Genomic DNA, 58,038 nt, shown 5'->3' with positions numbered 1-58,038 from the left:
AAGTGGCACAGAGAACTACCATCAAAATCAACAAAAGCAGATCCACACCAAGACATATGGTAATTAAATTGGCAAAATATAGTTATAAAGAAAAAATTTTAAAGCAACAAGACAAAAGAAGTCAGTAACTTACAAGAAAAATCCCATAAGGCTAGCAGGGTGTTTCTCAGCAGAAAATTTCCAAGCCAGAGGGATGGGATATATTCAAAGCACTGAATGGGGAAAACCTGCAACTAAGAATACTCTATCTGGCAAGGCCATCATTCAGAATAGAACGAGAGATAAGGAGTTTCCCAGACAAATAAAACTAACGAAGTTTGTGACCACTAAACCAGCTTTGCAAGAAATATTAAAGGGGACTCTTTGAGTGGAAAAGAGAGGCCAAAGTGACAGTATAGAGTTAGGATACAAAAGTAGTAAAAATGAATATATCTGTAAAAATAAGTCATACCTAAAACATGGGGAGGTGAGAAGTAAAATATAGGCTCAAACTTAAATGGCCATCAACTTAATGTAGACTGTTACATTCAGAAGAGGTTATATACAAACCTAATGGTAACTATACATCAAAACCACTGATTAATATGCAAAGAATGAAGAGAAAGAAATCCAAATATATTACTAAAGAAAATCAGCAAACCGTGAAAGAGACAAAGACAGAAAAAGATCAGATAAAATCTTCAGAAACAACCACAGAATAATAAAAGGACAATCAATACAGATCTATCAATAATTACTTAGAATGGAAATGGACTAAATAATGCAATCAAAAGACATAGGGTGACAGAATGTGTGTGTGTGTGTGTGTGTGTGTGTGTGTGTGTGTGTATTTAAAAATGACCCATCTATGTGGTGCCTACAAGAGACTCACTTTAGACTTAAAGATACCTGCAGGTTAAAAGGGAGGGGACAGAGAAACATCTATAATGCAAATGGATGTCAAAATACAGTCTGAGTGGCAATACTTACATTGAACAAAGTAGACTTTAAAACAAAGACTATAATGGGACACCTGGGTTGCTCAGCTGGTTGAACGTCTGACTTCACCTCAGGTCATGATTTCATGGTTCGTGAGTTCGAGTCCTGAAACAGGCTCACTTCTATCAGCATGGAGCCCACTTGGGATCCTTTGTCCCTCTCGCTCTCTGTCCCTCCCCCACTTGTTCTCTCTCTCTCTCTCTCTCTCTCTCTCTCTTTCTCTCTTTCAAAAACAAACATTTGGAAAAAAGCCACAAAAATACTATAACAAAAGGCAAAGAAGGATACTATATAATGGTAAGGGACAATCCAATGAGAAGATATAACAATGGTAATTATGTACCCGACATAGGAGCACCCAAATACATAAAACAGCTAATAACAAACATAAAGGACCTGATAATAATATAACAGAAGGGGAATTTAACACCCTAGTTACATCAATGGACAGATCATCTAAACAGAAAATCAAGAAGGAAACAATAGCTTTGCATGACACATTGGACCAGATGGATTTAACAGATATATTCAGAACATTTCATTGTAAAACAGCAGAATACATATTCTTCTCAAGTGTGCATGAAACATTTTCCAGAATAGATTGCATATTAGGCCACAAAACAATCCTCAAAAATTCACAAAGATTGAAGTCAAACCATGCATCTTTTCTGACCACAACACTATGGAACTAGAAATCAACCACAAGAAAAAAATTGGAAAGACCACAAATACATGGAGGTTAAATAACATGCTACTAAACAATGATTTCCTGGGTTAACCAGGAAATCAAAGAATAAACTAAAAAGTACATGGAAACAAATGAAAATGAGAACATGACTATCCAAAACCTTCCGGATGTAGCAAAAGTGGTCCTAAGAGGGAAGTATATAGCAACACAGGTCTATGTCAAGAAGCAAGAAAAATCTCAAACAAACAACCTACCCTTACACCTAAAGGAGATAGAAAAAGAACAACAAGCAAAACCTAAAGCCAGCAAAAGGAAGGGAATAATAACGATTAGAGCAGAAATAAATTATATAGAAACTATAAAGACAGCAGAACACATCAATGAAACCAGCAGCTGGTTCTTTGGGGAAAAAAAAAATCAATAAAATTGATAAACCTTTAGCCAGACATGTCAATAAAAAAGATAAAGTCCTCAAATAGATAAAATCACAAATGAGAAAGAAATAACAACAAACACTACAGAAAAACAATTAGAAGAGAATATTATGAAAAACTATATGTCAACAAATTGGACAACCTGGAAGAAATGGATAAATTTCTAGAAATATATAAACTACCAAAACTGAAGCAGGAAGAAATAGTAAACTTGAACAGAATGATAATCAGCAAAAAAAAAAAAAAAAAAATTTTGAATCAGTAAAAAACAAAACAAACAAACAAAAATCCCTAAGAAACAAGTCCAGGACCAAATAGTTTCACAGATGAATTCTACCAAATACTTTTTTTTAATTTTTAAAAAAAATTTTTTTTTTCAACGTTTATTTATTTTTGGGACAGAGAGAGACAGAGCATGAACGGGGGAGGGGCAGAGAGAGAGGGAGACACAGAATCGGAAACAGGCTCCAGGCTCTGAGCCATCAGCCCAGAGCCCGACGCAGGGCTCGAACTCACGGAGCGCGAGATCGTGACCTGGCTGAAGTCGGACGCTTAACCAACTGCGCCACCCAGGCGCCCCACTACCAAATACTTAAAGAGGAGGTAATACCTATTGTTCTTAAACCATTCCAAAAACTAGAAAAGGACAGAAAACTTCCAAGTTATTTCTATGAGGCCAGCATTACCCCGATACCCAAACCAGGTAAAGACATCACTAAAAAAGAGAACTACAGGCCAATAACCCTTACGAACATGGACACAAAAATTCTCAAGAAAATACCAGCAAACTGAATCCAGCCAGACATTTAAAAAAATCATTCACCACAGGCAAGTGGGATTTATTCCTGGATGGTTCAATATTCACAAATCAATCAACATGATACATCACATTAATAAGAGAAAGGATGAGAACTATATGATCATTTCAATAGACGCAGAAAAAACATTTGACAAAGTACAACATCCATTCATGGTAAAAACTCTCAACAAAGTAAGTTTAGAGGGAACATACCTTAACATAATAAAGGCCATCCATGGAAAATCCATAGCTAACATCATATTCAGTGATGAAAAACTAAGAGCTTTTCCCTTAAGGTCAGGAACAAGACAAGGATGTCCACTCTCACCAAAATTCTCTTAAATCTTTATTTAGAAAGAGAGACAGAGGGTGAGCAGGGGAGGAGCAGAGAGAGAGGGAGATACAGGATCCAAAGCAGGCTCCAGGCTCTGAGCTGTCAGCACAGAGCCTGATGTGGGGCTCAAAATCACGAACCGTGAGATCATGACCTGAGCCAAAGTTGGACGCTCAACCAACTGAGCCACCCAGGCGCCCCCACTCTCACCATTTTTATTCAACATAATACTGGAAGTCCTAGCCACAACAATCAGACAAGAAAAGGAAATAAAAGGCATCCAAATTGGTAAGGAAGAAAACTTTCACTATTTGCAGATGATGTGATACTATATAAAGAAAACCCAACATCTCCACCAAAAAACTGCTAGAACTGATAAACGACTTCAGTAAAGTTGCAGGATACAAGATCAACGTATAGAATTCTGTTGCTTTTCTATACATCAATGATGACACAGCAGAAAGAGAAACTAAGACAACAATCCCATTTACAACTGCACCAAAAATAAGATACCTCGGAATAAACCTAACCAAAGAGGTGAAAAACCTGTACTCTGAAAACTATAAAGCTCTGATGAAAGACATTGAAGAGACACAAAGACATGGAAAGACACCCCATGCTCATGGATTGGAAGAACAAATATTGTTAAAATGTCCATACTACCTGAAGCAATCTATAGATTTAATGCACTCCCTATCAAAATACCAACAACCTTCTTCACAGAACTAGAACACTCCTAAAATGTGTATGGAACCATAAAAGACCCAAATAGCCAAAGCAATCTTGAAACAGCTGGAGGCATCACAATTTCAGACTTCAAACTATATTACAAAGCTGTAGCCACCCATACAGTATGGTACTGGCACAAAAACAGACACATAGATCAATGGAACAGAATAGAAAATCCAGAAATGGACCCACAACTATATGGCCCATTAATCTTCAGCAAAGCAGGAAAGAATACCCAGTGGGAAAAACACAGTCTCTTCAATAAATGGTGTTGAAAAAACTGGGCAGCAACCTGCAAAAAAAGAAACTGGACCACTTTCTTACACCATGCACAATAATAAATTCAAAATGGATGAAATACCTAAATGTGAGACAGGAAACCATCAAAATCCTGGAAGAGAACACAAGCATTGACATTAGCTGAAGCAACTTTTTCTCGATATGTCTCCTCGGGCAAGGGAAACAAAATCAAAAATAAACTACTGGGACAATATGAAAAAAAAAGTTTCTGCACAGGGAAGGACCAGCAACATAACTAAACAACAACCTACAGAATGGGAGAAGATATTTGCAAATGACATATTCGATAAAGGGTTAGTATCCAAAATACACAAAGAAGTTATAAAACTCAACACCCAAAAAACAATTTAAAAAATGGGCAGAAAACATGAATAGACATTTCTCCAAAGAAAACATACAGATGCCAACAGTCACATGAAAAGATGCTCATCATCACTTACTATCGGGGAAATTCAAATCAAAACTACAGTGAGCTATCACCTCACACCTGTCAGCATGGCTAAAACCAACAACACAAGAAACAACAGGTGTTGACAAGGATATGGAGAAAAAGGGATACTCGTGTACTGTTGATGGGAATGCAAACTGGTGCAGTGCCTGATGAAAACAATATGGAGGTGCCTCGAAAAGTTAAAAATAGAACTACCCTATGATCCAGCAATCACACTACTGGGTACTTACCCAAAGAATACAAAAACACTAATTAAAAAGGATACATGTACCCCTATGTTTATAGCATTGTTTACAATAGCCAAGATATGGAATCAGCCCAAGTGTCTACTGATTGATGAATGGGTAAAGATATAGTAAATATATACAATGGAATATTATTCAGCCACAAAAAGAATGAAATCTGGCCATTTGCAACAACACGGGTGCTTCTAAAGAGTATAATGCTAAGCGAATCACATCAATCAGAGAAAGACAAATACCATATGATTTCACTCGTGGGGAATTTAAGAAACAAAACAAGCAAAGGGAAAAAAGAAAGAGAGAGAGAAAGAAATCAAGAAGCAGATTCTTAATTATAGTGAACTGATGGTTGCCAAAGAGGAGGGGGGTAGGTAGGGTGTGTTAAGTAGGTGATGGGGATTAAGGAGTGTGCCTGTGGTGACGTCAGCACTGGGTGATGTCTGAAATTGTCGAATCACTCACTATATTGCACACCTGAAGCTAATGTAACATTGTGCACTAACTGAAATTACAATAAAAACTTTGAAAAAAGGAGTGAGGTCAGAAGGCAAACTTTTCCTTTCCTCTCAAACATATATTGTAAGTACCACCGAAAGTTCTAATAATATATGCAACACCACCTGGTTTCAACATGCAGAGAGTCCAAGCAAGAAGGATGAGTACCAGAGATCCACATGGGTCAGACCCAGAGCAACGCTCCAGGATTCTGGAATCTACCCAGTCTGTTATTCACCCTGACCCCTGTACCCCTGAGCCTTTGCCCTGTGAAGTTCGCTGCTCTTTGTCAGATTCAAATCCAAGTAGCTCTATTGTCTCACATTCCAGGCTCACGGTTTCCTCCTGTCTCAAGGTGTATAATCCGTACACAGAAATCCAAGCAGCTCCAAACAGATTTGCTCAACTTAGCTACACTTTCACATGACATCTCCCAAGCTAGGCTCCAGCTTAAACTCTGTACGGGAAGTTGCTGTTGCTAGCAAAGAACTCTCACCTCCTCTGGACTACTCTGCTGCTGAAGTTCTGGTCACCTGGGTCCTGTGCCTTCAACTTTTCCAGCTTCTTGGCAGTTGGCAATCCATCACTGTCAGTTCCTGGGGTGTCCTCACAATCACTGGTGGAGTACTTTTGCAGCTCTGATGACCCAGAGCTCCAGCAACAGGTGCAAAGCTCCCCTCCGGGACCAGATTCCTTCATTTTTTCCCTTCTGTCTCCTTGGTGTATCTATACAGTGAGTGTTTTGATTCTATTCCTCTCCAATCGGTGCTGTGACCCCTGCCTTTGAATGGGGCTTCATCCCTTAGCAACGGCAAAGAGCCTGATACAGAGTGGCCTACAGAAACCAGCTTCAAGATATCCTCAGAGCCTCGGAGCTGCTAGAGCATTGGGCAAGCCCAGATTTCTTAAGGACTTTTTGATCCTGCTTCGGTTTCTGCCCCACCGTGGGGACTACACTGGGGCCTACATCAGAGCTTTCAGCCAGTCTGGAAACTTAGCAGGATTCCGCAATTCCTCATATAAGTACTGGACTTGCTCCCATGCTTCCCATGTTAGGGCCCTGGGAGGGGGCAACTGGCACCTCCATGGGCCTCCAAACTTTCTGGGGCTTAGGATGCTGGGGTTGGGAGGAAGAGGGCCAATGGCAGAAGCCATGTGGAGAAGCAAGATGGGGGCTTGAAGAACCCAGCCCTCTTCTCTTTGTTGGCTAGGGCAACCAAGACCCGTCTGTCGGCTCGGTCCTTCTCTGTATACTACCCCGGAAATCTACTGCCTAGAACAGCCTGTGATCGCGCCAGACTTTCTAAACGGGGGGTGGAGTACGTCAGGGTGAGGACCCACAGTCCAAAGAGTGCTGAACGCCTGCCCAGGTGCCCCAGACAGCCAGACGCTGCGTATGGGCTCCACTTCCTGAAGCTCCCTCTCCGCCAGTGCCCAGGGGGAATTGGTCAACTGGGGGCAGGTACAGCCCGACCACTACCCCAGGGAACCAAACCCGCAGCGAGGGACTGTAACACAGACACAGCCTGCCCAGCCAGAGGCTCAGAGTTACCCTCATGTGGACAAAAACCTGACTTTGGGGCTTCAAAAGGATGTACAAAACCTCTATGGAGACACTCAGGACATAAAAGGAGCCCCAAATAAGTTATATATGACAGGCTCCTGAATTAACTTCGATTATTATAAAATTTCCCAATCTTCTCCAAACTACGAATTCGACATGATGAAGAGCAAAGAAGAGAACTTGAGTTACCAGATATCAATGCTTGAAAGGAAGTATCTAAGATTTTAAAAGCACTGGGTCGACTAGTGCTTCTTAACCTTTCCTGCTCATAGGAATCTCCTGGGGATCTTGTTAAGGGCAGCTCCTAATTGAGAAAGTATGGGATGCAGCTTGAAATTCTGCATTCCAAGCAAGCTAACCAGGGGATGCTGATGCTTTTGGTCCCTGGAACACACTTTGAGAAGCAAGGGAGTAAATAATTGAAAGAACAGAATAGAGAGCCCAGAAATAAACCCATGCATTTATGAAAGCTTGCTATACAGCAAAGATGGAATAGCAGATTAGCAGGGTAAGTGAACTATTTAATAAATTGGATTGACCCTAGGTCCTTATAAGAGGGACATAGGAGTGTCAAAATGAGGGAGAGATTTGAAGGCTCTATGTGGTCAGCTTTGAAGATGGAGGAAGGGGCCACAAGCCAAGAAGTGGGTTCTAGAAGCTAGGAAAGGCAAGGAAACTGATTTCGCCCCTAGAGACTACAGGAGGCATACAGCCCTGCCCACTCGTTGATTTTAGCCAAGTGAAAGCCATTTGGGGCTTCTAACCTCTAGACTATAAGGTAATAAATGTGTTGTTTTGGGCCACTGAGATTGTGGTAATTTGTTACAGAAGCACTAGGAAAGAAACACATCATATAACAAAGGGCACCATAAAACAACGTGAAAAGATAGGCCACAGATTGGGAGACTTTTGCAAAGGGTACAGCATACAGGATTAGAATACAAGAGTATAAGGCAAACTACAAGTCAATAAAAATGGGGCGAGTGGCCCACTGGAAAAGCAAGCAAAAGATATGTACAGAATTCACAGAAGAGGAAAGCTCAGTGACCAAGAGTCATAAGATATGCAACCTCACTAATAATTCTGGAAATGCACTTTCGAAAGATTAGGTACCATTTTACAGCCACAAAATCGTTAACATTTTGGTAAAGCCAAGTGTCGATGAGAATGTGGAACAATGGAAACTTTCATAAAATTCTGACAGGAGTGAATATTTTTACAATGACTTTGGAGAGAGCAATTTGGCAACATTTAGTCAACTTGAAGGCACTTGTACTCTGACTCAGTAATTGCACCTGTAGGTATTTCATTGGAGACACTATTACATGTGAGTACTTGGAGAAACTTACAATACTATTCAATAAGGCATTTTTGTAACAATAAACAATTAGAAACAATCTAAATATCCTTCAAGTGGGCAAATAGATGGATTATGGTATATTTCCACAATGGAATACTACACAGCAATTAAATTGAATGAGTCAGCACTTCCTCTCTTACCTAACTATATATGTAATTAGGCCTTAGGCTGTTTTCCTGTCTCTAGTGTCTTCTCCATTTCCGTACAACTGGAAGATCTTTGAAAATCTGGCCATGTCTTTACCTTAATTAAAATTCTTCGGTGGGTTTTTTAGAAGTAGTTTTATTGGGGTGTAATTGGTATACCATGAACTGCAGATACTTAAACCGTGCGATGTGTTAAGTTTGGACACATGTATAAATATCACCATGATCAAGGTAGTGAACATATCCATGACACCTAAACGCTCCCTTGTGTCCCTTTGCAGTCTCTCTGCCCTCCCCCTCCAACCTCTCTCATCCATAAGTAACCAATGATCTGCTTTCTGTCACTATAGATCAGTTTGCATTTTCTAGAGTTTATTATTAAACAGAATCAATCCAGTATATATTCATTTTTTGTTTTGCTTCTTTCACTTAATAAAATTACCTTAAGACTCATCCATGTTGCAGTGTAGTTCATTCCTTTGGATTGCTAAGTAGGATTCCATTGTGTGGATACCCTACAATGTGTTTATCCATTCACCTGCTGGACATCTGGCTTATTTCCAATTTTTGACTGTTACAAATAAAGCTGCTATGAACATTGTGTACAAGTCTTTATGTGGAAATCTGGTTTCTTTTCTCTTAGGTAAATTCGTAGAAATGGAATGGCCGGATTAAGTGGTAGGCATATGTTTAACTTTTTAAGAAACTACCATAGTGGCCGTACCATTTTAAATTCCCATAGCAAGCTTCAGTGAGATTTAAGAATGAGATCTGGGGCACTCGTCAGGCCTTGGAAAAGGACCTCTGCAGATGTAATTAAGTTAAGGATCTCAGATCATCCTGGATTTAGAGTGGGGTTCAAGGCTAATGACAGATACACTTATAAGAGAAATGCAGATGGGGAGATAGTGACAGAGACAGAAGAGGAAACAGAGGCAGACTGGGGCTATGCTGCCCAAGGTAAGGTATACCTAGAGCCCCCAGGACCTGGACCCTACCTGCCGGGCCACAGCCTTGGGCCCTTGCCCTCCTCACCATACCCTCGCCTGCGCGCCTCACCTGCCCTCTCGCCTGTCCTACATCTTACTTGTACCTGCATTTCCTCATCTACACCATGCTCTCTTACCTGTGCTCTGTCTTCCCACGTGTGTTCTGTCCTTTTACATGTCCCCAAAGTAAGTAGCTCTCTTGCGAGGTTCAGGAAGGGCGAGACTGTTGGCGTGTAGTTAACCTCTTACTCAACTCACGGTAATGACCTTATGGCCCCAGCTGGAACGTAAGCTCTCTGAGAAGGCGGGGAACAAACATATTAAACATTTAAACTCCTAACACCTGCACGTCACGTCTAACTAGCCTGTCGAATCCTCACGAGAACCTTGTGAGTAGATATTTTTATCTCCGTTTCACAGAACGCTAAGCTCAAAGAGCTTGTCACTTGCCCCGCGTCTCACAGCAAGGACTCACACAGAGCTCCAGCTGGCCCCCAACTCCAAGCTTTGTGTGCCATGGCACTGGGGAAGTGACTGCCCGGTCCCCTCCCATGAACTCCCTAGCTCATTTCCTCCGAGATGATAGGTGCTGGATAAATGTTTGCATACTGCTGAAAGCCGTTTCTCCTCAGCCAGCCTGTCCATTAAATAGTCATTGTATTCATTTTCCATTAGAACCTCATCTGCCCGAAGCTTAAAATAGGATTGGAAATTTGCTGTGTTTGACCTATGTTCACGCATTAGCATAACTTATCAAACTAGAGAACTGAGAAGCTCCTGGACGCTGAGGGTGGGAAGGCCGAGGGAGCCCACGAAGGCCACAGGGTCCCAGGAGCACTGGGAGGAGAAAAGAGAAGGGCTCAGAGACGAGGCAGGAGAAAATGAAGACAAAGTCTTTCAGAGCAGAGTGAAAAGAGCCTCAGCCTTCACGGAGGGATCCTGGACTCAGACCCCAGCTGTGCCACTCACCATCTGGGAAACCTGGGCAAATCGTCACGGCCCGTCCCCTCTGCTTCTTACTCTGAAAACTCTCAGCGGCCTCCAGCCTCACTGGGGTGACGACAGGAATTCTCACGGGACGAGATGTGTGAATCCTGCTTGTAAAGAACCAAAGGGGTGGGGCGTTTACAGTGCTCCAGGTGACGTGACTTTTTCGTCCTTGCTTTGGATTCAAACTCTCAGTCTGAAAGATGGGATGCTGTGAAAGTGCTTTAAGTGCTTTGAGGCAGGGGCCATCTTTACATTCCCCCATCCCCTGGGACCTAGAATGGCGCCTTGCCCAGAACAGGTGCTCAGGGACATCTGCTTGAATAAATGATGAATGAACGGGTTGGGCTCAAAACTACTCGGGCCATGGCCCTATGCAACTATCACTATCGTGCTCCCTGACCTCCTCTCCAGGGTCCTCAAGTGGCCTTCGGGCCAGCAGCAGCCACTTGGGGATTATGGTAATAGGCGAGAGCAGCTGGTAGGAATGGGGCGAGCATGGTAAACAGAGTCAGGTCAGCCCCAGCAGGAAGAGGCCCCTGAATCACCTCCTTGCTGGCTACTAAAGACCCAGGGTTGGTGCAGGAGAAGTCAAGCGCAACCAGGGAAGAAGGCAGTGATCTGAGCGTAAAAAGAAGAAGGCGCGCATCTTACGACTAGATACAAGTGAAAGCAACAAAGAGAAATAGTAATGGGTCCTGATCAAATGACTTCTTAAAAAAAAAGGACTTCTTAAAACACATAATGCACGGGGCGCCTGGGTGGCTCAGTCGGTTGAGCTTCCGACTTCGGCCCAGGTCATGATCTCACCATCTGTGAGTTCGAGCCCCGCGTTGGGCTCTGTGCTGACAGTTCAGAGCCTGGAGCCTGCTTCAGATTCTGTGTCTCCCTCTCTCTCTAACCCTCCCCCACTCATGCTCTGTCTCTCTCTGTCTCAAAAATAAAATAAAACATTAAAAAAAATAAAAAAAAACATAATGCACGCACACACACCCCCAAATTGTACTTACTGTTACTCTAGATGGTGATAGAGAGTAAGATTGTGTTTGATGTTGGGGTCTTAAAATAAAATGTTTCCTTTGTGTGCATGTGTGTGTGTGTGTGCGTGTGCATGTGTGTATGCTCTTTCTCCAGATCCCAGCAAACATTGTGCTATGTTTCCATAATGGTGGTAGTAACATACTGCTCATTTCTAGCTGCAACTTTTGTTGACTTTTGACAGCAAAAGCACTGCTTCTGGTCAAGGTGAGAGAGTGTTTGGTTACCATCAAAAGAAAAGTTGAGACGGATTCTTACAAGGGGTTGAACAGTAGCCTCCCAAAAGACATGTCTGTGTCCGAGTCCCTAGGACTTGTGTTACTGATTTGGAAAAAGGATTTTTGCAGATAAAATTGTCTTAAGAACCTTGACGTAAGATCATCCTGGATCGGTTGGTGGGCCCAAATCAGATGACCAGTGTCCTTATACTGGAAGGGCAGAGAGAAATTTAAAACAGACAGAGGAGAAGACATGAAGAGGAGCAGGTGACATGAAGGCAGAGATGGGATTGATGTGACTACAAGCCAAGGAATGACAAGGATTGTCCACAGTCACTGGCAGTTGGGAGAGAGGCATGGAAGGGATTCGGTTGCAGGGTCTCGGAAGGAAGTGTGGCCCTGCAAATACCATGGTTCCAGACTTCTGCCTCCAGACTGGGACAAAATAAATTTCTACTATTCTAAGTCATCTAGTTTGGGGTAGTTTGTTACAACAGTCCTTTGAAACGAACAGAAACCCAAGATCCTATCGTTTCATAGATGTTTCACGTGAACGTTATAAACACCCACACGTCAATCCAAATTCCAGTGATGTGAAGTCCCTGTGGAAACTCTAGCCAGCTTCTCTGAGCTCAATAATCTCTCAGAGTACTTCCCTGGGGGGTCCCTACGCTGCTTGACTCCCCCACCAGAGCTCTGACCCTTTTGCCACATCGTGGGTCCTGTACAACCTTCCCCGGAAATGTGCTCAGCTGAGCCCCACACCCCAGCTTATAAGGATGTTGAGTACTATTTCCCATCTACCCAAGTTCAAAGACTCTAGGGCTTAGCGAAGTCTTAAAATGCATCAGAAATCCTCACAGTGGGGGCATGTTGACTCTGGTTCTGGCCAGGAAAGGCTGCCTTTGTAGCACTGGGCTTGTACCAGCGTGAAGGACTAGCCAACCACACGCCGAGTGGTTAGATCTAGTATATATTTCTGACAAGACCTGCCTGGGCAATCGGTGAATGGGATGCCCTTGTGTTCAAATTTCCTCCAATCTCCCTTCCAGCGCTTCCAACTCTTGAAAGATTCAGGGCCTCACCACTGGTCTGATCTTCCCTCTGCAGGGTCCATTCTGCTAACCCCTCTCATCACTTCCACAAAATGAACCTGTCCCATGTCTGTTGGTCAGGCCTTTCTCCAATGCTAAGGGACAGTATCATTAATGCATTAATTAGGTCAGCTCAGGAGTTTAACAAATTTCTCATGATGGAGACCAGATGGAGAGAGGTGGGTTGGACAGTGTAGCCGTGGGTGGATTCATAGTTGGCTGAAGGCTCTTACCCAGAAAAAAATCCCTGGTCTTCTGAAGGGAGTTTTTTTTTGTTGTTTTTTTGTTTTGTTTTGTTTTGGTTTTTTTTGTTTTTTTTGTCCTTGGCCCAATCCTAGTCACATTTTAATCAAGAATTTAAATAAAGTCAAAGAGGCAAGCTTATCTAATTTGCAAATGACCCAACCCTGAGCAATATAGAAAATATTTGTTCACATATTGTTTTTTCAAAAAAAAAAAAAAAAAAGCAATGATGGGCCACAATGAATAAATCCGGTTCCATGTAACTTCTTTCACTTGGTTTCAGAAAATAATCCACAAAAGTAAAAAGATAGGTTAAAGCACTTTTGAGAGAGAAGATTTAGTGGTTCTAGTTTATTTTAAGCTCAATATGAGTCAACGGTCTGAGGAGAAGTTTCTAAAAGGACATAAATTTAGGTTGCATTTCTAGAATGTGCAGGTCTGGATCCAGGATGGTAATCGTTTTGGTATGCTCTGCACTGTCAGAACATGGCTGCAATTATGAGTGTGGTTTTGGATATCATGGTCGACGAGAGACACAGCTCATTGGCGGGCATCTAGCGAGACAAGTCAAGGTTGGGATGAGTTTAAGGTTGGGATGAGTTTGCTTGTCACCTGAGCAAACTTGCTTTTTAGTCCAGAGAAGGAAAGACTCGGGCATATGTTACGTGTCTTCACAGACCTGAAGAGCCATCCGCTTAGAGGGGTTGGGAGTATGGGTTGTTGGGGGCAGTATGGGTGTTGATATTCTGGGCAGCTTCAGAGAGTGAAAAGGAGAAAAAGGTAAGTCTGAAAGGACCAGATTTGGTTTCATTTCTAAGAATCAGAGTTGTCCCACCACTGGGTGTTCTTTGTGATGAGATGACTCTCCCATCCTTGGAAATCGTCAAGCAAAACTATCATTGCAGTGATCACCAGGGTGGGCCTTACTGGAATCACTGGCTGGCTGGGGTCCTCTTCCACCTTTACCACTAAGGATATGTCCCCTCAGAAGCCACATGGTTGGTCCAAGAGGATGGCCCTTCTAGATGCCAGGTGGCTACTCTTGATTAAAGTCTCAACAGGCATTGTCACTGGTTACCATCTCTAAAGAAGTTCTCAATGTCCTTTTCAACGAATCTCTTGAATAATATTATATTACTTATATATAGTGTTTTATTAGGGTTATTATTTGATTTCAGGTAAAAAATACCCAAGTCAAGCTTATAGGGGAAAAGGGGGAATTTTTTCATATAACACACATAATTTGCTCATGTGGTTCTAGAGGACAGGAATGGAGCTGGTGTCAGAAACAGTGGGTTGGAGCCTGCCTCGCTACCTCTGAACTCAGCCTCCTCTGTTCAGAACCCAGGGCTGCAAAGAATTCCAGGCAGTCTTCACTCCAGCCCTTACACCGGTAGAACAGAGGTACAAGTGCTTCCTAGGGAAGAACTCTGATTGGCTTGGCCTGGGTCATGTATCCACTCCTTGGACCAATCACGGTGGCCAAAAAATCCTGGGGCCTGTGATTGGCCAGACCTGGGCCGCTTTCTCACGATTTGGGTCCAGGAGAAAGGACTGCCATCGGTAGCCAGAATCACACAGATGGGTATGGAAAGAAGTTGCCAGGTGGAGAAAACAACAGGGTCCATTACTGGGCTTCAGAGTTTACAGAGCACTTTTGCACACATGATTTCATTTGATTCTCACTCCTCCTTCCTGTGAGGAATGTGGAGCACGTGGATCATTTTCTTTACCATTTGTTGCCACTTCACCTTACAGAGGCAGTTGGTCACCTATTAAACAAAAATAGTTCGAATTTCTTTTTCTGTTTTTAAGTTTACTTATTTTGGGAGAGAGAGAAAGTGCATGGGTGCATGAGTGGGGGAGGGGCAGGGAGCAAGGGCGAGAGAGAGAATCCCAAGTAGGCTCCGTACTGTCAGCATGGACCCCCACATGGGCTGGGGCTCGATCTCACAACTGTGAGATCATGACCTGAGCTGAAATCGAGAGCCTGACGCTTAACTGACTGAGCCACCCAGGCGCCCCCGTATTTTGAATTTCTTAACATTGTCACAGGAAGGATAGATCCATTGAATGTCCTTTATTGTCATCTGATACAGTTCTTGTACGGTGCCGGCTCAAGCTGTTTCGAGAACTCCTGACAGTAGAAAACTCCTTTTGGAGTTTTCTGATAGCAGGTCCCTGGGGAGTAGCTTACATCAGACGAAAAGTGGATCAGTAGCAAAACTGTCACTAGGCTTCCTGGGGACCCACCTTAGAAGTATAGGTCCTCCCCCTCTTCCCCAACTCTTCCCTGGCTCGCTCTTTCTTGGGAAAATCAGACGCCATTAGGAAAATTAGGCAGGTATTACTTCAAGCAGAGCTGAGGTTGGCGACAGGCCCCTCATTCATGCATTCATTCTTATTTATTCTTTTGTTTATCCATGCATCCATTCACTCAGACACACCGAAATTGTATAGGACACCTGTATGCTGATTAGTGGCTAGACAACGCAGTTTTAATAATGAGCTCCCCAAATAAGGGGCACCCAGGTGGCTCAGTCGGTTAAGTGTCCGACTTCGGCTCAGGTCATAATCTCACAGCTTATGAGTTTGAGCCGTGCGTCGGGTTCTGTGCTGACAGCTCAGAGCGTGGAGCCTGCTTCGGATTCTGTGTCTCCCTCTCTCTCTGCCCCTCCCCTGCTTGTGCTCTGTCTCTCTCCCTCTCTCTCCAAAATAAATAAACTTAAAAAAATCCTTATGGGCACCTGAGTGGCTCAGTCGGTTAAGCATCCAACTTCAGCTCAGGTCATGATCTCACGGTTTGTGGGTTCAAGCCCCGCATGGGAACCTGGAGACTGTTTTGGACTCTGTGTCTCCCTCTTTCTGTGCCCCTCCCCTGCTCATGCTGTGTCTCTCTCTCTCAAAAAATAAGTAAATACACATTAAAAATTAAAAAAGAAAAAAAAGAAAAAAGAGGTCCCCAAATAGAATAACTTAAGAGAAATAGTGGTTTATTTGTTTCTCACGTAAGTGTGTGGGATGAGTTGTCCGGGTAGTGGTGGGGCTTTGCTAGGGACCCAAGTTCCTTCCATCTTGTTGCTCTGCCCTCCCCCGGGGTACAGTTCTTGTTTTCTACGTCTGCTCCCCAGCCCATGGGAAGGAAAAATCACAAAAGGGGTGAGCTACTCCGTTGTTAGGAACGTGAAGTGGAAACTCACCTCATTTCTGCTCTTAACCCATTTGACAAAAACCACATAGGGCCATGCCTCGCCGCAAAGGACTCGAGAAATGTAGCTAGGCAGCCACACACTTGGCCGAGATTTACTCACAGGAAGAATGGGAGAATGGGTGGTTGGAACAACAGCAGAGTCTATCACGACCTGCTCTGCCCAACTCCGTGCACTACATAGGATGGAATGGAGTGAGCCTTGCTCTCAGGTGGCTTGTTAACTAGCAGGAAGGAAATGCCTTGTCCCCTAGCAGTAACACGAGGCCATGTGGAAGAAGGGTCATGGGAGTGGGGCAAAGAACGTAGAAAGTTCACAGGAGGAGGGATGACTGCTTAGATGGGCGACCGAAGGGGGCGGCATTTCAGCTGGTCGGCCTGGGCTTGAAAGACAGGCCTGAACCTGAACTTGAACATGAATGAGGATAGCAGGCAGAACAAAGAGCGGTTACAACTGTCCAGTGAAGGGCAGATTCTCACGTGAATGAGGGACTCCTCAGCCACCCTCTCTCAACAGTTCTGAACACATTCCCACACGTTCGCCATTTTTGTCCCCACCTGTGATAGCGTCGGCGCATTCTCGGTGTCCTCCTTGGTCCTGGAAGACACAATGCTATACAGGTGTTCAGGGTATTTTTCCAAGTGAGCCTAGGCAGCTCTTCCTGGGGCCACCTTTCATCCCTTCTGAGTGAGACAGGCCGCAAGGCCTAAGGAGACAGGCCGGGCTGTGAGTCAGAGCCCCGAGACCTGGAGTCTAATAACTTAGTAATTGCAAACATTTTCGGAGCCTTGCTGTTTACAGAGCATGCCAAATATAGAATTTTCTTTCATTCTCATCTCAACTCAGAGGGGCAGCTAAGTGAGACATCAGCTATGAAAATACTTTGAAAAATTGGCAGTGCTGCGGGATGGAAAACATCACTACGGAAACGCTGAAATCTTATTATTTCGAACTCCATTGATTCCGAATTTGTGGTGATTTGCACAAGGGTCCAGGCTGAAAACTATCTTTATGCTCGCTCTACCTAAAAGGATTTGCTAAGCAAATTCAGAGTGTGGCCAAGACGACTGGGAGACATTTACAACCTACTGAGGACAACCGTTTTCGGGGATGATTGCAGCACTACTGTTAAGAATACTGTGCTTCAATTAAGTTTGCACAGCGCTCTTTTCATTCAAGTAGGTCTGGCGGGACTTCTACAAGGCAATAAAACTTTGTTAGCCATTTGTTTGAGGTCCTGAATATTCTAAAGAGTACAAACACTGTGAAGCAAACTAGTTTGGGGCCTCACAGAGAGAATTTAAGTGTTTAAGAAAAGGCAGGACCATCACTTGGCCAGGATGTGGAAGAGGAGATTCTGGTGCCAGTCTGCAGTTTGGATTAATTTTGGCAGTGGAAGCTCTTCCTCTTCCTTTCCCTTGAAATCTCCATAAAAGCTCAATCAAGCAGAAGCATGCAGAGCAATTCCGGCTGAAGTCAGAGTGCCTCCTCTCCGTTCCTCACTGCCACCCCGACTCATTCTCAAAGCACCTTTGACCGGGTGCTGAAGAGCCCAAAACCTTGATGATGTTTAAGATCTCTTTGAGTCCTGTGTCTATAACCTGATGGAAAGTCACAGTCAATAGCGGCCAACATTTATTTGAAGCTTATGCTGTGGTAGGTCTATGCTAAGTGCCTGCTTGCATAGATGAGGCCACTGCAGACACCGGACTGTGATCACACTGACAATACGTGGTGGGACAGAGACTCAGGCTGGTCTCATGGTCCATAGAACATGGTTTTATAATCATCGCTCTTACAGATCACGCCTTAGTACCAACATCCCCCCTCTCTGTTCGGTTGGACATGACTTAATGGGCTTATGTTTTACATTTGTTATAATTTATGTCCTAACAAAACTCAGAAGTCGAGGACCCCCCCCCCTTCTCAACCACATCCTCTGAAGCCTTAATAAGAGAGCACGGTGACGTGGCCATGTCCCCAGGAGCTGGGTGTTGAAATGGACAAGAGCCAAGGAACTCAGCGAGCATACAAATATATATAGTGTTTCAAAGTGGATGCATATTTGCTGGGAGGGGGGTGGGGAAAGATGCAGAAAGAGACATTTGGGGTGAGCGTAGGGCAGATTGAGCAGTTTATGGAGTTTAAATGTGGTTATTCTATCTGAAGGTCATTCATTCATCAGACATTTATTAAGCCCCATCCTATGCCAGGCACTGGGCTAAGTAAGTGTTGGGGATTACAGAAAAAAGAGGAGTCCTCTGCCCCTCAAAGGAAATGACTTGTTAAAAAAAATTAACATTCAGGGGCGCCCGGGTGGCTCAGTCGGTTAAGTGTCTGACTTTGGCACAGGCCATGAACTCTTGGTTCATGGGTTCGAGCCCCATGTAGGGTTCTGTGCTGACAGCTCAGACCCTGGAGCCTGCTTCAGATGCTGTGTCTCCCTCCCTCTCTCTGGCAACCCCTCTCCCCACCGCTCACACTCTCTCTCCCTCACTGTCAAAAATAAGTTAAAAAAATAACATTCAAAGAATAAGAATAGTGGGAACACGGGCAATGAGCCATCAGAATGCAAGTGGCCGTGGGTGACTAGGACTTACTGCAGGGCTCTGTAGGGCACATCTGTCCAGTGTTTTGCTACGGTAACAAAGGGGCAGTGATCCCTCTTCCTTGAAGGGTAGGAGTCGAAAAAGACTTCATCGGTAATACTTTAATGAACCTTCATGATGACGCTGCAGTCGTCTTACAGACAGAGGAGATTTGGCCAAAGGAGAGAGGTCACCGGGCTCCCTGTGCAGCCTCAGGCGTCCTGGGCTGTTGGCTCTTGCAGCAAGTATTTAGAGAACAGGTCATGATTGATTAGAGGATTCAGAGGCTGTTTTTTCACCTCAGATACCCTCTCACTTTTGCAGAGGGAGGCTGCCTTCTATCCGTGCTCAAACTCCTTCTGGCCGAAGCATCTAGTATTCTGGCCACCTGGGGCACTGCATTCCCAACCCACAGCTCCCTGTTTCTGTGACAGGAGAGAAGCTGATGTCCAAGAAAGGTGGGGACTGTTGGCTCCCACAGGGTAGGATGTAGGGAGTGGGTGACGGGTCTGAGGGGAGAAGACCATCTAGCCATATGGGGATTTGCACGCCCCAGGTCTGGTACCGAGGACCAGCCTGTCGCCAGCTGGACCACTGCATGAACTCTTTTCAAAACCCAAGAGGTCGCTGTCTTGCCTCCTTAGAACTCCTCTTAAATGACTTGAGTTTCAAGAAACAGGATCTCACTCAGTTGGCTTTGATTATGAGCCTTATTTCCATGCGTGGGCATGGCTGTAAAGACAACCGGGCTCCCGTGGGGACTCAAGTGGTATGCAAGGCTCCACCAAGGCCACAGGGGGCACAACAGCCGGAACCATAGAGTACTAGCGTGCCCTCTGCCCATGTCTCCTCCATGGCACACCATCATGGAGGCCACCTCCCCCCGCCCCCGTGCTGTGGCTAGAACACCTGTCACCCTCTGCCACCCCGCGACTTCTGCTGCATCAGGCCCCCTGCCGCCTCCGTGGCCCTGCCTACCAGCCTACTCTCTGTTTCTCTTTCTGTCCCCGAACCTCTCACCCCTCTCCTTATGGCCCCCAGTTCAAATTCCTGCTTTTCTAGAGCTTTCCTGCAATGGTACTTGCCCACAGCTGGTTCAGGTCGCCACAGACAGATGGCCACGGTCGCATGCTGTTGCACTGCTTCTGATGAAGGCACGTCCCTTAGCAGAGGGCTTTAGGCTGGCTCCATGACCCCCGAGTGCCCCCACCCCGCAGCCTCTGGCTTCTCCGAGAAGGGAGCTGTAGGCATTGATGGCATGAGGAGGCCCATCCAGCCCAGGTAGGGATCTGGTTTTGGGACACAGATGATGAACAGGGGGCGTCTTAAAGGTCATCAAGCCCAAAGTCCCTGTAGGCTGAGATTTCTGGGCACCACACAGCCTGGCCAAGGCAACGTCCAGCCTCTTTTAAACACCCCCTGTGACACGGCACACACACAGCCTAGAGCAGTCCACCGTGACCATGACTGAGATTCTCCTTCCACCGAATGTGCATCTGCCTGGGCCTGGGTCCTGCCCAGGACAGAATCACGGGTCCTGCTCTATCTTCCCAGGCCTGTTAATCCCTGTTCAATATTATGGCCTCTTACATAACAGAAGACAGTTTTCTTGCATTTTCCCTTCAAAGACTGTGTTCCCTCCAGTTCTGACAAGCATTCCTCATGTGACTTACTTTGAGTTATCTGAGCACACCATCGTTCTCCCTGGAATGTGGCCCCATTTGCCCGTGTCCCTGTTGAGGTGCGGCCCGGACGAGAAGCAGTTCTCTGAGCGCGGGCTGGCCGACAAGTGCAGCCAGGTGAGGTCGGGCCTGCTCCCATTACAGATGTCGGTCCCCTTATGCTTCATTCCAAGCAGGGGTTCTATGCTCCCCACCGATCCTGCTGGGGAGCATATTGTCATCCGAAATCAGCCAAAGAACACACAGTCAGATTCATGGGTTTGTTTCACTCTAGAGCAGCAGGTGGCCAAGAGGGAGGAGGGGAGCATCATCCAGAAGGGTGGTGACCCTGAAGAGTCCCGGGAGGGCCACAGGGGAACCTGGACCTGTGGTGGATGGGTTGCTTTCTGGGGTGAGATCAGCAGAAGTGGTGGGCTGGGGTGCAGTCACGAGGTGAGGGCGGCCTGGCAATTGGGTGCCCTCGGTACCGGATGGGTTTAGCGAGGTGGCTCTGGGACACCATTGGTCACTCATTTTACAGCCACTGCGTGGCTTTGGAGAAACAAGGTCTCCCGTTAACTCTGCAGCTGATTTTATCTGTGTCCCTCCAGCCTGATTAACTATAGGAATCCTTTTTAATTATTCAGGCCGAGCTGACGTCACTCTTTCAATCCAGATGGTTGTTTATTCTTTCAGGATCTTTGTGGATTCTAGGAGCTTTAGGAGGCAGCATATTCCCACATTCAATCATGTGGCGGTTACCAACGAGATGCCCATGTGAATCACGCAGGCCCTGTGACTGTCCTTGAACTGACCTTCTTCTTTACTCTTCCCACTGTCGTTCTTATTCAGACCCCCACCTGGACTGTGCTGCCAACCTCCAAGTGCCTCCAGACCGCTTGTGGACCCCAGGTCCGTCCATCCAACTGTCTGCGAGAATGGCCCACTGGGGCGTCCAACAGGCGCCAGAGATGCAACGCGCCCAGACTCAACGGCCTTGTCTCCGCCCCCACCTTGGTCCTGCCCTCTAGTTGCTATGGGTGCGTTGTACCTCCAACCACCAAGTCATCCAAACCAAACAACCAGGCGTCCCTGTCACCCAAGATGCCTCCCTCACCCATGCACCTACCTGGTTTCAGTCACCTGTCACTTCTTCCCAAATATCTTTCAAATCTGCTTCTCTTCTCCCTTTTGTGGGTCCTCTGATCTTTTGCTTGGGTTCGTGCAAAAGCCTTCTTACCCATCTCCCCGTTCCAGTCCCTTCTCCCTCTACCCCGCTGGATGCCCTGCTGCCAGAGGGAAACTTTTAAAATGCAAATCTGATCCTCTGCCTCCCTACATAACATCCTTTAATAGCATCTCATAACCTAGTGTGAAATCTGAAATATCTTACACAGCACATAAGGCTTTGCATCTGATGGGGCCTGGTTTCTAGCACATTTTCGCTTGCACCCGGTGATCAAGCCACAAAGAACCACCAGCAGCTCCCTGGACTGGCTGCCCTGTGTCCTGTCTGACCTGTGGACAGGCCGTTTCCACTGTCTGGGATGTCAGAAATATTAACGGCAAGAATACTAACTGCTCCATTTACTGATCACGCACCCCAGGCCAAGGCACTCTGCTCATGAATTCTTATGTGTCATCATAACAATTCTGTAAAACAGATACTAGCACGATGTCCATTTTACAGATGAAGAAACTGCAGCTTAAAAGAAGCAAAGAGGCCGGGGTGTCTGTGTACCTCATCGGTTAAGCACTTGACTCTTGATTCTGGCTCAGGTCATGATCTCACGGTTGGTGAGATCGAGCCCTGCGTTGGGCTCTATGCTGGTAGCATGGAGCCTGCTTGGGATTCTCTCTCTCTCTCTCTCTCTCTCTCTGCCCATCTCCCACTTGTGCTCTCTCTCTCTCTCTCTCTCTTTCTCAAAATAAATTAAAAACAAACAAAAAAGAATGGAAGAGCCTGACCCAAGGTCATACAGCAAATAAGTGTCAGGGCCAGGATAGGAATCCGGGTCTGCAATGAGTCTGATTCTACCGCATCTCCTCCGGCGTGTGCAATAAATTCCAGCCACGTTCTTAAACCCAACGGCTATATCTGTTCATGCCGAACCTTTCCCTGGCCTTCCCTTCACAAGAAGTTAGTTAATTCCCTCCCTCTTGCCATTGTGTCTTGCATATAACTGTGTCTGGCCATCTCCCCGCTGTACTGGGCCTGTGGGCAGTGCCTACCTGCACACACAACCCTCCCTTGTCTAAGCAGCTGTGCCCTATCCTGGGGGCCTATCCACAACCCAGGCTGCAGCTGACTGAGCGTGGGATGGACACCAAACCCCCCAGGATAGTCCGCAGGCTTGGAGTAGTGTTGTGATGCGTATGTTTATAGGTCAAAATCAAGAGCTTCTGGAACGCCGTGTAGGCCATGGACATGCTCCACCCCAGATCTCTTTCAAAGGGACCTACTGTGGGAAATGTAGACAGCCTCCAGTTGCTGCCTTTTGGATCCCACCATGGCGTTCAGATCTCTGCCAGTCTGCCTTCAACCAACCAGCACACTCAGGGTATTGCAGCGGTCCATTCCTGCCCCATATGGACCCCTCCAACGGGCAGCCTCGGCTTGGGAGGCTCTCTGTTGGCCCAGTCAAGACTTTCTGCCAACTGCCTTGAAGTCCGCTACTCTTCCTCCCACTTTCTTTTCACAGATGTCAGACTTGTGTCACCATCTGAGGACTCTCCCCACTGGCCCCTGCTCCTCCCTCCTGCATCTTCCATAGACATGTCCCCCAGTACATTTCTTGCACATTGTATTCTGTTTTGGAGTCTGCTTCTTGGGGGACCTAAAATGACATGGAGGGAAGAAATCATCTTTATACACCTGACACATGGCAAGTGCTGAATAAATGTTTACCGAAGAAAGGAAGAAATGAGCCACCTCCCTGACTCTGTGTCTCTACCACTTCCAGATCAATCTTCCTAGAGCATGACTTTGTGCATGGCACTTCCTTTCCTCCCCACAGGCAAAGTAATAGAGGATAAAAAGAAAAGATACAATGTTTTGGATTTTTTAATGTGCTAATGTATCGTAGTGATATTAATGATGTAGGATGCACTGTCTCTAATGACATTATGAGTTTTTAAAACAAAGAGAAATTCAAAATGGTAGAATGGCTTTTGACCACTGAGCAATGGAAATGGGTTTGGAAGTAGTCTTTAAAAATAGAAACTTTACGGGGCGCCTGGGTGGCTCAGTCGGTCGAGCGTCCGAGTTCGGCTCAGGTCATGATCTCACGGCTGGTGAGTTCGAGCCCCGCATCCGGCTCTGTGCTGACAGCTCAGAGCCTGGAGCCTGCTTCCGATTCTGCGTCTCCCTCTCTCTCTGCCCCTAACCCACTCGCATTCTGTCTCTGCCTCTTTCAAAAATAAATAAACATTAAAAAAAAAAAATAGAGGGGCACCTGGGTGGCGCAGTCGGTTAAGCGTCCGACTTCAGCCAGGTCACGATCTCGCGGTCCGGGAGTTCGAGCCCCACGTCAGGCTCTGGGCTGATGGCTCAGAGCCTGGAGCCTGTTTCCGATTCTGCGTCTCCCTCTCTCTCTGCCCCTCCCCCGTTCATGCTCTGTCTCTCTCTGTCCCAAAAATAAATAAACATTGAAAAAAAATTTAAAAAAAAAAATAGAAACTTTACTGGAGAGAAGATTCCACCCACCCCAACGTGACTCCTTTGGAAGTTCAATGTGTCCGGCTTGGGTGTCTGCTTTCTCCCCCAGAAGAGCTCAGAAACTTCGTCTATCCCCTGAGGCACCGGTTTTCCCCATCATTAATCTTTCAATCAGGATTCAGTGTCTTCCGTGGATACCCACTTCCTGTGGCAGGAAAGGTTGTCAACCATGCTCAACTCCAAGGCCCACTGTTCCGGTCATCATTTCTGAAGATGGCAGTCCCTCAATGGCAGCCTGTGCAATACACAAGCCCCGTGTGGATTCTCCTTCCCCAGGGCAGCCGTCAGGAAAACTTCCTTCTCCCCTAGACTCTACAGCTTGAAATCGACCCAAAACTATTCCTATGTGATCAGATGCTTGCTGCCTTCCCTGGCAAATTTCCTTGAAAAAGACTATTCATGTAGTGTTTTGGCATGAGAGTCCCAAGAAAGGGGTTATAATAAGCATCCTCTTGAAGACTTAAATACAGTCTCTGGTTCTGCAAATACCATAATGACAGACTTGCGTTCTCAGTCCTAGGAAATTCTGCGGGCACCAGAGCTCAGAAACGTCCTCGGCATGTAAGCTAGCTTTATTCTTATTTGTGTCTGGGATCCGAGGAGAAAATAAGGGGCTCCCAGAACCAGGTCACTCAACACTCTCGTGGAGGCAGAGGAAGGATCACCACGAGTGCATTTCTGTGATGGCAACTTGAGCGGAATGCATCTGTGTGGGTCGCTTGGGGCCCCTGGGCTGTAGGGCTCGGGGGCGTGTTTTCGATCTCGGTGGCCAAAAGCAGAAGCAGAGGGCAGGCGTGGACAGATGGGACAAAGCCTCCTTGCACACGCTGCCTGTGGTCAGAAATGCTCGTGGTTGCCGCCAGAACTGGATACATGATGGGCTCAGATGACATCAGAGGGTGACTGAGGGGTCGGAGCGCTAGCCCTGCCGAACCGCGAGCGCCAGGCTTCCTTGTGCGTGACACCCTCGGCCGTTCTCTCCTCTCCCTCTCTCCCTCTCAGTGGCTACCGTGGGCTCTAGCCAGCCGTTCCCGAGGCCCAAGGCTGGCTTGTTCTCGTGGGATCAACTCCAATACCTGCTTCAAGTCTTCCTATTCCTTTATCTCACAGAGCATACATTTGATTGAGGAATTCAAGGAAAAACACAAGTTTTTTAAAGCCTTGTATTTTTTATAGAAAAGAAGGAAGGGCCTAGTGAAAGGCGTTCTGCTGAGTCTTCTTATAAATCACACCCAGCGTGTAGAGCCAGCCTTTTCACACACCGAGCTCCCTAAGACGTGGGGAACATGGGAAGTTTGGGGTCCTTGGGAGCTACATTATCTTTCAGGATTGTTGCAGAGAGGGATGCAAAGTGGGTGGCCCGTGACTCTGGCTGTGGGAGGAACACTCCCGGGGGGGCCCTCGTGCTGGCACGAGTGCTGTCCTGGACAGTGGGGTGGGGTGGGATGAGGCAGGGCTCGAGTCCATTCTCTGCGATGTTACAGTCATGGTTGGAAGGTTCTAGGTTCCCCCGGAGCACCTGTTTCCCTGCGGGGCAACCAGGCTTGGGGCTGGCTTCCATGAAACTGCTGGGGCCTGACCTGGCTTTCCAGGCCTCACCAGAGGCATGGCCTGGTGGGGGCATGAGGCAGAGAAATCCCTCCCCTGGGCAGATTCTCCACAAGTGGCACCTTTGCCATCATTTTCACAAAGTGATATTGTGGCACAATGGTCGCTGAGACTAGGATGAAATTTCATTGCTGGAAGCAGGGGGGAAACTGAAGGTCAGCCTGATCTGTCAGCAATTACCATCTCGGTGGTTGCATGAGTCTAATCCAGCTGCTCTAACAAAATGCCACAGACTGGGAATTCTCACAGTTCTGGAGGCTAGAAGTCCAAGACCGAAGGGTTGGGGCCATTTCGGTTCCTGGTAGGATCTCTCTTCCTACCTTGCAGATGGGGCCATCTTCTTGTGCCCTCACAGAGCAGAGAGAGAGAGGAATCAAGCTCTTTGGTGTCTTTCCTCCTAAGGACGCCGATCCTCATAGATCAGGGTTCCACCCTTAGGACCTCGGGTAACATTAACTATCTCCTTATAGGTCCTGTCTCCAAATTACCTTGGGGACTAGGGTTTCAACATGAGGATTCTGAAGAACACAATTCAGCCCATAGCATGAGATGCTCAGGGAATATGATGCCCTTTGAGGTGTCCGTCGCCCTCTTCCTCTGGCCTACCCATGCTTCAGGCTCCTTTCTCCATTCTAGAACCTGGCTATGCTTCTGCCACACCACCGCGAGGGCAGGGTGACCCCTGAAGAGTGGTGCGGGAACACCTGCCGGGAGAGCTGCCTGGATAGCTGTCTGTCTGGTAAGCTCCCCCGCACCTCGCCGACACCCCCGTTTGTCTTCGGTGCCCCATCTCAGCCATTGGCCAGGCCCTGGGGGAGCCTGGGGGGAAGGGTAAAAGGAAGCAGAGTGACACATGTCATCTGTTGCTTAGCAGAAGCTGGAACCCACCTGGGGACAGAACACAGCCGCCTCACCGCGTCTGCCTGGGCGGGCTTCCTCATACATTTCATAGGTTAAACCATCGAAACATGGGGTCCTGTGCATTCCCGGCTGAGGACGTGGAGAAAGCTCATCATGTGTGAAGGCCAGATCCACCTGCTACATAAAAACAGGAGTGAAAAAAAAAAAAAAAAAAAAAAAAAAAAACAAAACAAAACAAAACAAAAAACCCCAAACCTTGCGATTTGCCCAGCACTGCAAATGGCTCAAATTACAGCTACAGAAAAGTCTCCAACCCCTGGAGACTTCCCTTTCCACCCCGGCAAGTGGTGCAGTCCCCACTGGCTCTCCTCCGTCTTCGCCCCCACCCCTGGCTGCCGCCCTTTCTCTGCCTTTGTTTTGTAGCAGCAAAAGGCAACGCCCTTCCAAAGCTCAGGGGACTTTCTTCCATTGTCACAGCATCCAGCCATGCCACTGGGGCTGCCCCCACTCCAGATTTATTCTTCTGGCCATGAGTCACTGCTACCATCTTGCCCCTCTGCTTCCTGCAAGCAGATAAGGCAAGGAAAAGGAAAGGAGGGGCCCCCGGCCAGCTCATGAGGCACCTTGTGGGCCTGGGTGGGCTACGGCCGTCGGGGTCTATGGGGGATGGAACCGGCAGTAAGGGGATCAGTCCTGCTGCCTGGAACAGGAACAAAACACCTGCCTCCATAGGATGGGAGGGTCAAACGGGGCCACACGGTCCCCTGGGTAGGGGACAAGGGAGTATCACTAACAGAGGATGGGATTTGGGCCCCACCAGGTCTGATTTTGAAGCCCGGATCCACTGCTTCTGGCGTCCTGGGCACGTTACCCAGCTTCTTGGAGGCTTAGTTTCCTCACCTGTATAACAGGGACCCCAACATCCTTCCTAGGATTATTAGCCTGCGGGCTAAAGCGCGTGACCCCTGCAAAGCTCCTAGAGCAGTGCCCAGCGTCAACCAGGAGCCGGGCACAGACTAGGTTTCCCCTTGCACAATCGTCCAATGCAAGGATGCTGTCCTCAGAGAGGTTTGGCCCAGTGTCCTGCCCTCTCCCACAGGCAGGCTGCCCGCACACAGAGGGAAGGCTCCTTGCTGGGAAACCGGAACAGCCGGTGGTGGGGGAACAGATGAGCCCGTGGCCCTGGACCAAGGGGGCCCGAAGCACACTCACTTGTTTTCTCTCTACACTGTGTTTGGCGATGATTTATTAGTGAATTCTCACATCTCAGGCTCGTGGCAAGAGTCCCCTTTTAAATTTTTTTTTTCAACGTTTATTTATTTATTTTTTGGGGGACAGAGAGAGACAGAGCATGAACGGGGGAGGGGCAGAGAGAGAGGGAGACACAGAATCGGAAACAGGTTCCAGGCTCTGAGCCATCAGCCCAGGGCCCGACGCGGGGCTCGAACCCACGGACCGCGAGATCATGACCTGGCTGAAGTCGGACGCTTAACCGACTGCGCCACCCAGGCGCCCCAAGAGTCCCCTTTTAAAGGCAGTCCTTATCATCATTCAGCTCCATTGTCATTATTCAATATCTATTACATTCAGGGCCTTCTTCCAGACACCATATATTTACTCCAGTCTGGAAAGCTGAAGGCTGGGAGGGGCTGCTCGAAGTGTCCACGACGCCCCAAAGGGCAGACAGGGCTCGGGCAGCAAGTCCTTGTCCCACACAATCTCAGCATCGGAATTTCGGAAGGGATTGGTGACATTGGAGCAAGGGGACTTTTAGGTCAAATGAAAGGAAATGCTATTCTGTTGCCAGCAAGTAATAAACCCACAGAATTCATTATCCAACGGGGAGTTGGGTAGAGGCCTAAAAGTACGTCAAAAGGAGTTTTAGGTAAATTCATGGTTGGCTGACCTCTGTGGGGGGTGTGCCGTGATCCTCTGAACTTGCCACCAGGAAGGACGGCCAGCGTTTGGCAAGGTCTAGAGAAGGCGAACTCTGTGCCCTTGGGCCTTGGGTTCTGGCCCATGCAGCAATCTCCATGCCCATGGGATCGTCCTGGGTTTCTCAGATTTGTGATTTTTCAGTGCTGCCCATCTGAACTGGGAGAGAAAGGAGGAGGCATTCCTGGAGAAAGTGGGGTGAGAATCTCCCAGGCAGAACACTGGACAGCAATTTTTTTTTTTCCTGCTTAAGCTTCCAAAGGCCTACACCCTTTTGAAACGGCAGCAAATTTCACAAGAGCACAGAACATTTGCATTGGAAGGGAGCGGCTGGACCATTTCACCTACTGCAGTTTCTGCCCTGAACGGTTTTGTGTACTAGCAATTAGATTCAGAAATAGAAACAGTGACGGTGCTAGAAATGCACTTGCTGAGCTGTGTGTCTTTGATGCAAAAAAAAGTCTTTGTACCTAACAACTGAGCTTTTGCTCATTTACGCAACCAATTTGTTGAGCACCAGCTCTGAGCCATGATCTTAGGATCCAAGGACGGAGAAGACAAAACACCTCTCAGCCTCCTGAGAGTTTAGCCAGTGGCGAAAACAGCCCAATAGTTCTGCTACTGTGGGTGTTATGGGAGCAGGGAAACAGGGGTCCGTCTGCACCTGGAGAAGTCAGGATGTGAAGGACAGCCAAGAGCTCCCCCGTGGCAATGAAAACAGGCAGAGAGGGGTTTCCGCAGACCAGGGAGTGTGAAACAGTTGGAGAAGAGCTGGAATTCACTCAGGCTGCCTGAGATAAAGGGGGCAGGAGGCGAGTCTGGAACGTAAGACAAAGAACATAAGACAAACACGGGCATTGAGGGTGGTGGTCCAAGCTAAGGCGCGGGGCGCTGGTCATGGAAGGGAAGCTGGAATGAGGTATAATCAGTTTCTCATTGTAGGGAGATGATCCGGGGGTATGTTGGGGGGGGGGCGAAACTCTAAACAAGCACATGAGTCAGGTGACTCTCCCCACATCCAGGAGACCACGACTGGGGACTACAGCAAAGTCCTGAGGTTATTCAAAAGGTGGGGCCAATGGCTCTTGCTGCTAGAGGCACATGGCAAAGGGAGAAAAGAGGAGGGTCGGGGATGACCTCTTGGTTTCTTTGAGTGGATGGAGGTACCATTCATTGGATGGTAGCTGGGTGCTAAAGGGAGAATGTCACACTGAAAATAACGAGTAAGTTTTGGATAGACTGCACTTGATTTTTGTATGAGGCAGCCAAACAGAGATAGCCAGCAGGCTGTGTATCTCAAGATCCAAGCTCTGCAGAAGGGTGGGGTCTGGAGATGTCAGGACGCAGGGACATCAGTAGGAGGTGAAAGCTTGCTAAGGGAGGACCCAAGCAGGAACAGAGGAGCACACGGAGGGCTCCACCACAGAATGGCCCCGGGCAGAGGAAAAGAAGCCTACCAAGGAGAGCAAGCCAAGGAGGTGGGAGGAGAAGGGCTTACTGGAAAAACAAAGGAGGCAGGAAGGAGCCGCACCTGAAACTTCTCTGTTGAAATTCACGGTGCTTCTTTTTTTTTTTTTTTTTTTAAGGGAACGGAGTTTTGCAGCATTGTTTTAAAATTGAAGTACAACTTACATACAGTAAAGAACACAAAGAGTATATGGTTTGATGCATTTTTCCATACGTATACACCCATGAATCTACTACTCCAACTCTGGAGAATATTTCCGGCTTGCTCTAGAAGGTTCTCTTGTGGCCCACGTAGGCTGTGCCTCATCGCAAAATAATCTTTCATTCTGACCTCTGCAGTTATGCACCTTTGCCTGCTCTTGGTCCTACGGATGGGATCACGTGGTGTATGTCCTTTTGCAATGCAGTTGCTTTCTCTCAACAATACGTTTCTTGTGACGGGCAATGGTTAGGAAGTTCTTTTTTTGTTGCTGGGAAGTATTCCATTATGTAAATATGAGCTGTCCACCATGGTGTTTCTATCTGTTGATAGATCCCAGTTTGGCTACTGGTTTACTATAGTTTGGGACTCCTGGGAAGAGCGCTGCCATGAACATTCCTGTGTGTGTGTGGTGGGGCCCCAGCACGCCCGAGAGTGGCACCGTAGGGCCACAGGGTAGACGTCTGTTCAGCTTTAGCAGATGCTGCCGAGGTATTTGGGCCAACTTACATCCCCACTCACAACGTAGGAGTGCTCCGCTCCACAGTATTTTAAAATAAAACACGATTCTATGAGGAACGCTTAAAACACTGAAAAAAGCAACTGCTTTCAAGAACCTCAACACATCGGACATATCTATCGATCCGTTAACAATGACTATGTAACACATCCCTCCTCAATCCTCTAAGACTTCCGTTATAGAACCCCTAGTCGGCCTAGTTTGAGTTAAGGTAAATTTGTGTATATAAAATAAGTGAATTTCTTTATAAGTAATTTTATCACGTACAATTGTCACTAATTTAAAAAGTCTTTCTCGGGGTGCCTGGGTGGCTTATTCGGTTCAGCTTCCGACTCTTGATTTCAGCTCAGGTCATGATCTCACAGTTTGTGAGATCGAGCCCCACATCGGGCTCTGTGCTGACAGTGCTGAGCCTGCTTGGGATTCTCTCTCTCCCTCTCTGGTCTTACCCTGCTTGCGCGCTCTCTCTCAAAAGAAACGAACTTAAAAGAAAGAAAGGCTTTCTCACCTTACACCCAGATTCATGAGATTTTATTCTAATAGTTATGGATCTGATTTTTCCCAGGAGCTGGCAGAACTGCCTTAGCCTAACAACATGGCATATGTATCTTGGATGTCACGGGAGTCAGCATTAATTCAATTATGTATTCATTTTTTTCACTGTGTAAATATATGGTGAGCAGTCACTGGGTCAGGCACGTCCTACGCACTGGGGGTGGGTGGGATGGGGGAAATAAAGAATCATCACTTAGGACTTCTGCCCTCAAAGAACTTAGTCTAAAAGAAGATATGGATACAAAGAGCCCTAACGCAGAGTAGAAAGTTAACCAACTTCATTTCCTGCAGGGCAGGGTGGGGCCAGCTTAGGTGAAACTGTAGCAAAAAAAACCTGCCATTTACTACATTCACCTGTTTTCTGTCTGGCTGGAGATGACACATCGTCTCGGGGTGAGATTTTGCTCTCAAGTCGCTGGACTATACCCTCCAGGTAAGCCTCACAGACATCCATTACCTAGAAGGCAAAGAAGGGACAGAAACCCCTGGGCGACAAAGCCTGCCCTTTTAAATACCCGTAGCAAGAAAATGGGCCAAATTGCTTGAAGTCAAGGAACCTCTTGGAACCTAGAAGTCCTAGCCCCTGACATGTTTATCATCTTTCTAGTTATTGAGATGGTTCTAAGTGGTGTTAGCTGTCAGGAAAGGGCCCAAAAGCTCCCCAGAGAAACTCATTAAATTCAGGGCTTGGACCTAGATAGTTGACACAGGAGTGCTGACTCCCACACAGTAAGCACCTGGGAGAGAAGCCTCTCTGTCTGGACCCACCATGGTTGCACAAAGAGCCTACTTTGGGAACGGAGGCTGAATATGTGAGTGTGACCTTGGAATCCAAGCATAGAGCATCTTCAGCTGAATATAACTCAGGAGAGAGTGGGATGTGAACATCTAAAAGCTGAGTTCCTATTCACACTTCAAGCTGCTGAAGACTTTCATACCAATTGTAGGCTTAGCAGATATCGTTGGTTATTATAACACTCTTTGCATCCCATATTGTCTGCAGATCCCTTTACTATTCCTGTGCACATGGGCTTCTGTGGCCTCTTCCTAAGGGAAGAGAAAATTGTCAGGGAAAATGGACCGCTCTGTGGATTCCGCCTCTGAGTTCATCTAAGTTCCTTGCCTACTTTAACTCTTAGGAGTGGGTCACTGCAGAGTTCTTCTGTGGGGTCAGACAAGCTCAGCGAGAGAGCAGGCGAGGAGGAGAGCACAGCCCATAGTAAAGAATATGGGCCACGCTTACCTGAGCATTTTGTCCATGGGCTGGAAAGACAGTACAGTGACTCTGGGCACCTCAACATGCCTACCTCTTAGACTGGTGTTGTACCAATCTCGGCTGCTGCCCTCCATGGCTGGTGTGCAATGTCCTCCTGGGATCTTTTCTCTCCCTTCTCCTGCGAATTCCCTTTACTTCTCTCCAGGGTATTGAAACTTCTGTTCCTGTTATATCTTTCCCTTTCTCGAGAAAGGCTGCCTGGGAAATACATTCTTGAGACTTTGCATGTCTGAAAATATCTTTATTCTATCTTTGGGCTTTTTTTTTTTTCTTGGTAATTTGGCTGGGTATGGAACTCTAGGTTAGAGAGCATTTCCTTTCAGAATTTGGAATGTGTTGCCCCATTTTCTTTCTCATTTCCAGTGATGCTCTTGAGAAGTCCAAAACCATTCTCATTTCTGACTCTCGCATGTGACTTATTTCTTTCTCTAGAATCTCGTAAACACTATTTCCTCCAAGTTTTGGAAAATTTCCAATGACATGCCTCAGTGTGAATCTATTTTCATTCACGGTGACCCAACATTTGATGTATTCTTTGAAGCTGAAAACATGTGTCTTTTTTTAATCTCTTGGAAAATTGGGGAAATAATTTCATTTGGAATTAATTCCTTTCTGCCTTCTGTTCTCTTCTCTCTCACTCTCTGGAACTCCTCTTATTTACAAACTGGAGTTCTTGAACTAGTCTTTTAATTTTGCTTTCTTTTCTGATTTTTTTAAATCTCTTTGATTTTTTGCTATACTTCCTGAGAGATTCGCTGTTGAATTTTTCATCTCTGCTGTTTTTAATTTCCAAGAATTTCATCTTGGCTTCTGAATGATCCTTTTTTGTTTCACCCTGTTCTTTTTTCTTGGATGCAGTATCTTCTGTCCGTAAAGACGTGATAAATGTAACATTAATTCTCCTCTCCTCCCATGTTCTCACATCTCCCTGCATACTGCTTCATTTGTTTGTTGTTTGTTTTTGGTATTTATTTTCCACATAGTCAGCTCTCCTTAGATGTTCAGTAGCAGTGGGATATCCAATTGTGACTAAGAGTATGGATCTAGTTATCTGATTGGGAACCATAAGCTCATTTAAAACTCTGGGCAAGTGAGCGGAGCTTTGGACTTTGTATTGTGATGTAGGATTTTGGAGAACCTCCAATGTCAGTATTGCTAGGTGGGTCGCTCTTGAATTACACAGATTCCCTAAGTACTCTTAGCGTTTAAAAGAGTGCCTGACATATAAGAGGGGCTCAGTACATGTTACTATTACTGTTGTGGAAAATATGTACACTGAGAAGCAAATATATACACAACTCAACTAATAAAAGCCCATACCCTTGCTAGCAGCTTCTTAGAGGCTTATAAAGGTGCAATCACTCTCAGAAACTTGGCCACAAGCTTTAACTGGTGGCTTCCATGCTTCATGGTTGGTGGGTGAAGGACGGAAAACGCAAAAGAAAGGAAGACGCTGGGCGCCGACACAGGAGATGGGAGGCAGCTGGCCGAGCAGGAGAAGGTGAATGGAGGAGGTGCTAAGTAGCCCTGCTGGTGTTTTCCTCATTAAGCTTGTGTCTAAACACTCTCCATCTTTACAGTTCCAGTGGACTGGGTTCTGGCACACTTGGGGACATATTTGTTAATTAGCTCCACGGCTCCTTGGGTGGCTGTCCATTTTATGGGTGATGGCACCAGAGGCCCAGCCCTGCCAGGGGAAAGAAGGAATATTCCATTCATCCGGCTATGGGTTATTAAGCCACTCTGTCTTCCTGTCACAGACGGATTGTGAATCACACTGTGTTCTCTTCCATCCCCTTCGCTGCCTCCTCTCCTCTTTTCACAGCCAGGGGTGGACAAGGGTTTAGCAAAGCCTCACTGTTCTCAGACTGGTGGGTGCTGGCCTATCTGGCCCTTGGTAATGGGAAGAGTGCCCTTCTCCTTCTTCCCACACCTGTCGGTCCCCAACCACCTGGGAGTCCCCTCCAGAAACCTGACCTGCAGCTTCCGCAGCGCTGGGCCACTGGCCAGAGTGGTGGATTCCTCCCGGGAGCTGGTGTAGCCCTTGGCAGGAGATCAGCTCCACGAGTCATTAATTTCAACTACTCAGCATCTTGTCTCGGCCATTCTTGTGCCCCTGCCTCTCTCAATTCAATTCTAATAACTTTCTTGGCACAGAGAGATGGAGAAAGGATTGCCAAAGTCAATAATCAAGTTTCTACAACTGGGATTGTGTACACACACACACACACACACACTTATTTATTTATTTATTCATTTATTTATGGGTTGTTTCGTCAAGATAAGAACTGCATGGGCTCATGCTGTATATTATCTTTGGCTTATTCTAGTAAAAAACGTCAGGTAAGCAAATATTTGCCGGGCACCTACTATGTCCTAGGCAGTGTGACGGAGTGTTTAAAAACAGGCACTATTTTTTTTTTTTTATCTAGAGTTGAGAAAAAACTGGGGCCAACCATAAGGAAGTTCCCCATCCATCCAAGATAACAGAATTTCTAGAAATTAGAGAGGAAGGAAAGAGGAGTGGTTAAACGGGCAGGTGCCCAGCTCTGCCCCTGACTCGATGTGATTTGGGGCAAACCACTTTGTGCCTGTTTCCTCACTTACAAAAAAGGGAGCACCTACCTCTTAGGGTTGTTATGAAAGTCATGCAAGACTGAGCATAGCACTTAGAAAAAGCCTGGCACTTAGTAAGCACTTACCAAATGTTAGCTATTACTATCATTATGACTTATAGGGACCTTAATGGTTTTCTCATCCAAACTCCTCCTCTTCATAGTGAGGATGTAGAAGGCCAGAGAGCCAGAGTGACTGGCTTGCCCAGAGTCATAGTTTGGCCTCTTTAATTGGAGACAAGGATGCTAATTACCTCCACACCATGCTGCCCCCTTGGTCAATGGTGAGAGTTTTGATTCTAGAAACTCAGGCAAAATTTTGGCAAAGGACTCCTCTCTAGCCAGCCATTCAATGAATAGCCCCTTGTAGATTACGCTGGGACTTTCACTGTCTTCTAATCACTTGACTGCTTGGAATAGAGTTCTACAGACATCACCAGCATCTGGGACGATGGCACCTCAATTCAGATGGTCTCGAGATGGTGCAGGGGTTAAGAGCCCCCAGTCTGGTGCCAAACAGACTTGGTTCAAATCCAGGCTCTTCCCTTTTCACCTGCTGTGTGATCTCAGGCCAATTACTTAAGCCTCAAGGTACTCAGCAGCAAATGCAGAGAGAAAGGACACTACCCCTTATTGCAATGTCATGAGGTTGAGACCAAATAATACATAATAGTAGGTAACGAGCTTAGCTTAGTGGCCAGTATAGCGTAACACCCAACACGTGAAAATTAATATGATTTTTACACTAGTTTTTAGCGCTCTCTTTTTTTACCTGTCACCTCATGTTATCCTCAAGACATCCTTCTAAGAGAGGCAAAAGAGATTCTTTTATTCCCCCTGCCTAGCTAAAGGAAAGAGTACTCATGGGGGCTAACTGAGTGCCATGCCGCTAGCGAGTGGCAGGTCTGGATCCGAGCACACAGAGGCTTAGCGACACCTAAGGCAATGCGTTTTCACCTCCACGATTAGACCTCAGGGACTAAGCAAAATCTGAACACGTCCTCATACTTGAGAGGCGAAGAAAATAAAGAAGGAACACTGAAAAGAAATGAATAGGGTCATCATAAATTTGCAGCGATGCTTTTGTTCAACACGTTGAATCAAAAGCACATAAACGAGGTAGAGATGAGCAAAAACGAAGCTCTCCGTAACAGCCCCGCAAGGACCAAAAACGGAACAAGATCATTCTGTCTGTAGAGAGGAAGAGAGAAACCAATCATCAGAAGCTCCCTTGTGAGTCGGGAGATGGTGGCGGGGATTAACATCTTCAGCTCATCTCAGACCTAGGGCAAAACGAAGTCTTGGAGAGAGAGAGAGAGAGAGAGAGAGAGAGAGAGACAAGCAGGGGGCCCTTGGGTGAAATGTCAGATCAGAGTCTGCAGAGACAGTGCCTGCTCATGGAGATGGTTCTGATGGTGAGGGCAGCTGTTAAAAGAATAATCTTTGCAGCTATGTCACCATAATCCAGACAGCCAGTGTGTCCCAGCAGTGTTCATTAAGCCAGGAAGCATTCGGACAAGGAGGTAAAGGCTGCCCGTCTGCAGCTGATCTTTTTTTCTCCCTCTGATCCCAAGGCACTATGAATCTGAAGGAGGCCCCCAGCAGACCTGCTGAGGAGATAAGCCATTTTTGTCACAAGCGCTGGTCTGCGCTGGTGCTGAGGCCAGGACGGAAGCCACCTGCCAAGCCGCCCTGCTCCCTGCACCTTGCCTGGTCTGGCTGGTCTGCCTTCTCCCCAGACCTCCAGACATCAGCCCCCCGCTGGATGGGTGGGAATCCTGAAAGCCCTCTTGGCATCAGTTTCCCCGACTTCTGTTGTCGCTGCACGTGGCAGGGGGCTGGGAGTTTGCGGGATAAGAAGCAAGCGGGAATCGGGGCGGGGGGGGGGGGCCACTGCTTGCTTGGCATCTTGTTTTGACGAGTGCGGGGCTGGGGTGTTGATGGCCATGGAAGAGCCTGGGAACTGGCCCCTTTCTCCCAGCGTCACAACCATAGAGTTGAAGCACAGGGGAGTATGCTGTGCTCTGATGGAGCTGTGAAGCCATGGGCATACAGAATGCAGAGAAACTGCCCCTTCTGCAAGACCTGGGGCCCCTCGGGTATAGACTGTTGCCCCACCAATTGGAGCGGTTGGACCTAAGAAGCAGGTGGCATGGGTCCAGCGTTCCAGGGGCTAGCTGTACTGGTAGCAGCATCATTATAACTTTGGTATATCTGCTGTTTTCTTTTCTTTTTTTCTTTCTTTCTTTTTTTTTTTTTGCTTTATTACTGGCATGTGTGGGTACAGTCCAAATGCTCTTCATTGCCCAGCAAAATCTCCTAATTCCTGCAGTCAGCTCTCTACTTGTACTGGAAGACGCAAGAAGGGCTCTGTGCACCTGCCTGCATGCTCTCTGGAGGCAGGAACCAGGTCTGCTTGCCCCAGACCTCAGAGCTTCAGACGGCTTGCCGCTGTCTGTAATACACTCTTCGTTGATCGATCCCTGGGAAAACTCTGACGGGCATTTTGCCATTCAGTGGTGCAGGAGAGGCTGCCAAGGCAGTTGGGCATGGAGGGGAAGAATGTTATACAAACAAGAGAGGAAGTTGAGCCTCTCACGCTGAGAGAAAGGTAGGATGGGAAATAAAAGGTGAATGGGAGACAGATACCATGGTGAGAAAAGCAGCCGTGGGATTCCTGCCTCAAAGGGTGGGACGGGCTGGGGGTGTGCTCTCAGTGGGGACCAAGCTAGGGCAGGGGTGGTGTCAGTGGTGAGGGTAACAAGGACTCCCGGGGTGGCTGCTAGCCTGGGACAGGTGGAGAAGGAGCATCTAGAAGGCTGTTCCATTCTTTCCCGCTCCCAGGATTGGCATGTCCCGACTTCACCCGTAGGCAGTGAGGACTTCCTAGTGCATTGGGGATGTTTCTGTTGGTGCCTCTTTCCAAACCAGCTGCTGAAAAGGGGTACTGGGTTCAATCCACGAGTTTGAAAATGACCTTGCTTGCGGAGAAGGAAACTTTGCTCCTTGAAACATCATGGGGTGCACTATTTTGAATTCAGCCAATCCAATTTGGAAGTAAGAGCCGTCACGCCATTTGGATTTATCGACAATTAAGTTTTTAAGCCAACACTTGTAAAGTGCTATTTCATTTAAAACAATCTTACACATTACCCACTTGGTTTCTGAAATAACTCCAGTAGATCCATTTTACAGAGGTAAAATTGAGGTCTTAAAAAAGATTCAAGTAAGGCCACACAGCTAACAAAAGTGCATCCGACTTCCCGACTCTGCTGTTCTGTTTCACTCCTTTCCTCACACAAAATCGCACTTTTTTTTTTTCACTATACCAATCAATGATATTGTAAGGCTATAACTTTGAGCTCATGAATGAGTGACAGGGCATCAGTGAATCTCCTAAAATTATTGCAGATTTTGCATGAAAGTGCCCGTGTGCTCTTTTTTTCCGGGATTGCGGGGGGGGGGGGGGCATAGTTGCAGCAGATTCATAAACGTTTTCACGATAGCACAACATTAAACAAAACATTTGAAAAGGAAAAGCTGTCTGGCTAACACTTCTTATGCATGCAACGCCTATCCCCCGTACACACCAGCAGCACAACAAACCAAAACTAAATTCTTAGCACAGCATAACAACCTCCCGACTAAGGCTACGTGAAACACTCAGATCAATTGAATCTTCGCTTCTACTGGAATTTTTAGCTCTGTGTAGACACAACGTGGCTCTCTTGTTCTAATTGCTTCCTGGGTCTTTTGCCAGACAGGCAGGAGGTAGCATTGCTGGTCCTGTTTAGAATGCCATCCTTCAGACTCTTGCAGACACTCTCGATTTCCCACCCAGAAGCCCAATGTGTTGTTTGCTTTCCAACAGGCACATTCTTCAGTGTGGCCATGGGCTCTACTGAATTTGGCCCTATTCCCAGGCAGCACATCAATCTTGATAATCTGGTCAATTATGGTAATTTTATTCCCCTTCCTAGGAATTGGCTTAAGAAAAAACATGTAACTGGGGGCACCTGGGTGGATCAGTCGGTTGAGCGTCCGACTTCAGCTCAGGTCATGATCTCACGGTTCGTGGGTTTGAGCCCCGCGTCGGGCTCTGTGCTGATAGCTCAGAGCCTGGAGTCTGCTTCAGATTCTGTGTCTCCCTCTTTCTCTGCCCCTTCCCTGCTCATGCTCTGTCTCTCTGCCTCAAAAATAAACATTAAAAAAGGAAGGAAGGAAGGAAGGAAGGAAGGAAGGAAGGAAGGAAGGAAGAAAGAAAAAACATGTAACTTGATTCTGATCAATAAGATTGGAGGCTAACTCTTCTGGGGCTGCTTCTGGGAAAGGATTTTTAACTTAAAAAAAAAAAAAACAAAAAACGAAAAGAATATAGACATGTCATTTCTACCTCTGAACATGGCTGTGCCCAAATATGGTCACTGGAGCTGTGGCAGCCATCTTGAGGCCACCAGGAAAGATGGTCGACATGGTGAAGACAGCTGAGCAGAAAGTACAGAAAAACCCTAGGCCCTTGATGAGGTTGCTGAAATATTGAATTAGCCAACTAAGGAGCTGCCCTCCTACACTTTATGTGATGTGAGATGGCAAATGCCCTAATTGTTTAAGCCATTTTGAATTGAGTTGATAATGACTTGGCAAAAGCATCCTAATTAATATAATAAGCCCCGTGCTCTGGAACTACCTTCTATAGAATGTCTTAAGATAAGATAATTCTATTAGTTTTGAGACAGACTCACCTTACAGACAATAAAGAACCAGTATAACTGGATGCATGACCAAAACAGGAAGGGTTGGGGAAAGTCTCATGAATTAATCTCTATAACTCAAAATTCCAATTTTAAAAGGGACCTTAAGAATAATGTAGATGATTTTTAAACTCTGACCAAGGGACACCTACAGTCATGCAGGGATGCTTTAGGAGCCTACCAATATTTGATTCAAATTCACTTAGAATTTTGTTTTGCAATTAAACATATTCACAGTTAAATATTTCACACACCAAATGTTTATATACTGGAAACAACCAATGTATTTAAATTGGGCCTTCCAGCTTTACATGCTTCTGTGTATATAGCTCCTACCATAAATATTTTGTAAATGTTTGTTGATTCAGAATGTAGCAGCCCTGTTGGTCCTTTCCATATTATTGATTGGGTTTTTAATTTAATTTAATCAAAAAAAATTTTAATGTTTATTTTTGAGAGAGAGAGACAGAGAGACAGGGTCTGAGCAGCAGAGGGGGCAGAGAGAGACAGAATCCAAAGCAGGCTCCAGGCTCTGAACTGTCAGCACAGAGCCTGATGCGGGATTCTAACCCACAAACCGCGAGATCATGACCCGAGCCGAAGTCGGATGCTTAACCAACTGAGCCACCAGGTGCCCCTTGTTTGGGCTTTTTAAGTGCAGGCTTTCCCTGTGTCTATTTATATGACATTGTATTTATGAGTATCAAACACAGCATGCATGGGCCCTATGAAATTAAATGCCAGGTAAAATGTACATTTGCTCAGCACCTTGTGAGATCACAGTGCAGTAATTAGTCTTCAGATGGCCATTGGACAAAGGTTGCAGGGCACTGATTTCTTTCACAATATACATAGTTTTGCATCTATTCTAAGATCTGAATGCGTCCCTTCCTTTCAAAGGTTGAATACGTTTACCTTGGCAAGGTTCTAGGTTAATCCTAGATGACTGGTCAGCATAGACATTAAACCTGAATTATGTATTCAATGTTTCAGGCAGAATAAACTTGCCTATTTCAGATATCTGAGTAAATATCAGATAGAGATAGGCAATGGAGAGGCAGGGGCACCACCGGACCTCTCATAATTGCTAACGGTTGTCATGACGTGTCCAGCATTACTCTAGAGCCTCACTGGTATTGATGCACGTAAGCTACCCACCACCTTTCTAAGGTAGGTTCCTGCCAATGTGCCCATTTTGCAAACGAGGTGAAAACACAAACCGAGGTGCTCTGCCAACAAGTGGTAGTCCCAGGGTTTGAACCCACAGAATTTGCCTCCAGAATCTGGACTCTTTTTCGCTACATTGTTTTGTACATTTGCAACCACCCATGTGTGTGAGTTGGGATTCTCTCAATCCCATGCAGCTAAAACAAAAGTCAACAACATGTCGAACGATGAGGCCGAGGTAAGACAACAACTGCTTTTGGTTTCCCTTGTTTTCAAATTTTACGTATTCGTTGAAACAACCTTTTTTTCCCCTTAAACGTGGTGACAAGAAAATATTATAAAACTAAGCTTATAAAATACATTAATGGTAAGGTCCACATCTGTCAGACCTGTCCCTCTTGTTTAGCTGGGTTCTGCAGTTAGTATAGAGTTTAGAGTATAGAGTTAGTATAGAGTATTAGAAAAGCTCTTCAAAGCAAGGAATAGAAAGTCAGTGGCTTAACCAAAGAACGGTTTGTTGCTCTCAAATAGCAAGAAGCCAGGAGGTTGATGGTACTGGTGATGGTCTGGCGGTTCCACAATATCTGCCAACAGTGACATTCTCCTGGCCTTTCCCTTCCAGGACAAACAGGCTGAGGTAGGTGCAGCCCACATCACCCTCCAGACAGAAAAGAGAGCAAGGAACGCATCAGCCTCCTTTGTCCCTTCCATCGGGAAAGCAAAATGTTCACAGAAAACTCCTGCAGGCTTCTGCTTACATCTCTCTTACTTTAAAACTGTCACCTGGTCACTTCCAAAGCAGAGAAGCCGAAAAAGTACTTAGCCTCCCTGGGCTTTATAAGCCAAGTGGACGAGAGAAATGGAGTTAGAAATGGATGCCGAGTCAACCAATATACAGCATTTGCTACAAAGAAAAACAAAGATTTTCCAGGTTACCTTGGGCGCATGCCCTTTAGGGAACCACACAGTATCGGCTTTGAGGGATTTAAAAAATAGGACACACATTTGGTTAATTGCCTATTTTGCATGCAACACTATCCTGGGTCCCGGAAAGTCTCAGAGGTCTAGCGATACAGGCTGCCCCCACCTGAAGAAGGAAGGGAGGAGCTAGCTAACTAAGTTTTCATAGTTCTAAGGAATCATGGGAAATTCTCCATCTCCATTTTCGTGTTACAAAAGGATTGGTTCTCTAAGGACATGTCAAACTCAAGAGCTTGCTGATTTTGTATAAGTAATCATTTATTAAGATGTTCTCTGTCCCTGCTGCAATGTCACTGTGAGGGTTGCTGTCAGCAACGTGTAATGACCCATATTTCCCCAGAAGCTTAAGCCATCACTGCATTAATTTGATGTGATGGGGGCAACCAGAATGTGGCATGGGAATTACATTTTAATGGGAAACAGTGCTGCAAACTTCAGAAGCAAGGACAGATGGCAAAAGCTTGGAAAAGACCGGAAAAAGTCAACATAAATAGGAAATAAGAATTTAGAACTTGGAGCTGGCATTAAGAAGCAATTTATAAACAGTTTTTGTCCTTCCAAGATCCTGACACTGTTTAGACCCCCTTTTGGGGAATATGTGACATGCCTATTTCTAAAGGTGTCTGCTCCTCATTCGACTTCAGGTGCTTACTCTTAGCGACCTTGTAGGCACAGTCCTTCATACATTCGATAAATCTTCAATGAGCACCATTTGTTCCAAGCACTGTAAGTAAGTCCCTGGGACATAAACATGAAACAAACCTTGGTCTCTCACCTTGGGATACTTAGGTCTATTGGAAGAGATGGCTCCCTTGACTAAACGCTGAAATTCACTGGGACAAGAGGCCATAATAAAACTGTGAACCAGAGGCCGAGGAAGTTCTGAGAGATCCAGGTCAGTCCTGCCTGATGTAGGTATGGGGCAAGGTGGGTTTAAGTGGTGGAGGCACAAAAAGGGTCTTCCCAAGCAGAGCAAAAGTTAACTTTTGAGTGGTAGGACAAGTGCATAGGCATGGAAAATATGTTTGGAAACCTGCATGCATTTTGTGCACCCTCTAGGATCCAGGGTATGTATGTGGAGGAGAATGGTGGGTGAAGGGCTCGGAGAGCCCAGCTCATTTTGAAAGTGTTTTGTGAGCCTTACATACAGAAGGATAGGCTGGCAAATTAAAACAAAACTGTGCTGGCTATTGGTTGTTGTTGTGTTTTTTGTTTTTTGGTGTTTTTTTTTATTGGTTTCTCTTTGCAACCAGCTTTTATTTCTACCACCGGTGCCCTTTATTACAGGGGCTGGGAGCCTGGGGACCGACTGCTCATCCCATGCTCCTTTATATTCCAGGGATCTGAACACCACTAGCTGTCAGCCAATGAGATTCACTTGCTTGAGATTGGGAGATTGGGAAATGGAAGGGCCTGAGAAGCATGTTCTGTGTTCTTCTGTCTCCGGCAGCCGCTTCTCAGTGCTTGGGCTTTGGGAGAAACAAAGATTTACCAAGTTCTCAAGGGACCCCATCAGCTACCCGCTTCACTGCCATAGGACAGGCGTGATCATCAGTAGAAGTTTTCTGCAGTTTCCTGACCTGGACGGCAGCGACAACTTTTTTTTTTTTTTTTTTTAACTTTTATTTATTTTTGAGACAGAGAGAGATAGAGCATGATCGGGGGAGGGTCAGAGAGAGAGGGAGACACAGAATCTGAAACAGGCTCCAGGTTCTGAGCTGTCAGCACAGAGCCTGACGCGGGGCTTGAACCCACGAACTGCGAGATGGTGACCTGAGCTGAAGTCGGACGCTTAGCCGACTGAGCCACCCAGGCGCTCCGCGACAACTTTTTTTAATTGTAGGACCACAGCTGCAGTGGTGAACCTAAGAGCTAGCATCTTCCTCCGACTTCCACTAATCCCACTTTCCCAACAGGTTTGTAGACACCTAATCCCCTCTATTAAATCTCTCTGTTTGAAATTCCAAGAGTAGGTGCTCTTTTCCTGACTGAACTCTGACTGCTACCATATCATTATACAGGAAGGCGAGGCACAAAACCACCCTTAACTGCATGCAGTCAGTGAACTGTCTACATAGAAAATCTACAGATAATTTTAGAACTGTTCCTCAAGAACAGTTCATCAAGGAAAACGTTCGTCGAAGAAAGTTCAGCAAGGTTGTTAGACAGTAAGACTGATGTATTTAAAAAAAATCAATTGCACAAGTCACAAACCTGGATGTTATCCTTGATTCTTTCCTCTCCATCACCCCTCACATCTAATCAATCACCAAGTCCCCTTGATTATACCTACCCAACGTTTTGCAAATACATCAACTCCCCCCTGCCGCCACCCTCATCAGACCACCAAGGCTTCTCCCCTAGATGACTAACTTAGCCCATTTGGGCTGCTTATTGAAGAAATACCACAGACTGGCTGGCTGATAAACCACAGAAAGTTTTTCTCACCGTTCTGGAGGCCAGGAAGTCCCGGATGAAGGTGGCGACGGAAAGCGTCTTGGTGAGAACCCCCTTCCTGGTTCAGAGGTGGGTGCCTTTTCATTGCATGCTGATAGGAGAGAAGGGATTAGGAAGCTCTCTGGGACTGTCTTATAAGGGCGCTAATCTTATTCACGAGGCCTCCACCTCATGATTCATCACCTCCCAAAGGGCCACCTCCAAACACCGTGACATTGGCGGCTGGGTTTCAACATATGAAGGGGGGCGGGGGAGGGGACAAACATTCAGTCCCCAGCGGCTACCCTAACAGCCTCCTAACTGGTCTTCCGGATGTAGCTTTACCTTCTTGAATTCTTCATGGCACAGCTGGAAAGGTCTTTCTGAAACACGAACTCAATCCCGGCATTCTCCTGCTTCAAAGTCTTCCCATTGCTCTTGGGATCCATTCCAAACTCTTCCGTGTGGGTTACAAAGTCCTTCACAGCCTGCCCTCTGTCTCACCCTCTGTTCTACTCTCTCTACGCCACACTCGTCTCTTGAGGGCTCCAGCCTTACTGTGATTTTGTTATATTCTCAAATAAGCCTTTTTAAAAATTATATTTATTTTGAGAGAGAGAGAGAGAGCCATGCACGCATGAGAGCGGGAGAGGGGCTGAGGGAAGGGGAAAATCTTAAGCAGGTTCCATGCCCAGTGCAGAGCCTGGCCTGAGGCTCGATCTCACGATAGAGAGATGATAACCTGAACCGAAGTCAATAGTTCGATGCTTAATTGACTGAGCCACTCAGGCGCCCCTCAAATAAGCCTTTTCAGGAACAGTTATCTCTGAGAGCCTCACCCTTCTCCTTGGCCCCTCCCACCCTTCGGCTCCTAATCAGGCTTCCGGCTGGGGATTGTACCTCCTGTCCTCTCACTTGGTGAACTGAGCCCAGAGCCCTGCCCGGGGCTCTCCTAGCCATCCCCCTGCCCCACCATGGCACCTACTATACTTTATTGTTCCTGCTTGTTTCACTGTTGTTCTCCATCATCCAACTGTGAGATCCACTGAGGCTGGGAATGTGGAGATCATTGTACTTCCAGTGCTGACACATGGGAGGCACCCATTAAATATTTGTTCAAAACAAACCCTTACTCTAGGCCCTCTTCAGTTGTTAGACTAGGGGGTGAGGGGGTGCAGGAGGAAGGGAGGCTAGGACAAAGACAACCAAGGCTCTACTGATGGGTTACTGTCCTGCACAAGCCACCACAGGGGACCACAGGGAAGTTCATTTCCATCTCAGCAAATCCCAGGATGAGGTGAGGCACTTGTCTCAGGTATAAAATTTAGAGAGGTACCAGAAAGTTCAGCAATCAAGATAAAGAATACTTGAATGAATATTAAAGAACCATATTAGAGATGCAGGGAAAAAGAAAAAACTCGGGAAAAAGACTGATCCTGTCTATATGTATGTAACACTTGTACATTTTATATTTTTGTCCTTCAAGGAGTTTTTACATCAATTTTAATTTTTCAAAATGTTGCATTAAGCTATCACTTAGTGTACTGATGACTGATTTGGGCATGCTCTTAACGTTTGTACCTCAGTCAAGTTCATCACTCACCTGCCTATTGTCCCTGCTCTGAAGGATCTGTAGTGTGTTTTACCAAACTCTGATGGTGGGAATTACTGTTTCCTTGTTCAGTACAATGTGTGTTATGGGGTTTTTTCATATAACCTTTATAAATGAAAAGTGTTCCTTTTATTCCTGGCTTACTAAAAATATTTATTAGCAATGACCATTAAGTTTGAAAAGAGGTGCTTTTTAAGCATCTATTGATATGATCATGTGGTGTTTCTCCTTCAATGTAAGAGCACAGGAAAATAAGGGTGCCTGGGTGGCTCAGCCAGTTGAGCACCTGACTGCGGCTCAGGTCATGATCTCAAGGCTCACGGGTTCGGGCCCCGCTGTGTGGGGCTCTGTGCTGACAGCCCAGAGCCTGGAACCTGCTTCAGATTCTGTGTCTCCCTCTCTCTGCCCCTCCCCCGCTCATGCTCTGTCTCTCTCTCTCAAATATAAATAAACTTTTTTTTTTAATGTAGTGAACTACATGAATAACAGTGAGAAAAGTTTTTCCTAATTTTTTCTTATCATCAACAGATAATAAGCATATCTACGGATCAGTTATCTTCTGTCATTTGAATTATATCTTTAGGTCAAATCCCCTCACATTCATATGCATGGAATTAGTGGGTTGCCGTTTTATTTGAAGCTTTTACCTTTTAAATGTTTCCCAAATGAAGCACATTTAAACAAAAAACAAAAACCATTATCCATAGTAGCAGTCTCCCTTCATGAGGGCCCCCCGGGGGAATTTGACACATTTTTCACTTCCTACTTCCTCTCTTACTCTCTTCTGCCACCATTTATGTGTAAGGAGCGCGGGTCTGACAGTAGTAACCGAGCAGTAACTGTTAAACCTGATGGGAACTTTCAGTACCTTTTATAGGAAATAAAAGAAAATCCCCGCTCAACTGCACTCCAATTAAACATTTGGAGAGAAAAAAGAATTTTTAAACAAGCAAACAAAGAGAATCCCCACATATGGCAGGGTTCTTTTAGGGGAATTTGCTGCTTTAGAATCTCCTAACATGCGTGAGTGTTGCAGAAAAATTAAGTTGGAGCTTAGGTAGGAGAAAAGGTAGCCAACCCCTTTGTGTCTTCTCTTTCTATCTTGGCTGGGAATATGGGGTAGAGATTATTTCACGGCTGACTCACCGAGGGGCACCTCAGCCTCTTCTCTCTTTCTTTTCCAGGAGGATCTGTTGACTGTTGTTAAATTCGGTAAGTCACTGTGAAGTCCTGCAAAGGAATGAGACAGCAGCGTGTGGGGAAACTGAGGAAGGGAATGAGGTTGTGCAGGAGGAGTGTGCACGGCAGTTGGGGCAGTGGCCAGGACTCCAGTGTAAGCTCCTTGAGAGGGGGGCTTTGTCTCTCATCAGGGCTGCACCTGCCATGCTTAGTATAAAGCTGGACACACAGCAGCACCCAGTAAATACCTGGCAGTGAATTAAAGAATGAACCACGAAGTCCTGTCAAACCCCACCATCGAGGGCTGAGCTAAGGAGAGGAGTATAAGAAGTGATCAGAAAAATCCACAGACACGGTATCATGAATGCCAAGGGAAGAATGGTTTAAGTGGAGGCAAAAGACAGCATTGTGTCAAATTACGCTGAGAAGTCATAGCAGTTACAAAACAGTTCATTTGCAGTAAATACGAAAAACATCACAGCAATGACTTAGAAAATAAGGGTTTTGATGTCATTGTTGCTGTTTGTTCGCCTCATGGTAGGAAGTTCGGAGGGGCGGTGCCTCCACAATGGCCCAGTGCCTTTCTTTCTCTCTACCATTGGCAATGTGTTGGATTTCCCTCTCTTGTCACAAGATGGCTGCTGTGTCTTTGGCGATCGTGTCCACGTCCACACCAGAAGGAGAGAGGATGCGCAAAAGAGTAAAGCAGGCCAGCTGAGTCTGTCCATTTTTTCTCAGGGACACCAAAGCTTTCCCAGAACAAGCTTTTACTTTCCTCTCTTTCCTCTCTAGGTCATGTGGTCACCTTTAGATCAATTCGGGACCGAGAGTCTTAAGATTCCATCCTTGTGTTAATCAATCAGATTCATTCCCTGGGGCTGAGGAATGGCCTCTCCCTGAACTCAAGTGGTCTCCACTGGTGACTGAAAAGAAATGGGTTCTGTTGGAGGAACAGAGAGAGAATGCATGCTGGGTAGACAACAGATGATGTCTGAGGCACAAATCACATCTTTAAAAGACAGGATCCACTGCGTCATGCGTAGGGCCCAGTATAAAACGGCATTCTGGAATGCTCTGTTCAACATACTAAGAATTTCCAGACAGCAACGGTGGAGCACTAAACTAAGCGTGGGGCCCTTCAGAGTACAGGTCCCTGGGCCACTGTCTTCCTCCCGTGCCTGTGAAGTCAGGCCTGGGCCCCAAGCTTTCCACTGGGCTGGGCAGCCGGGAGCTCAGTGGTCAACTCAGGTGAAGCGGGAAGGGGGAGGAGAGACGAATGTAGTGGGCTGAGGAGCTCATGGGGGTGAGGAAGTGGTAATGGCACCAAGACTCGCTGGAGAAAATAGACACGATGTGGTAGGAGAAGGCTGGCTAACTAGGGAAAGAGAGAAGAGCATGGGCGGAGGCTACGTGTACCCAGCGAACTGCTGCTCGGGCGTTTTTTTGTCTCTCTTCGGGGCCCGCTTGATTTGGAGGCTGGCGGGGCTTCTGTGGAGAGCAGGTAGCAGGGGGAGCTGGGGCTGAGAGCTCCACTCACCCCTCACGGGGCACATGCCACCAAACCAGGGGATCATGGAAACAGAGTGAGAAAAGGTAGGCTCGAATCCCACTTCCGCCAGGGATTAGCAAGACTGAGTCTCTGTCCCCTAGGGAGCTCGCTTGTCAACAGAGGATGGCCAAGCCTGTGTCACTTGGTCTATAGGGGGGGGTCACTTGCTATGAAGGGAAGGCACGGTTATCGCCCTTTGAGCAGACACCCTCCACACAAAAGTCGGTCATCCTTCTCCCGCCAATTCCTCCACCACTATTGACCCCCGCCACTCAATACCAAGTTTAAGAGGAGGTGTCAATTTTGTTAGATTCCATTAACTATGTAATGATACTGTCAACACAAGCGGTCGGTGGAATGGTGCAGGGAAGGGAGGGACAAGAAGAGGTAGACATGTTTGTTTATGTAAACCCACCCCGTTCCCCGGCTCCCCCCACCTTTGCCATCCATTGGAGACAGGCTCAGGGCTTATGCCCCCCAGGGATGTAAACAGTGACTCAGTGATGTCACCCCCATCAGTGCCAGGAGACATAAATTTCATTTCCCAGAAAATGCAGCAGACAGTAGCTTCTGGGCAAACAGTGACTCTGGCAATAAATATTGGCAGAGGAGAGAGACCTTTAATGGAAGAGCTTTGTGAACCTAGAGCAGCCAGGCTGTAAATCCCCAGACAGAGAGGGATTTAATATTTTAGATCAGAAGACAGATTCATCAGTGCAAAATAAATAATTCTATAGCCCGTCGGAGGCAATCGGCTATTAAAACATAAGTATTAAAAATAAAAACCACATCTCAGGTAAGAAATCGTGGAATGAGGCGGAAGCCCCCTCACCAGAATGAAAACCACCTAGTCTGGGCTCACAATTGAGTGGCCAGGCAGAGGGGCGTGTCCTCCTCCAGGAAGAGCCCGCAGAGCCAAGCGGGAGATGGTGGGCGGAGCCTCTGCTGGGCTCAGGGGGTAGGAAGAGGGGCTGAGGGCAGAGCCGGGCAGTCAGATGGCACTGGATGCAACTTACCCTGGCAAAAACAAAGTGTGCAAGGAGGACAGCAAGAACTCACCTGGAAAACACACACACAAAAAAAAACCACAAAAAGGACCCGTTGCAAGCTAACATAGAAGTCAGAAAGCGTCCGCCGGATATCACGTGTCAACAAAATACCCCGGGAAACTGAGTGCTATGACATTTTAAGTAATATAATGTGAATTTCATCTCATTCTGTATTGCTCTGCAGTGAGGTTGCTTCACACACTGCCCGACTGCAGGAAGAAGACCAAGGCTTGTCTTCGCCTTGCAAGATGTCTGGACATCTAAGGCTTTGGAACCCCTTGGTTCTTCCCAAAAGATGATGCCGACATCCAGGGGCAAAATCTTGCTCTGCTAGACCTGGGACGTCGCACACCACTCCACAACTGGTCAAGGCCAAAGGCAGACCTAAAGTGGGGAAGATGCACTAAGGCGATGGCACTTCCGCACCTTTCCAGCCAGTTCTGTAGAACGCTTGCATCCAGTGGGGTAAGCAGTGCGTCACTGTTCTTGTCCCGTCAGATGAGGAAATGCAAGACATTCAAAGAGGTTAGGTGACCTGCTCAGGGTCGCTTAACCGGGGGCTTCTTGCTCAAAGTCTGAAGCTTTTCTCACCTTATTACAAAGCAGTGCCAAATTCCAACTCGGCATGAGAAACTTTCTCTGGGAATTCTATGTCTGCAATGAGAGATTCAAATGTGCACAGGCCAGTCTGGCGATTCCCTGGGGCTCCCCAGCAGGCCCTGACACTAATCCCATTCTACAATTGACCCCCATGAAGAAGCATCCTCTGGACAGAAGGAGTGTTCTCTGAGGCCCGGAGGCCATCTTTTCTAGACCTGGCGCTGGTCTGAGCAGGCAGAGGTGAAGGTGGGTGTTCAGCCTATGGCGCTGGTCCCTTAGGATGTTTGCCCTGTCTGCAGACCACTTGTTAACTTTCCTTGCTACCCGGTCTCTCTCCCACTAGTTATGGTCTCCCACCCTTGGCCTATATGGGCTGGAGTGAAGGTAGTGGGGCAGAAAGATATATGAGGCTCAAGTCACTGACAGTCTATACATCTCACTCTTTTTTTTTAAATTGTTTTTTAACGTTTATTTATTTTTGAGATAGAGAGACAGAGCATGAATGGGGGAGGGTCAGAGAGAGAGAGAGGGAGACACAGAATCTGAAACAGGCTCCAGGCTCTGAGCTGTCAGCACAGAGCCCGACACGGGGCTCGAACTCACAGACCGTGAGATCATGACCTGAGCCGAAGTCAGACGCTTAACCGACTGACCCACCCAGGCGCCCCTATACATCTCACTCTTACTGAGAACCAGCAGTCCTAAAAATGTATCTGCAATCATCATGGCTGCCTGGAGACTGCCCCCTCTCACACCCTGGTGTCCAGAACAGTGGCCATGTTGGATAGATCTGTGTGTGTGTGTGTGTGTGTGTGTGTGTGTGTGTGTGTGTGTGCGCCCGCGCGTGGGTGCGCATGTGTGTGCCCACACATGCACCAGGGAGGAGTGGAGTGATCCAACTATTGAGCTATGCCCATATCAGTGGCTTTTAAGAGACTAAAAAGTATGGATGGAAGAGCTAGGCTTACTCCCCTTGGAAACAGGAAGTGAGCCTTTTTTGATATGTTAGACCAGGTGTCAGTAACGACAACCTGTGTGCCAAATCTGGCCTGTGACCTGTTTTGGTGCAGCCAAGAAGCGAAGAGCGACTTCTACCTTTTTTAAGTGGTTGGAAAAAAATCAAAAGAATGTCTCATGGCAAGGGATAATCATACGAAGTTTCGAATGTCAACATCCATATGCTAAAGTTGCATCAGCACATCACCTCACTCCTTTGTTTACATAATTATCTGTGGCTGTTTTCACAGTTGACATAGATCTGCAACAGAGACCATTTGCCTACCCCTGGTCTAGGCTTTCAGTTCAAAAAGCTTTCGAGGGGAACAGACTTGTGCCAAGCTCTGAGTTCATCTCTGAGGGGACACTCACTGTTCTTGTGAGGCCCCAGGACTAGTAGAAGGGCACTCGGGCGAAGCAGCTAGTCCTGTGTTCCTAGAGATGCCAGATCCAGTCCGGGGCCCCGAGTTTGCAAAGAGATTCCAGTCTGAAGTGACGTGGCCTTTGCAAGGGGTCCTAGCCATTCACGATTCCACTGAGGGCACGGTTTTGTAGGAGAGTGAGCCGGGCCCTTGAGGCACACCCAGTGGTCCTTGCGAGTGCTCAGGGTATGGGCTGGCTCTCACATCCAGGTGCTGCCCTGCCCCAGCCTGTTCTGACCGGCTCTTTGCAAACAGGTGTGGGGAGACCTAGTCACGATAGGCTGACTGACGTCCCTCGTGCCAGTTCTCCAACAGTCCATGGGTCACCCACCCTCTGCATGTGGTTGTGTCCCCTGTTCCTTTAGTGGATTGTTTTATTGTTTCGCTATTGCTATTTTATTGTGGGTGCTGTATGCAATCCGATCTCTCCCTCTTCCTGCACTCCCTGCCTCACACAGGTGTGAAATGTCTCTTTCCCCAGGTAGACCGCCAAGTCTCTCTGATGCCACCTTTGGTCAGTGGCTCCTCACAGGCGCCCGAGCCAAAGCCAGCAACCTTCAGCACCAAGCACGAAGCAGTAACAAGAAAGCCGTGAATAATAAAATAGCGTTCAAGATGCCAGCAGCCTCCACGTCAACCTGTTTGGTGGAGAACTCGAGGACCCCTCCGCTAAGCGTGAGAGAGAAAGTCTACCCTTAAAAGTTATACAGGTCACGGGGTTCTGCTCCCTTCGGTGCCCAGGGCACACATGGTGTTTGTCCAAATGGCATCCATGAGCTGAGCTCAAAGGTAATGGCCGATCCCAACTTGAGCTTTGAAAGTGAGCCTCAAAGGTAACTCGTCTTTCTGCTGAATTGCAAGGACATGTGACAGTCAAGGGGAAGCCCCCACAGGCACTGATTGCCAAGGAGAAGGAAGAAGAAGGCGAGGAAGTGAAAGGACCCCACTGGGACCTGAACTCGGGTCAGGGGCAACATGGAGGATGAGGAGGGAGTGCGCGCTTCCTCCAGGAAGGAAGGTTCTCGACAGGAGGGGCGGTTCCGCTTGTGTAGGAAGGGCGCACTCGGAATGAAACGGGCCATCCTGGGGGGAGACTTGAAATGGGCTATGGGATTTACAAACGGGTGAGAGATTTCACTGGGGTGAGGGGCGGCCGAGCTCCGGGCCGTGGAATTTGCTCTCTGCGCCCAGTTTCCAGGCCTGTTTTGCCCAGCTGAGCTGCCCAGTGCCCGGGTGTGCTGGGCGGCGAGGGAGCCTCCGCCTGCAAGGTCCAAGGCCGGCCGGTGTCCTAGACAAAGCAAGGGTTCACACTAGGACAGGCTTGAGGTTGGAGCACTCTGGGGAGGCCCCAGACGCACTGGTGCCTTCCTTCACCGCCACTCTTGCCCACGTAGTAGAAAGTTGTATATGAACAAAACGTGTGTGATTCGAACCAGGATACCAACGCACTAATGGGAACTACACTTGTGGGATGGTAGAAGCTATTTTCAAAAGCATGGTCTTCCCTTACTCTTTATAAGGACATGGTTTCACAGGCAAGGATTGGGGGACGGAGCACGAGTCTGTTCTACCTTCCCCATCAGCAAGCCCAGAGATGGGGCAGCTCTGGGTTGGTCCAGTGGCCGAACGGCATCGTCAGCCACCTGTCCCTTCACTTCCTCCTCTGCCTCCTCACCTCCTGGCCTCGTCCTCGGGCTGTTCTCCTCCTTTAGAAGACAGCCGCCACATCCTCACACCACAAAAGCCAGAAGCAAAGAGAGATCACGTCTTCCCTGAGTTCATTCTTAAGACCAAGGGAAGCTTTGCTAGAAGACTTTCCCCGCGGACTTTTCCTCCTGCCGTGTTAGCTGGAACGGGATGCTCTGTCCAGCCCCGGTGGGATCGCTGGAAGGGGGATGGCATTATCAGGATGCGCTTGGATGAATCGCACTGACTGACATCACTCAAGATCCACGACCACTGACCTCAAGGAGGCCCTTCCGGCTGCCTGGCAACACACGATGTATTTATTCCTACGGCAGCACTTCTCGGACGTGAGTGTGCATCAGAGTCCCCTGGGGGCTTGCCAGAGCACAGAAGGCCGGATTTGGCACCACGGGAGGGCTGGAGTGGGCCTGAGAATGTGCATTTCTGGTGAATTCTCAGCTGACCCTCGTGCTGTGGGTCCCGCCCGGCACCACACTTTGGGAACCACTGCTCTAGCTCGCTGGCAGTCTTACTGTCCTAGACAACACCATTGGCCTCCTCTTCCTCCTCAAACGTCTTAGCGCTCCCCCTACGTGCCCCTCAATCTCGGTTGACACCCTGCGGCCTACTTCACTGAGAACAGAAGACCACCCGCTCCCACCATCACGATTAATGTACACTTTGGTTTCCCTTCTGCTGCTACGGGTGAACTGCCTTGCTCTGATTTAAGGCCCGTCCTACATCCGTGTGCTTGACCTTATCCCCTCTCTCCCGGCCGGGCTCATCCCTCCAAAAGCCGTTCCCCTCCCCAGCAAACCCGCTCTGCTATATTTCCATCCTCAAACCAAACGACAACAACAACAAAACAACAAAACCCCCAAACACCCCCTTGACCCCAATCCCTCCTCAGCCATTAACTCAGTTGTGTTTCCCTTTACAGTGGAACTCTCGACATCTCTGTACTCACCCCCGCCCCCCTCGCTTCCTCTCTTTCCTTCCCTCTTGAATCCCATCCAGTCCAACTTCGGTTCCCACCTCTCTATTGCAACTGCTGCTGTCAAGGTTAGCCCTGACTTCCCGGTTCCCGATTCCCGGAGTGATGTCTGTCCCCATGTTACTCGGCTCGTCAGCAGCATCTGACACAGCCTGTCACTTCGCCCTCGGAACACCCTCTGTTGGCTTCTGGCCCCTGATCTCTCTTGGTTCCCCTCCCTCCTCTCTGGCTGTTCCTTATCAGTCTTTTTTGCAGAGAGTTCTTCATTTCACTGGCCTCTACCGGGTGGAGAATCCCGGATAGAGTTCGGGCCAACATGCACACTCTCGCTTCTGCAGTTTCAGCTACCGTCAGGATTTGAAATGCCACCTACAAGCTGTGACTCCCAAATTTATATCTCCAGCCTGGATCTCTCCACCGAGTTCCAGACGCATGCATCCCGTGGCATGCATCTCCAGATATATTAACGGGCACGGCAAAATTAACATCTCCCAGACTGGGCTCCTGCTTCGTCCCCGGCAACACAGCACACACGTCCACGAGGCTTCTCCTTCCTGCTCACAGCACACGGAGCCTTCGTTCTCCAGCTCCTCACGCCAAAAGCTGGGAGACATCCTTGCTTCTATTCTTTCCTCTCCCACCCTGCAAGCAAACCATCAGCGAATACCGGGGGGGTCTACTTCAAAATGTACCCGGAATCTGACCCCTGATCACACAGCTTGTGTTGCCCTGGCCTCTGGTCCAAGCCACTCTCATTTCCTGCCTCACTGTTACAAAAGCATCTTGACTAATCTTGCTTCTTCCCTGGCCTCCTCCCCCCTCCCACCCCTCCATCTATTTTCCACAGAGCCAGCCAGAGTGATGCCATTAAAATGTAAATCAGATTATGTCATTCTTCAGCTCAAAATCTCACCTTGAGCAAAAGCTGAAATCCTTACGAAGGCCTGCCAGGGACCTGGCCCTGGATACTTCTCTGATGTCACCCCCTACTCCCCACTTCTCTGCAGGTACTCTGGCCTCCTTGTGGTTCCCTGAACACATCAAGTACACGCTCACTTTCACACTTGGTGCGACTCTGCCCCGGGTATCCCTCCTGCAGAAATCTCTGCGTCTAGCTGCTTCCGCGTTCTGCTCCGATGTCTCCAGCTTTCCCTGACATGCCTAACTGAAATAGGATCGAATCCCTATCCTCACCTTCCACCCCAACACTTTCTCCTTAATTTCCCGGTAGCACATATTGCCTCCTCACATACTAGATATGTATTTGTTTATCATCTATCTGCCCCCCTCCCTACCACTCCTGGAACGTATGCAGCATGAGGGCAGGGAGTTTGAGCCTTTAACAGGCCCTTAGTAAAATCTGATGAATTAATAATGGAAAGGGGAGATCCCACAGTAAACCAACACATAACTAAGTTATACTTTGGACCCCTCTGAGTTAGATCAGTGGTAGTCAGTCCCACAGAGCCCTGTCAACTCTGTATTTCCAAACTGAGATTCTGGATCTACAAGGGCAAGAAACAGATGCTGGGGGGTGGTATACCTCTGTGGGTACTGCCATCCAGAAAGACCCAGCCAGCCAGCCAGCCAGCCAGCCAGCTTCCTTCAAAGCTCCAGCTCCAATTTTCTGAGTCCTGGGCCCTTGTGGCAGAGTCTTTTTGCAATGCACATAATTCCTCCCTGATGAAGCAAGTTCACAACCCCTCATTTTTTCTACATTCTTTTCCTCAAAGCTGCCCACCCCTGTATGCACAGCAAAGAAACCTTCCCAGCAGAGTTCACCCTCTCCTTTCCTGCCACGAGGTAACACCCAGTTAAAAGAACTTGATTAGCCAAACTAGAATCCTTTTGGTAACTGTGTCTAGCCATAGGATAACCACCTGTACCTTGACAAGAAAACTGATCATTCTGGTGGGAGACCTCATTCTTGTATCGGCGTTAATGTGACTTTTCTTCTTTCCGGTGAGCCCAAACTTTTCTCTCCTCCCCAGACGATGGTGTTCTTTTGTGAAAAATAGAAAAATGCGAGAAAATAAAAAATAAATGTATAAATCGATAAATCGTACGATAAGAAAACAAAATAGAATAGAAAAACACAACATTCTGTGCAGACAGCAAGAATCCCCATGAGGAACTGTCTTGCTTGGAGCCTTGCCAGTGTGGCGTTTAATACACGCCTGCACCACTAAGTAGACCTGCAGCGACTTCCCCGGGTGATTTTTTTTTTCTTTGCCACGAGAGACCCCACTTCACGTTTTGGAACAATCCTACAGATCGTGAGACTGGCAAAAGGTGACAGAGGGGCCCAAGTGGAAATGAGACACAGCAGCAGCCCGAACCCTGCTTGGCCTTCACTGAGTAGGATTAAACTGAACTAATTGGACAAAGACGTAAGGCAAGACGTCTGGATCTCCGGAAGGGGTTAGGAAGACTTTCGTTATCTTGCCCATGGTAATGCATCGGCATAGCTGATTTAGAACAAGTCACCTGAAGAGGAGGTGAATTCCAAACGCGCTGGGAGAAATGGATTTTGCTGAATGAATCCTCCTCACTCTCCACACAGTGAAGAGGAAGAAAAACCCTTTAGGCAAGAAACTATGAGGCAGTTGGGAGCATTTAGTGTTGATTGGGTATCAGAGCACTGTGAAAGAGGTAATCAATACCTGAATTCCAAATAGCAACTTCATCCCATCTGGAACTAGGCCAAATGCTGTGCAAATGGCCTGGGGCCACCCACTGGTAGGAGTGAAGGAAAGAGATTTAAAGTAGTGGGTACTCCTGACAGTTAAGCGATTAAGTTTCCCTTTATTTGTGCTTGAGTTGGCTATGTCAACATTTTTTAACAGATGCAGAACCAGCCAAAGGTCAAAATGCTTAATAAACTGCAAAAGTCTACAAAAAACCCAAAACACGTACATACAAAACCTGTTGGATTTTGTTTTCTAGCTACTATTTTCCAATTCATGGTTATGTATTAAAAAGCTTAGGTGACTCCTGTGCTACCAATGTGTCACTGGCCCATCTCAGGTAAGTCATTATAGCTTCTATACCTGAAGACCTCTGCTCATCTTGTGATCCTATCAAGATTCAGGTGTCCTTGAGGAATCAACACTCAGAACTCAGCTCAAGAGGAGGGCTTGTCAAACTCCTGTGCCTTCAAATCAGCTGGGCAATCCTGTTAAAAGATTCTGACTGCTTGGGTCTGGCATGTGGTTTGAGAGTCTACATTTTCTAACAGGCTCCCAGGCAAATGTCAAGGCTGGTCCAGGGATGGACCACACTTGGAACAGCAGGGCTTTGGGCTACACAGTCTGT

The 58,038-nt window shown here is 47.1% G+C and overlaps 1 long non-coding RNA gene and 1 pseudogene across 2 annotated transcripts; both read right to left on the bottom strand.

Annotated features, from left to right (window-relative positions):
• Positions 1 to 5,900: 5,900 nt before the first annotated feature.
• On the bottom strand, positions 5,901 to 7,008 carry LOC121018002 (neugrin-like; annotated as a pseudogene).
• Positions 7,009 to 24,264: 17,256 nt separating this feature from the next.
• Positions 24,265 to 56,666, bottom strand: LOC121027757 (uncharacterized). Of its 2 annotated transcripts, XR_005788910.1 has the most exons (6): positions 56,610 to 56,666; positions 47,395 to 47,478; positions 44,649 to 44,748; positions 28,641 to 28,828; positions 26,788 to 26,911; positions 24,265 to 26,692 (listed from the first exon to the last, which is right to left on the bottom strand). It is a non-coding gene; the product is annotated as an uncharacterized LOC121027757 (long non-coding RNA). The 2 variants fall into 2 exon arrangements; XR_005788909.1 differs by lacking the exon at positions 56,610 to 56,666 and having other exon boundaries at positions 47,395 to 47,586.
• Between the last annotated feature and the right edge of the window lie 1,372 nt (positions 56,667 to 58,038).

The sequence above is a fragment of the Herpailurus yagouaroundi genome, unplaced genomic scaffold (assembly GCF_014898765.1).
Source record: "Herpailurus yagouaroundi ecotype Mexico unplaced genomic scaffold, PumYag 77, whole genome shotgun sequence".
In the NCBI taxonomy this organism is placed as follows: Eukaryota; Metazoa; Chordata; class Mammalia; order Carnivora; family Felidae; genus Herpailurus; species Herpailurus yagouaroundi.
Note: the sequence above shows the minus strand (reverse complement) of the source record. Positions and strands in the feature narration are given on the sequence as shown.